General features: G+C 42.0%; 2 protein-coding genes across 3 annotated transcripts; one reads left to right on the top strand and one right to left on the bottom strand.

Annotated features, from left to right (window-relative positions):
- Window positions 1-10,842: 10,842 nt before the first annotated feature.
- Window positions 10,843-33,213, bottom strand: LOC120020216 (E3 ubiquitin-protein ligase znrf1-like). 2 transcript variants are annotated; one of them, XR_005472420.1, is made up of 6 exons: window positions 32,515-33,213; window positions 29,835-29,930; window positions 29,166-29,271; window positions 15,419-15,518; window positions 14,994-15,261; window positions 10,843-11,113 (listed from the first exon to the last, which is right to left on the bottom strand). XR_005472420.1 is itself a non-coding variant. In XM_038963738.1 (5 exons), exons 1-4 carry the CDS (start codon window positions 33,011-33,013, stop codon window positions 15,461-15,463), a joined length of 759 nt encoding a protein of 252 aa, XP_038819666.1. In that variant the 5' UTR covers window positions 33,014-33,213; the 3' UTR covers window positions 13,775-15,261; window positions 15,419-15,460. The 2 variants fall into 2 exon arrangements, 1 of the variants encoding a protein (XP_038819666.1); XM_038963738.1 differs by lacking the exon at window positions 10,843-11,113 and having other exon boundaries at window positions 13,775-15,261.
- Window positions 33,214-64,065: 30,852 nt separating this feature from the next.
- apol1 (apolipoprotein L, 1) lies at window positions 64,066-68,431 on the top strand. Its single transcript, XM_038964341.1, has 7 exons — window positions 64,066-64,105; window positions 64,589-64,608; window positions 66,088-66,108; window positions 66,821-66,895; window positions 67,083-67,125; window positions 67,282-67,333; window positions 67,474-68,431. Exons 1-7 carry the CDS (start codon window positions 64,066-64,068, stop codon window positions 68,429-68,431), a joined length of 1,209 nt encoding a protein of 402 aa, XP_038820269.1.
- Window positions 68,432-69,301: the final 870 nt, after the last annotated feature.

The raw sequence follows: 69,301 nt of genomic DNA, 5'->3' as shown, positions 1-69,301 counted from the left end.
TGATCCTTACCAGAGAGCTGTTTCTAACCCTGAACCCAAGTCCTGGAGAGAATGAGGAGAGGAGGGATCTATTTTTTTATCTGGGAAGAGTGGTGGGATAAAAAAGAGAGAGGTTCATGTAATGCTCTCAATGTTGCCAAGGGGGGATTAGACTGTATGTATGTAGCATGGCAGTATTAGCCCTTTCAAACCAGGACGAAAAGCCACCGACTATTTTCTGCCTTTTCTTAATATCTGAAAGTTATTGCAGGTAACAAAGCCTGTACTTTTATTTTCAACCAACCAAGGTAGTCATGAATGCGGTAATATGTCCCGCCAACGCCTCAGTTTAACGCCTCTTGCACACCAGTTGCGTCAAACTGTATGGTTCGGCAGGAGTCGGAATGGTTCCGACATCATTCTTAGCCGACACTGTCAGCTACCGTTCACCAGCACGATCAAAGACCCTTGCCCAATCCATGACGAATCCATGTGCTGTGCTGAAATGAATTGAATAAAGTGTTGAACTTCTTCCGTCCCCTTTCTCTGTCTTAGCTAGCCACTGACTACTCTTTAGCTAGCTTGTTAGCAGAGCAGTAGATCCCAAAATAATGTTGTATTACTTTGCCTAGATAATTGTTTGTACACTATGTCAACTTTGGTGTTTATTTCAGACCTTATGATATTTTTCAAGCGCATTAAAAGGGGAGAATACCACTATAAGTCTGGCCATGTGGAGAAGTGCAAGCTATAGTGAGGGGCAATTTATCGGTTTGCTCAGGGCAAGCATGAGGGATAAAGTTGATTCCTGTGTTGGTGAGTGTAGCTATTAAGCATCTTAGCAATACAACGTGTTCTATACTGCTGTCAACATTCTACAAGGAAAGAGCCACTTAATCAATTTTATAATCTTTAACCAGATCACCCCGGATACCAGACTTAGATGAGTGACAATTCAGTACGAGAATGTTGTCATTGATGAGAATGAATCTAAAAATCTATTAACAGTCAAAATGGACTTAGTTTAGACATCCAGCCTGCAGTGTAGTTTCATGAACAAAGACAAATCTTCAAAGGCACAGTATTTATTTATTCGGTGTGGTACATGCATTCACACAGTCTTGAGTTATAGGATCCTTCCCACTATAACACTGTAATTTTCACATGAGGAAAACTGCAGTTTTTCCATAAACTTTGAATTGATAACTTAGGATTTTATCACTTGACATATGTTAAGTGCTAAGTTACCAATTCAAAGTTTATGGAAAAACTGCAGTTTTCCTCGTGAAAATGACAGTTGATTTTTATATTCTACAGCTGTAATGTCATCAGTCAAATCAAACTGTATTTATATAGCACGTTTCTTACAATAAATGCCTTTGAAGGTTTTCAAAGTCATTCACTGAAAGGCATGTGGCACTTAGCATCCTTCCTGTTGGCAGATTCTCTCTACCACATGCAAATGCCTCCGTGGAGCTCAGAAGTGTAGCCATGCAGCCTATTTTGGTTGTTCACAAAATCGTCCATACGGATGTGAAATGCGAGTGACCAGGTGCAGTCAGTGGAGGACCTGTCCCGATGAGCCCAGAGAGAAGAATCTTCAGTGTCTAATGATCTGTCTTGGGGCAGGTTCAGTGGGATGGTATGTCTCCTTGAACCTGATCCAGAACAACCGCTACCCTCCCTGTAATCTCTGTCTGTACCAGACATTGTTAAAAAACAAGGGCACCTGGGGCATGCAGGCATCCTGGCTGGCATGCTGCTGTCGGTGGAACAGAAGGAGGCTATATGGCAGGCAACAGTTGGACAGCGAACAAACCCCAACTGGCACACCATGACGAGAGGGAGGTTGACAGCCAGCAATTATGGAGCAGTGGTTAGGGCCAAGCGTGTTACTCCGTTGCTACTAAAAAGGGTGTTGTCCGTAAAGTGGGCCACATATAACGAAGAGGAGGGCATCAAGGCATTCAAAATGGCTACCGGGATGGATGTGCAGGAGTCAGAGGTTTGGGTCACAGGGTCTGGGATCCTGGGAGCCTCACTGGATGGTCTGGTGGGCATCACAGAAGTGGCGATGAGCCATGAGACCCTCAAAAACTTTTACAGATGCACCATTAAGAGTATCCTGTCGGGCTGTATCACGGTCTGGAACAGTAACTGCATCGTCCGCAACGGCAGGGCTCTCCAGAGGGTGGTGTGGTCTGCCCAACTCATCACCGGAAGCACATGCAGTGGGCGTGGTCATCAGCACTGAGCACTCCTTCCCAGGGCCGGCCCGCCAGCCCATTAGGCAGGATTAGCCCGCTTGGAGTTTGCCAAAAGGCACCTTAAGGACTCTCAGACCATGAGAAACAAGATTCTCTGGTCTGATGAAACCAAGATTGAACTCTTTGGCCTGAATGCCAAGCGTCACGTCTGGAGGAAACATGGCACCATTCCTACAGTGAAGCATGGTGGTGGCAGCATCATGCTGTGGGGATGATTTTCAGCAGCAGGGACTGGGAGACTAGTCAGGATCAAGGGAAAGGAGCAAAGTACAGAGAGATCCTTGATAAAAACCTGTTCCAGAGCGCTCTGGACCTCAGACTGGGGCGAAGTTTCACCTTCCAACAGGACAACGACCCTAAGCCCACAGTCAAGACAACGCAGGAGTGGCTTTGGGACAGCCAGAGCCTGGACTTGAACCCGGTCGAACATCTCTGGAGAAACCAGAAAATAGCTGTGCAGTGATGCTCCCCATCCAACCTGACAGAGCTTGAGAGGATCCGCAGAGAAGAATGGGAGGAACTCCCAAAATACAGGTGTGCCAAGCTTGTGGCATCATACCTAAGAAGACTCAACGCTGTAATCGCTGCCAAAGGTGCTTCAACAAAATACTGAGTTAAGGGTCTGAATACTTATGTACATTTTATATTTCCGTTTTTTATTTAAAATCAATTAGCAAAAATGTCTGACAGTTTTTGCTTTGTAATTATAGGGTATTGTTTGTAGATTGATGGGGGGGGACTACAATTTAATCACTTTTAGAATAAGGCTTTAACGTAACAAAATGTGGAAAAAGTCAAGGGGTCTGAATACTTTTCGAATTAACTGGATATACAGAACCAGTCACCTACTCATTCAAGGTTTTTTTCTTTATTTTTATTGAGGTATTGAGGTTTCAAAGGGCCTCTCTATAACTGTGATTGGATGTTATAGACCCCCCTCTGCTCTCGGTGATGCATTTTCTTCTTTGACGCACCTTATGTCTAAACTTCTTTACAGTGAAGTGATCTTGATTGGTGATCTCAACTGGTGTTGGTTAAAGCCGGTGTCTGATGATTTAAAAATGTTTTGTAATTCTATGAATCTTACCCAGTTGATTAACTCACCCACTCGCCCAAATCTTAAATGCCCAGATAAATCTACCCTGATTGATTTGATATTGACAAATGTTCCACATAAATATTCTGCGGTTGGTGTTTTTTGTAATGATTTAAGTGACCATTGTGCTGTTGTTGCTGTTAGAAATACTAAGGTTCCAAAGACAAACCCACGTTTTATTCGTAAGAGAAATGTGAAGAGTTTTAATGAGCAGGCTTTCTTTCATGATTTGTTTTATTTTGACTGGAGCAAGATTGAGCTTATCCCTGATGTGGAAACTGCCTGGATATTCTTTCATGATGTTTTTTCCCAAATAGTAAACAAACATGCCCCATTCCGCAGGTTCAGGGTTAAAGGGCGGGATAATCCATGGTTTTCTTCTGAGCTGTCTTGTATTATTCACGACCGTAATCTAGCCTGGGCTAAAGCAAGGAAATCATGTTCTGATGCTGATTGGCTTATTTTTAGGCAGTTACGAAACAAGTGTTTTTTTCTTCTCAGGAAGGCCAAGTCTGAATATTTTATGTCTGTTACCACTGATAACCTGAATGACCCTAGAAAGTTTTGGAAGGCTATTAGAAGCATAGCACAATTACAGCAGCCATGAAGGTTTTAAATGATATCACTGAAGCCCTTGACAAAAAACAGCACTGTGTCTCACTTTTTATTGATCTCTCTAAGGCTTTTGATACAGTTGATCATGCTATACTAAGGCAGAGATTGTCGAGTGTAGGTCTTTTGGAGCATGCAGTTGCATGGTTTGCTAACTATCTGTCTGATAGAACACAGTGCACTCAATTTGATGGGCTTATGTCTGTTAAATTGTCTGTCTTTAATGGTGTGCCCCAAGGCTCTGTACTTGGTCCTCTCTTATTCACTATTTATATAAATGTTTTAGACAAAAATGTCCAAAATGCACAACGTCATTTTTATGCTGATGATACTGTTATTTACTGTTGTGCCTCGTCTCTTACAAAAGCTTTCCAGAACTTGCAAACTGCTTTTTATACTGTTCAACATACCTTGTGTCAATTGAAGCTTATCCTCAATACTGACAAAACTAAACTAATGGTGTTTTCTAATGCAAGAAATAGACCTCTGAACATTTCACCTATTACTACCTGTCAGGGCAAGAAGATTGAGGTTGTAACCTCATATAAATATCTTCGATTTTTAATTGATGACGGCCTCTCTTTTAAATTGCATATTCAACAACTTACAAAAAAATTTAAGCTGAAATTGGGATTTTATTTTAGGAATAAGGCCTGTTTTTCTTTTGAAGCCAGGAGGCTAGTATCAGCCACATTTATGCCTTTACTAGACTATGGGGATATTTTATATATGAATGCTTCCGCTCAGTGTTTGAGATCAATTGACACTCTTTACCATGACACTTTGAGATTTATTTTAAACTGCAAAACCCTTACGCACCACTGCACTTTGTATACCAGGGTTGGCTGGCCTTCTCTAGTCACTCGTAGGCTCAGTCACTGGTATACTTTTATTTACAAAGCCATTTTGGGTTTACTACCTTTTTATTTGGGCATTTTTATTGTTCAGAAATGTGGTGGGTACTCTCTTCGTTCGCTGGACTTTATCCTGCTAACTGCTCCAAATGTCCGAACTGAATTTGGTAAAAGGGCTTTTATGTACTCTGCGCCATCGTCTTGGAACACCTTACAAAATACTTTTAAACTGGAAGAACTTGTCCCGATTGGTGTTTTTAAATCACTGATGAAGGATTTTGAGGCTGATTCCCTGACCTGTCAATGTTTTTAATTTGCTGTTTTTGATTTTGTTATACTCTTGTGAATTCAATGGTTTTTACTAGATTACTTGTAGTTTTTCATGTTGTCTGTCTGTAATTTTTGTAATGACTTGGTGCTGCCTATCTTGGCCAGGACGCTCTTGCCTTTCCTGGTTAAATAAAATAAATAAAACAATACCCAATAACGACAAAGCAAAAACAGGTGTGTAGAAATGTTTTCAAATTTATTAAAAATAAAAACATAAATACCGTATTTACATAAGTATTCAGTATTGAGACTCGAAATTGAACTCAGGTGCATCCTGTTCCCATTGATCGTCCTTGAGATGTTTCTACAACTTGATCAGGGGGCTAGGGTCAGTCTGTTATATCTGGAATATTTCTCCTGTCTTATCCGGTGTCCTGTGTGAACTTAAGTATGCCCTCTCCAATTCTCTTTTTCTTTCTCTCTCTCTCTCGGAGGACCTGAGCCCTAGGACCATGCCTCAGGACTACCTGGCATGATGACTCCTTGCTGTCCCCAGTCCACCTGGCCGTGCTGCTGCTCCAGTTTCAACTGTTCTGCCTGCGGCTATGGAACCCTGACCTGTTCACCGGACGTGCTACCTGTCCCAGACCTGCTGTTTTCAACTCTCTAGAGACAGCAGGAGCGGTAGAGATACTCTCAATGATCGGCTATAAAAAGCCAACTGACATTTACTCCTGAGGTGCTGACTTGTTGCACCCTTGACAACTACTGTGATTATTATTATTTGACCATGCTGGTCATTTATGAACATTTGAACATCTTGGCCATCTTCTGTTATAATCTCCACCCGGCACAGCCAGAAGAGGACTGGCCACCCCTCATAGCCTGGTTCCTCTCTAGGTTTCTTCCTAGGTTTTGGCCTTTCTAGGGAGTTTGTCCTATCCACCGTGCTTCTACACCTGCATTGCTTGCTGTTTGGGATTTTAGGCTGGGTTTCTGTACAGCGCTTTGATATATCAGCTGATGTAAGAAGGGCTATATAAATACATTTGATTTGATTGGATACAGCTTATTCTGATATCAGCAGTTTTTTATGTTGTCAAATGTCACCCATAATGTGTCTTTCTAATGTAAAGAAATGAAATGAAGGTTGTTTTTACATAAGCTATTGCTATTCGTGTATCAATGACCACATCTTAAACACAAAACTGATTTTATTGATAACAAAAACACAACAAAGTAATTCTGTAAGAGCTCGACAAATATGTAAAAAATAAATTAACTGTTTTCATTGTGAACATGTTCAGGGATTTTGTGTGCGTGTTTGGAGAGCTAAAAGCTGTAGCTAGAAATGAGTGTCATGGTACAGTATGTCAATCATCCATGAGCTGAGTATTTGCCAGAGCCTCCCATTAGGATGAGCAGGTAGAGGAATATGTTTATGATGTACAGGACCAGGGCACCAAATACATACTCCTCTTGATCCAGGGCATACTTCTGCCTGCCCATTACCAGCTGGCAGTCAATAACCAGGAGGGAAAGGGTTTAGGGTGCAATAGATGGAAGTGCTCATTGTGGCTACAAGGCTGCATAAAAAGAAAGGGCCTAATAAAAGGAGATACAACATTGAGTGAGTTCTGTACCAGTGAGAAGAGCAGGGCTCCCAGAGATCCATAGACTATCTGCAGCACATTGGAGTAGAAGAAACAGAAGAAGCTGAACATGAGAAGGTCCACTGCCAGCACCAGCAGGCTGCCATTACAAAGTGTGAAGTCCACTTGAGTCTGCAGACCAAAGAGAGGAGAGTGAGTAACTTTTATTTCTGAATTCCAAAGCGACCCTGGGCAATATGGTATTTGTTGTCCAATAAGCTAGATCACTGGGGGGTCAGCCTGACCACAAACTGATGTGGTATGTTCGATTTGGAATTAAGCATAATATCATGTTTTTAGTGATTTGAAAAGCCAGTCTGACCTGGGCTGAGAAGATGATAATGTTGAAGGAGAGGACCACTGTTGCTCCCATGGCGACGACTACAGCAGTGTTGTCGAATGAGGCCACAGTGCCGACCACTGACTAGAGGCAGTACACACACCATAAAACTTAAAATAACACTCACTCAAAGTGCAACTAAGTTCTAGGAGAATGTATTTGGCATTAACCAATAAGGAACTGTGAATACAGTAAGATACACTTATAACCATTACCGGTAACTTCACTTTTTAAATAATGTTTGTGAACACATCTAAAAAACTATTGTATAGTTTATATCTATACGTGAACAGATAAACCTAGAGCTCAATTCAGTCTAATCCACACTTCAGTATTTACTTAGTGACTTTGCATGGGCCAGTTTGCCAATCGCTGGTCTAGCTAGTTGTGATGGGGTTGTGTTTATGTGTTTGTGCGTGCGTGCGTGTGACCCACCAGGTTCCAGGGATGGCTACTGCTAAATGAGCTGCAGCAGATGAGGCAGATGGCCACTGAAGCAAACAGGATGGAGGAGCTGAGGTAAATCAAATGTTATTTGTCACATGCTTCGTAAACAACTGGTGTGAACTTAACAGTACAATGCTTACTTACGGGTCCTTCCCAACAATGCAGAGAAAGAAAATGGAGAAATAATATAAAAATGGTCCATATGTTGCTCTGCACCGCTGCCCTCACCATACTGGAGAAAGTGTACACACACAATGCTGAAGGTCACCAGCAACTGCAGGGTCACAACACTGAACACCTGCACAGGTAGAATGACAGGGTTACCATTAGCGCCTTGGCAGGTTACCAAGAAACTTAGGGCTCCAAGACCAAATCTCTCAGACATATCAGTATAAACTTTTCTGATATAAGGCTTCCGTATTGTCTCGTCGTCAAAAGATGACACCAATAGGATGGCGTCTGTCACTCTCTGGTGGAGAGGATCCTTTGTGAGTGACAGAACAAGTCTCATACTATTGGCCATGACAACACTGGAATATTGTAGTGACTTTGCAGACTTTTCAGTGGTCATGTAACCCAACAAGTGAATTCAACGGACATACATTATTCCAGCAGAAATGTTCAATTTTGCATTAACATTTTATTGTAGTTGGCAGTAATATGAGGAAAGACATTAATAATCCACCAGCATGATAGTTTCCCCTCTTTCCTTGCTATTGCAGAACAAGATAGATAGTTACCTGGCTCTCCCACATGGTTACACTCTCCAGGTGGGAGGGGTTTGAAGTCCACCCATGCCTGTAGTGGGTACAGGACTGGGGGGTAGAGTAGGGCATACTGAGCCTCTGTGGGCGTGGGGTACTTCTGTGCATCTGTCATTCTGAGCGAGAGCGTAGTGTGAAGAGGAGTGGGTTGGAAGAGACTGATGTTTGGAGGAAAATATAGAGTGCTTAGATGATATCAAAAGGCCTGTGAGAAAAGAGATGTGAGATACTAGCCTGGGGGTTTCCACTGTCCACATGAGGAACCTGGAATTGAGTAAACCTTCATAAAGAAATGTAACAGTTACATGTCAGAATAATGATGCAACAATAACATCCTTGCATTTATGACCAATTCAGCATACTGTGTGTTAATATTACCAAGGAATGTTTTGTATTAGTGTTCTCACTGACACATTGTTTTGTCTATAGATGTGTGTGAATGCAGATATTTCTCAGTAACTACAGTTCTCAATAACAGGAATCAGTAGGTCAAACCACTGGGATAAACTGAATTCAAAAACATAAATATCTTTCCTTCTAAAATAAAATATTATAATTTGTATTTTATTTTTTACAAATGACAACTGGAAAACTAACCCCAAAAAGATGAAATCCCTTATTTTACTATAGCATTCATACACAATTAGATCATATGTTTGTGTTGTCCAATTGATTTCATTATTTTGTCCAAACTGGCACATCATCCGCTACAAACTGGAGATTTTTGACAACCCCAAAATTATGTCAACTTAGTTCAGTCATTGAAGTAGTGGACCAATTGGGAGATGACTAACTGAGCACTTACCTTCTTTATACCTGGGTTTCACTTGTGCTAAACCTCAATTACCGCACTGTACTTCCTGTGTAGTTGAGTGATGATCTAGTGTCTAGCCTACACACAGACTGGCACTTTGCTGTTTGACTCAGACTGAGAAACTGGAACTTCTACCTCCACCTTTAGCAGCTTGTGCCCTTTTGGGTTATTTCCAGAACTGAAATGTCACTGGCAGTGATGGTGAACTAAGGCCTTGTTCACCCTGCAGGCCTTAATGCTCAAATCAATGTAGTTTTTAAAATCCATTTTGGACTACTGACTGTCCAAACAGCAAGTTACAAGTGGCCAAATAGAATTTGTGTGTATTCAGACAGCATTCATTTGCTGCCAAGGCTACGCTTTTTGTCATAATAACAATGAGTGTGTGCAGTGGGGTAGGCTGACTGGTGGTGGTGCTCAGGGTTCCTATCAGAAGTTATGTAGCAAGCTAAGGTGACAATACATGCCATGGACGTTCCCGAGTTGCTTTGAATGCTCAAAATCATAGGGGGGAGAACACATTTAACGCCTCAAAGGATAAGATGATCCAACTTTCAAAACTAGTCCTTTTTGGCTAGTCACAGCAGTCAACAAGCGAACTAGTCACAGCAGTCAACTAGCTAGCTAGCCACAGCAGTCAACTAGCTAGCTAGGTACTATAGCTGTTCAGCTTTCTAGCACATTCACTCATTTGTTTGTGAACAAGTCAGACTCCAGGAAAAATAACAGATTTGAATTGGGTATATCGGTTATGAAAATATATTGGATTTGAATCACTGCCAATGTGAACACGGCTTAAGTGATAGATCATACAGTGCCTTCAGAAAGTATTCATACCCCTTGACCTATTCCACATTTTGTTGTTAGTCTGAATACAAAATGTATTAAATATTAATACCCTTAATGATAAAGTGAAAACATGTTTTAGACATTTTTGCAAATGTATTAAATGAAATACAAAAATCTAATTTACATAAGTATTCCCACCCCTGAGTCTACTTTGTAGAAGCACCATTGGCAGCGATTACAGCTGTGTCTTTCTGGTGACAGAGCATTCCACACCTGGATTGTGGAACATTTGCCTATTATTCTTTTAAAATTCTTCAAGCTCTGTCAAATTGGTTGTTGATCATGGCTAGTTAGGAAGGACACCTGTATCTTTGTAGTGACTGGGTGTTTTGATGCTTTTTAAAAAACTCATCTACCAATAGGTGCCCTTCTTTGCGAGGATTTGGAAAACCTCCCTGGTCTTTGAGGTTGAATCTGTGTTTGAAATACTCGACTGAGGAACAATACAGATAATTGTATGTGTGGGGTATAGAGATGAGGTAATCATTCAAAAATACTTGTAAAGGAGAGCCACAGTCGGTGCAATGTGTGCAAGAAAACATTTTGCTCAAAACATTGTTTTACCCTTTTTGTGTGTGCTTTACTGTTTTATACTTGCGATATCACTTCTCACCAAGAAAAGTGTATTTATTTTTTAATCACCAGAAGATGTTTTTAAAAGGATTGAGTAACCAGTACCATATTTTTTAAATCCAATGAATGCAGGAAGGAATATAACATTTCACATGGTAAAAAAAAAAGAAAAAAAAGATATGCCATGTATACTAGTCATTTACAGTAGATAACTGTGAATCTGTCACAGCAGTCAGCATTGCCTATTTGGCAAAGACCATTAACAAACATGCCATGAAACAGTTATTAACAGTGCTCAAACACCTAAACAAGGACATTGACAAAACAGGGCTCAAAAGTATATTTATTGTAAAAAATACATATAAAACCAACTTTGAGACATACAAAAGATTGGAGCTTAGAAACAGTAAAATGAACAGACAAAGACCAAGCCAGTTTGAATTGCAATACATATTTACACTTTAATAAATACACATAATTGTTCTATTATACCAAAGAGAAGGCAGATTGTCCATATCTTGGGATGCAGATATCGCTGTGGTGACCTTAAACATTCTCATTGAATATATCAGCATAACCGTCACAAAGCTCAGCGTCTAGGAGGAACAGAACCCTGTGATTAAACGCCAAGAATACAATACATAGAAAATATCATCCTTGGAGAATAGCTATGCTGCCAAGTAATAGCATTTGTAAAAATTTAGGTATTGCACCACACAGTTAAAATGGGAGTAGTAAAGTAACATTTGGGGCTTCAGATTGTCCAGATTTTTACTGACAACCCTTTCGCCCCCCCCCCCCCCTCAATGTACACAACAACATAATTATTCATCATATTCACCACACAAAAAAAAAGTACATTTAGGTCTAATGATCAATTCCTCTTTTTCACACACATCCCCTCCCACTGTTTCAGTTACACAGACATACATTCTTTTGGCGAAATAGTTTCTTTTTTGAAGTGGAAAGAGTAACATGCACAGGGCTGCCAGGGCACGACAGGTCGTAGCACCTCAGAGTGCAGGATGTGGTGCAAGAACTCTTGGAGATCATCCAATAGGAATGCTGAACAGGACTGATCCTCATGCTGGTCTACAGCAGTCTCACCACACTTTGATAAACTCACTGTAGCGTCACCACTGATCCCCAGACTAGACTACACCATAGGAGCCTAGACAGACACAAACCTCTCACCAGGCAAAGGCAGCCAACGGTAGCTTGTTTAACACATATGGTAATAATACAATGTCTAAAAATCCTCTTATGGGGAAGGGTGGTGGCTTAATACAACAAATCCCCCCATCAGCTGTTCATTGCCTCCAACGATGGGAAGCATGGGATAGGCGAGGCAGATGCCTCATGGCGTAATCATGCCCTAAAATACATCATCCCTCACATTGACATGAACGCAGCCAGATGGCCAGACAAGTGCACAGGGCCTGGTCCAACATTCCGGACTACACCCCAGACAGAGCGAGAGAGGCAGGGGGACGATGACCCACACATCACCACATGCCTTCAGCACGACAGGACGGGTTGGTCTCACTGAGAGGAGGGCCAAGTCATCGTAGCAGTATGTTTTTAATCACACTGCTTTAGGAACAAAGTAGCGCTATGGTCGTTCCACCTCAAAAAGGTGGAACGACCATAGTGCTGCTGGAACGACCACAGTGCTACTTTGTTCCTAAAGCAGAGGAAAGAGGGTAGACATCAACCATCATAGATTGTTCTGAAATAATTTCTGTTAGAAACATAAGATTAGCATTCGTGCAACATTATATTTTTGAAAGCTAATTGATTGCATCCAAATTGGGCATTTTCATTTATAGGATTCTTATAATATTTATTCAATATAGTACCTAACATCTGAATTGGGCCACACTTTCTTCAAACAATGAGTTAGACATGAGGAATCCAAAGGAATGGTCAAAAGCCAGGCACTGACCCCCCACCAGTCCCAACAAGTATATACAGTGCCTTTGGAAAGTATTCAGACCTTGACTTTTTCCGCATTTTGTTAGGTTACAGCCTTATTCTAAAATCGATGAACATTTTTTCCCCCTCAATCTACACACAATACCCCATAATGACAATGCAAACATTTTTTGTGGTTGACATTTGTTAATTTATTTTTTAAAAACAACTGAAATATTCCACTTACACAAGTATTCAGACCATTTACTCAATACTTTGTTGAAGCACCTTTAGCAGTGATTACAGCCTCGAGTCTTCTTGGGTATGACACTACAAGCTTGGCACACCTGTATTTGGGAAGCTTCTCTCATTCTTCTCTGCAGATCCTCTCAAGCTCTGTCAGGTTAGATGGGAAGCGTTGCTGCACAGCTATTTTCAGATGTCTCCAGAGATGTTCGATCGGGTTCAAGTCCAGGCTCTGGCTGGGCCACTCAAGGATATTCAGAGACTTGTCCGGAAGCAACTCCTGTATTGTCTTGGCTATGTGCTTAGGGTCGTTGTCCTGTTGGAAGGTGAACCTTCTCCCCAGTCAGAGGTCCTGAGCACTCTGAAGCAGGTTTTCAACAAGGATCTCTGATGTACTTAGCTCCATTCATCTTTGCCTTGATCCTGACTAGTCTCCCAGTCCCTGCTGCTGAAAAACATCCCCACAGCATGATCCTGCCACCATCATGCTTCAACGTAGGAATGGTGCCAGGTTTCCTCCAGATGTGACGCTTGGCATTCAGGTCAAAGAGTTCAATATTGTTTTTCATGGTCAGAGTCTTTAGGTGCCTTTTGGCAAACTCCAAGCTGGCTGTCATGTACCTTTTACTAAGGAGATGCATACATCTGTCCACTCTACCATAAAGGCTTGATTGGTGGAGTGCTGCAGAGATGGTTGTCCTTCTGGAAGGTTCTTCCATCTCCACAGAAAAACTCTGCAGCTCTGTCAGAGTGACCATCGGGTTCTTGGTCACCTCCCTGACCAAGGCCCTTCTCCCCGATTGCTCAGTTTGGCCAGGCAGCAAGCTCTAGGAAGAGTCTTGATAATTCCAAACGTCTTCCATTTAAAAATGATGGAGGCCACTGTGTTCTTGGGGACCTTCAATGCTGCAGACATTTTTTGGTACCCTTCCCCAGATCTGTGCCTCGACACAATCCTGTCTTGGAACTCTTCGGACAATTCCTTTGACATCATGGCTTGGTTTTTGCTCTAACATGCACTGTCAACTGTGGAACCTTATATAGACAGGTGTGTGCTTTTCCAAATCATGTCCAATTGATTGGAATCCACCTGTGGTAAATTCAATTAAGTAGTAGAAACATCAATGATGATCAATGGAAACAGGATGCACCTGAGCTCAATTTCAAGTCTTATAGCAAAGGGTCTGAATACGTAAGTTATCTGTTGACAAATTTTCTTTCGCAATTTTTTTTTATTTTTAAGCTTTTTATTAAGGGGTATTGTGTGTAGATTTCTAAGGATGTTTTAAATGTAATCCATTTTAGAATAAGGCTGTAACGAAACAAAATGTGGAAAAAGTCAAGGGGTCTGAATACTTTCCGAGGGCACTGTAGTATCAGTCCTCTGTGACAGACAAGTAGTCTCAGGAAAGTATTCAGGAACTCTTATCTGTTTCTAACTACAGAAACGATTTCAGAACAATCTGAGATGGTGGGTGTCATGGCTTGCTGAAATGACATGTAACAACGCTAGGGTTAAAACAATCTCACCCAGAGGGTATAAGGGCACAAAGAACACACACCTCTCATTTACACAACCAGTGAGAAGTCTGCAGTTCGCCTCTGCTGTCCAGAGTCGGGCGCTGTCATCCAGGACATTGACTGTCCCCATTCGTCCACACCGCTATCACACATATATATACACACACACTACTGGTGTTACTAAATTAGCAACTGTGGTTCAATCAAGCACACCTTATCTGAGAAGAAAGTTCAGCCTTGGGGTAAAAAGTGCTTAGTATGGGCATGACACCAGTACTATGGCCTGGGAAATGCCAACAACCTACTGTAGCTGCGGTAAAAGTCGCGAACACAGTGGGTTCAGCACCAACCAACCACACAAACTGACATCATCCGCTTTTAACTCCACAATCAACTCACACCCACCATCCTTCTCCTGAAATGTATCATGGTGACAATAGAAAACCACCTACAATCACTACTACAGCAAACCCATCCACAAAATAAAGCCCTGCTTTCCAACATCGGGCTATAAAAAACAATGCATTGCAATATTTAAGCATGAACAGTTAACATTTTCAGAGCTGGGATGTTTTTTTTTTATGGGCAGAAACATTTATTCACTGGAACGTGAATCTCTACCCAATATTGTTTTGCTGCATCATAAAAGACAAATGACCTATCCCATATGGAAAAGTCCACATTAGGGGAAGAGGAATGCATGGGACAACAGAAACACCAATTTTTCCTCTCCTCCTCGAGTTAAAAAGGACTTTCACGGGACTGTCAACCTGGTATGATAATATATCGATTTACCGTTTTTCTGGAGTGCAGCAGTTTATAGTTTGGGCTATGTTCACAGAGGAGAGGTGGCTGTCTATTCCAGCGGTAGTTAAAGTGGTCTGAGTTGAGCTCAAACAGACTGAACCAGCTCAAATGGACTGAACCAGGTCGAAGAGAAAAAAGTGGTCTGCGGTCACATCCTTTTGGGGCTGTGTCTGGATCAGTAAAATTAGGAGGCTTGCCTCTGGTATTTTTCTTTGCTGTAATATATTTGCTGCAATTATAGAAACATTGCAGTCTCCTGTGGGGAAAAAAAGTACATTAAATATTTATACTTTCTTCACACTTGGAACGTAACTTCCTATTTCACATAATATTTTGTCCACACTAACTTCTACCCTGTTGGCTAGTGTGACATCTTGGGGTTGGAATAAATGGGGTCATGAACACGTACGTACCTGAGTCAGGTGTGTCCCTGAGCAGGACATGTGACCCATGAGTCAATCAATAGGGTGTTCGGGACAGCATGGCTTCACCTTGGACCAGGAGTCAATACAGCTGGACAGAGAAAGAGACACACAAAGACATGTAATGAGACATACAGAAATGGAATGGCTGTTTTCCCTTTGGATTATCACTTGTTCTGGACCATGCAGAACATATGTATTACAGCAGTTTAAGTTACATAACTCAATCCCATCTGTGGTCCCAGGGTGGGACTTAACTCAGACCATGGAACTGGCAGCTGACTGACTCACTGTGAGACAGCCGGATTAGAAACACTTGTTGTGGTTACTGTATTTCTTTCAAAAGGAGGTTCACACCTTAAAATACCTCTTAGTCAAACAGAGGTGAATGACTTGCGATAAGGTTAGGTCATTCTGGTAAAGAAAATAAGGTTATAGCCGCTCACTGCTTGATGCTCCCACAAGTGTTCTTCAAAATCAAATATCAAATAAAAATACAAATGTGAAACGCTTACTTATGGGCCCTTTCCAACAATGCAGAGAAGAAAAATAGAAAAATAAATAAATAAATAACTTGGCTATACACGGAGTATACCAAACATTAATACACTGCTCAAAAAAATAAAGGGAACACTTAAACAACACAATGTAACTCCAAGTCAATCACACTTCTGTGAAATCAAACTGTCCACTTAGGAAGCAACACTGATTGACAATAAATTTCACATGCTGTTGTGCAAATGGAATAGACAAAAGGTGGAAATTATAGGCAATTAGCAGGACACCCCCAATAAAGGAGTGGTTCTGCAGGTGGTGACCACAGACCACTTCTCAGTTCCTATGCTTCCTGGCTGATGTTTTGGTCACTTTTGAATGCTGGCGGTGCTTTCACTCTAGTGGTAGCATGAGACGGAGTCTACAACCCACACAAGTGGCTCAGGTAGTGCAGCTCATCCAGGATGGCACATCAATGCGAGCTGTGGCAAGAAGGTTTGCTGTGTCTGTCAGCGTAGTGTCCAGAGGATGGAGGCGCTACCAGGAGACAGGCCAGTACATCAGGAGACGTGGAGGAGGCCGTAGGAGGGCAACAACCCAGCAGCAGGACCGCTACCTCCGCCTTTGTGCAAGGAGGAGCACTGCCAGAGCCCTGCAAAATGACCTCCAGCAGGCCACAAATGTGCATGTGTCTGCTCAAACGGTCAGAAACAGACTCCATGAGGGTGGTATGAGGGCCCGACGTCCACAGGTGGGGGTTGTGCTTACAGCCCAACACCGTGCAGGACGTTTGGCATTTGCCAGAGAACACCAAGATTGGCAAATTCGCCACTGGCGCCCTGTGCTCTTCACAGATGAAAGCAGGTTCACACTGAGCACATGTGACAGACGTGACAGAGTCTGGAGACGCCGTGGAGAACGTTCTGCTGCCTGCAACATCCTCCAGCATGACCGGTTTGGCGGTGGGTCAGTCATGGTGTGGGGTGGCATTTCTTTGTGGGGCCGCACAGCCCTCCATGTGCTCGCCAGAGGTAGCCTGACTGCCATTAGGTACCGAGATGAGATCCTCAGACCCCTTGTGAGACCATATGCTGACACATGCACATTTGTGGCCTGCTGGAGGTAATTTTGCAGGGCTCGGGCAGTGCTCCTCCTTGCACAAAGGCGGAGGTAGCGGTCCTGCTGCTGGGTTGTTGCCCTCCTACGGCCTCCTCCACGTCTCCTGATGTACTGGCCTGTCTCCTGGTAGCGCCTCCATGCTCTGGACACTACGCTGACAGACACAGCAAACCTTCTTGCCACAGCTCGCATTGATGTGCCATCCTGGATGAGCTGCACTACCTGAGCCACTTGTGTGGGTTGTAGACTCCGTCTCATGCTACCACTAGAGTGAAAGCACCGCCAGCATTCAAAAGTGACCAAAACATCAGCCAGGAAGCATAGGAACTGAGAAGTGGTCTGTGGTCACCACCTGCAGAACCACTCCTTTATTGGGGGTGTCTTGCTAATTGCCTATAATTTCCACCTTTTGTCTATTCCATTTGCACAACAGCATGTGAAATGTATTGTCAATCAGTGTTGCTTCCTAAGTGGACAGTTTGATTTCACAGAAGTGTGATTGACTTGGAGTTACATTGTGTTGTTTAAGTGTTCCCTTTATTTTTTTGAGCAGTGTACTAAACATAAGGACCGCCTTCCTAATATTGAGTTGCACCCCCCTCCCCCCTTTTGCCCTCAGAACAGCCTCAATTCGTCTGGCATGGACTCTACAACGTGACTAAAGTGTTCCACAGAGATGCTGGCCCATGTACACACGGGAAACTGTTGAGCGTGAAAAACCCAGCAGCGTTGAAGTTCTTGACACTTAAAATATTTTGCCTTGCCCATTCACCCTCTGAATGGCACACACAGACACAACCCACGTCTCAATTGTACCAAGGCTTAAAAATCCTTCTTTAAGCTGTCTCCTTCCCTTCATCTACACTGATTGAAGTGGATTTAACAAGTGACGTCAATAAGGGATCATAGTTTTCACCTGGATTCACCTGGTCAGTCTGTCATGTTCTTAATGTTTTGTATACTCAGTATATGCATGGGGTACTGTATACTGAATAAAAAACAAACGCAACATGTAAAGTGTTGGTGCCATGTTTCATGAGCTGAAATAAAAGATCCCAGAAATTTTCCATACGCACAAAAATATTATTTCCCTCATATTTTCTGCAATAATTAGTGAGCATTTCTCCTTTGCCAAGATAATCCATCCACCTGACAGGTGTGGCATATCAAGAAGCTGATTAAACAGCATGATCTTTACACAGGTGCACTGTGTGCTGGGGACAATAAAAGGCCACTCATATGTGCAGATTTGTCACACAACACAATGCCACAGGTGTCTCAAGTTGAAGGAGTGCGCAATTGGCATGCTGACTACAGGAACATCAACCAGAGCTGTTGTTAGAGAATTGAATGTTCCTTTCTCTACCATAAGCCGCCTCCAATGTAATTTTAGAGAATTTGGCACTATGTCCAACCAGCCTCACAACCGCAGACCACGTGTAAGCACACCAGCCCAGGACCTCCACATCCGGCTTCTTCACCTGCGGGATCGTCTGAGACCAGCCACCAGGACAGCTGGTGATGTCCTAGCTCCCCAGCGGGTGGGCCTGGCTCCCAAGTGGGTGGGCCCTATGCCCTCCCTGGCCCATCCATGGATGCGTCCCTGTGCAGCCATGTGAAATCCATAGATTAGGTTCTAATGAATTTATTTCAATTGACTGATTTCCTTATATGAACTGTAACTCAGTAAAATCGTTGAAATTGTTGCATGTTGCGTTTATATTTTAGTTCAGTATACATATGGGAAGGGGCAAAGTGACAGGAAACAGGATAGATAATAAGTAGTAGCAGCAGCATATGTGAAGATTTAAGAGTTAGAGCAAAGGGGGTCAATGCAGATAACCAAATAGCTACTCGGACTAACTATTTAGCAGACTTATGGCTTGGGGGTAGAAGCTGTTCAGGGTCCTGTTGGTTACAGACTTGGTGCATCGGTACCACTTTCCGTGCCGTGGCAGAGAAAACTGTCTATGACTTGGGTGGCTGGAGTCTTTGATAAATTTTAGGATCTTCCTCTGACACCACCTGGTATAGACTGGATTGTAGGGAGCTCAGCCCCAGTGATGTACTGTGCCGTACGCACTACCCTCTAGCGCTTTGTGGTCGGATGCCAAGCAGTTGCCACCAAGCAGAGATGCAGTCAGTCAAGATGCTCTTAACTGTGCAGCTGTATAACCTTTTGATGATCTGAGGGCCCTTGACAAATCTTCTCAGCCTCTTCATGACTGTGAAGGTGTGGGTGGACCATGTTAATTCCTTATGCTGGGCATACACTACACAACTTCTAAAATCTTAACTTGGCCATGCTCACAGTTCCCGATTTCCATGTCTCAAATCTTTAATTCTGTCCATTCTCAACCCCAGGTCGTGGGTGCTCACATTACACGATAATTCCCTACTTGATCCTGCCAACACGCAAACAGCGAGTTGCTTTATAAGTGTGCACATTATTATGTGCAGAAACATTTTTTTTATATATATATATTTTTTAAAGAGACGGAAGTGAAGAATATGGACCCGCAAATGGTTGGGCCGACGTGGACAATCTGGACTTATATTCTTGAGGGAATTGGAGGTGAAAACATTTAATATTGAAAAAGGCAGCTGCATTCTCTCCACAGCTCCACCAATCTGTCATAATTAAGGCTAAACCCCACCTATTTCTACAATTTCTCTTCTTTAAAATCTGATTTTAAACTTAACCTTAACTACACTGATAATTTAAGGTTAAACAAAAGGTTTAGGTTATGAATTTTTTACAATATAGACAATTTTGACTGTGGCAACTAGTGACAACCTGCTCGTTGTTGTTGCTTTCTTCTTCGCCATCATTGTTTTGGTCTCACATGTTGAGTGCTCCTTGGCTATTAGCTGCAGTCCTTGTCCAATCGCGTTGAGGCACCGCTCATACTACAAGATGAACCACCAACATGACACGTCAGAACATTTTCTGGACAACGAAAGGTTGTTGTCCTGGCACCACACTGCCAGATCATGACCTCTTCCCTATAGGCCGTCTCATCATCGTTGGTGATCAGGCCTACCACAGTCTTGTCGTCAACAAACTTAATGAGGGTGTTGGAGTCGTGTGTGGCCACGCAGTCATGGGTGAACAGGGAGTACAGGAGGGGACTAAGCATGCACCCCTAAGGGGCCCCCGTGTTGAGAGTCAGCGTGGCGGATGTGTTGTTGCCTACCCCCTAGCCATCACCTGGGGGCAGCGCGCCAGGAAGTCCAGGATCCAGTTGCAGAGGGAAGTGTTCAGTCCCAGGGTCTTGAGCTTAGTGATGAGCTTGGAGGGTACTATGGTGTTGAACACTGAGCAGTAGTCAATGAACAACTCTCTCAATTCTTAAATTATTCAATGGAGCTTTTAGTGATATCAAAGATGACTTGTGGGAGAAAAACATTACTGGATTTTTTTACGCAGTAAGCAGTGACAAAATAACCATGTAATTTCACATAGACCGGAAGGCATATTACTAAATGAGAGTTCCAAAGAATGCAACTCATGATTGCATCACAACTTTTTGCACAGATCTGTGCCTTGTTCACCCTTTGTCTCCTGGGCCACATGTACAGTGCTTTCAGAAAGTATTCACCACTCCTTGACTTTTTCCACATTATGAGATTTTGTGTCACTGGCCTATACACAATAACCCATAATGTCAAAGTGGAATTATGTTTTTAGAAATGTGTACATATTATTTAAAAATGAAAAGCTGAAATGTCTTCAGTCAATAAGTATTCAACCCCTTTGTTATGGCGAGCCTAAATAAGTTCAGGAGTAAACATTTGCTTAACAAGTCACATAATAAGTTGCATGGACTCACTCTGTGCAATAATAGTGTTTAACATGATTTTTGAATGACTACCTCATTTCTGTACCCCAAACATACAGATAATTGTAAGGTCCCTCACTCAAGCAGTAAATTTTAAACATGTTCAACCACAAAGACCAGGGACACCTATTGGTAAATGGCAAAAAAACAAAAAACAGATATTGAATACCCCTTTGAGCATGGTGAAATTAGTATTTACACTTTGGATGGTGTATCAATACACCCAGTGACTACAAAGATACAGGCGTCCTTCCTAACTCAGTTGCCGGAGAAGAAGGAAACCCCTCAGGGATTTCACCATGAGGCCAATGGTGACTATAAAACAATTACAGAGTTTAATGGCTGTGATAAGAGAAAACTGATAATTGATCAACAATATTGTATTTACTCAACAATACTAATCTAAATGACAAAAGAAGGAAATCTGTACAGTTTCAAACAATTTCAAAACATGCATCTTGTTTCCAATAAGGCACTTAAGTAATACTGCAAAAAAGGTGGCAAAGAAATGTACCTTTTGTCCTGAATACAACGCGTTATGTTTGGGACAAATCCAACACGTCACTGAGTACCACTTCATATTTTCAAGCATAGTGGTGACTGCATCATGTTATGAGTATGCTCGTCATCAGCAAGGACTAGGGAGCTTTTTTTAGGATAAAAAGAAACGGAATAGAGCTAAGCACAGGCAAAATCCTAGAGGAAAACCTGGTTCAGACTGCTTTCCAACAGACAAATTCACATTTCAGCAGGACAAAAATCACAAGGCCAAATATACACTGGAGTAAGCTTATCAAGATGACACTGAATGTTCATGAGTGGCCTAGTGGCCTACAGTTTTCACTTAAATAGGCTTGAAAATCTATGGCAAGACATGAAAATGGCTGTCTAGCACTGATCAACAACCAACTTGACAGAGCTTGAAGATTTATTAAAATAATACATGTGCAAATGTTGCACAATCCAGGTGTGCAAAGCTCTTAAGAGACTTACCCAGAAAGACTCACAGCTGTAATCGCTGCCAAACGTTATTCTAACATGTATTGACTCAGGGGTGTGGATACCTATAACTGAGATTATTTTATTTTTTATATACATTTGCAAAAATGACTAAAAACATGTTTTCACTTTGTCATTATGGGGTATTGTGGTCAATTGATTCAAAAATAAAATATGTAATCCATTTTGAATTCACACTAACACAAGAAAATGTGAAATAAGTCAAGGGGTATGAATAGTTTCTGAAGGCACTAAATCCTCAGTAGGCACGTTCACACTGCACCTCAGCCCAGGGCTAAAGAGTTTATCGTAGTCCAAAACATGTACTCGTACGCACAGCAGTGTTCTAGAATATTGTACCATTGGCTTACATACTTTTTGAATGTCAGCGCAGCTCAAGCAATTTCTCAAATTTCTGTCAACACATTCAAATGAATAGAGGACGCGTACTGGAGACGACTATCGCTTCTCAGGACTAGCCTCCTTAGCTCTGCCCTTATGAAAAAAGATTGCAGTCAGAGAGGACGCGTACTGGAGACGACTATCGCTTCTCAGGACTAGCCTCCTTAGCTCTGCCCTTATGAAAAAAGATTGCAGTCAGAGTGCAGTATAACTGCACTACGCTGCAAATACCACGTCCAAGAGAAGGGGAAAAAATGTAATTTTGCAGTGTGACTGCAGTTACAGGGCAGTTCAACTGCGCAATACTGCGTCCAAAATACCACAATCAGCTGCAGTTACTGCACTTTTACTGCAGTTTCAAAACGGCAATCTTTTTTTGTAAAGACGGGCTAAGGGAGATTTTAGCCGGGGGCTAGCACCAACACCTTAGCCCAGAGCTAGCTGGCCCTGCTCTGGTTTTACGGGGAAACATGGTGCCAAAATAGCCAGCATGAAACAGGGTCAAGAACAATACATAGAATCTTCACTGTCCAATCACAAAAGCTGCACTTTCACTTACTTTGCATATGCTTGTGATTCGTTCTGTACGCAATTTTGACAAGTACATTTATACTATTTCACCCTTCCACCCGAGGACAAAAACCTGACAAAAATAAACAAACAAAAAATAAAAAATAAACTTCAATCAAAGCAAAAGCATTGGTTGCTATGGCTAACATAAATGGTTGCTTGCACTGGCTAATGTCTTCTCACTTAGCTAGCCAATTGATGCCACAAACTCTACAGCTGGAAGGGCAGAAAACACTCCCTTTACGTCTGTTTTCATAGCTTTTCTATTGACATTTATTTGGATATAGCTATTAGGTCTGACCCCATTTAGTCGACTGTTTGGTTGATAAACAATCGACCGAGGTTTGGTCGACCGAGGTTTCTTTAGTCGAGCAGTTGCACTTCCATTTAAAAAAAAATATTATGGTGCACAAGACTGTCTGATTCGCACCTGTCTCAGTGGACTAATCCATTGCGGAGGCCACGGGGATGACACAGTCCATCACTAAGACATGTGATACTGAAATTGTATATGGTTATATTATGGAAAAATAACGGTGCAACACTAAAATCTAATATTTTATAACAATGTGCTTTCTCCCGCAATGGATAAGTTCGCTGTTCGTGGTTCTGAAACAATATTCAGTGCGCAGTAGAATTGGCGCCTTCCCCTATGTTGCTATGTGCAAAATAGCAAAGTTAACCAGCATATTGGGATTGAGAACAATGCGGTGGAGGCAGCAGCAGAAACGAGGAAAAAGCCCTTGCCTTAGCTTAATTGAAAATCGAGGAGACAGGAAACCCCAACTTAATTAGGTTAATAATCAATAGCCTAACTGCTAAATGTGCTGGACTTTATAAATCATCCATATATATCTGCAGAAATAAGACAGATTTTGCTTCTGTTGCCTGTTTGTTTAATACCCTACTGATTCCGTGAGCACCAAGCCTCATGCTTGGTAGGCAGTCGATGCAAATAAGAATGGGTTCTTAATTGACTTGCCTAGTTAAATAAAGGTTCAAAAAAATAAATGCAAAGGCAAAATTTTGGATAAAGCAATTTCACAGATTCGGTTGCTTTACCATTTTATTTTAGTTAGAACAGACTGGTATTACTTATAAATGTATTGTTTACATTGTTCCAAACAGGCAGAACAAAAATATTGTAATCTAACAGCATCTGTTTGTTACACATATGCACGCAGCACTCGCTCCTATACCCTCCTTTTTCTTGATCTCCTTATTGTTATTATTACAATTATTATGATCATCATTATAGTAATACGTAGTCGTTATCATTGGTAGGCTTTGTATAATAGCCTTGTATAACCACCATCGAGCTGTAGGCCTGAGAGCGCGTACTGTTTGATCATAAAACCATAACTTACTTAAGCCTACATTTCAATATACAGGCTACTGTATCAATCAATCATTCATTCGTCCATGCCATCACACCGCATATGAGACATTCATGCTTTGAAATGCAAATCAAGCATTTTAGTTTTAAAATTAAACAAAGGGCGCTATGAATAATTAGCCTAAATGATACCTAAACTACAATTCACGAACGCATGCAATTGTTTTTAGGTCTGCTGTAATAAAGGCTTTATAGATCTTTTTTCCCCGTTAGAAAAGACTCTCCGGTACACTTGTTTATTTTGTGTTGTTTATGGTCCGAAAAAATACACACAATACTCACGCAACCCTTGCTCTTATACCATCCTTTTTCAAATGCCAAATGTCTTCCACAGACCTGACTTCCTCTTTCCCTCCTGAGCAACCAGTAAACATTTGCCTGTTTCCGAGTTTCTTTTTCACTTCCTCCACATACATTTAGCTGTCATGTGTTACTGTGTTCAGAGTTTGTTATAACCAATTTATTGTTGTAATTATGATAGGCTATAGGTCAGGCCCTATTGGTCACATGCATGCGATGCTTACATGTTTCATGTAAAGAGAGCAAGGGTTGGGGGAATGTTTTTCCAAATTAGGGATTTTGGTAACAGAGCTTTTCAGTCAGAAACAAGTAAAAAAACAAAATGGCTGAAATGTTGCAGCTTCAGCACGGACAGCGCAATAAACACTTACTCTGCTGTGGTTCCTTTTCGCTGCAGTAGAGAGGAGAGCAAGACAACGTGCGCCAGTCACACAGGCAATCACTGTCATTTTTTTTTAACACAGTGTGACCATCGGGCTCTTTGAGTCATTTGTGTGTTTTAATTATTTAATCAAACAGTCTCCTTATTAAAGCATCTGACAAGCTCAGTGCATATGTAGTTGATTTTATTCAAACACTGTCTATATATGTAAAAATAAGTTTAAACACTTCGACCAATCGATTGGTCGAAAGAAAAATGAACGCTCTCCATCCCTTCCTCACACACTGTCTACAGTACCTCACACTCAAACACACACCACTCTCTCTCCCACAAACACACACGGCTCCCAACTTTTAAAATGTTTAAGAATTTAAGGAGCACCAGAAATAAATAGATTTTTGATGTAGTTTAGGCTTGCATTAGGCCTACATGAATCCTACCTTTTGAAGCACATCTCATGAGTAGCATTCCCTTCTCCTTTCTTCCTGTGCCAATCTAATTAGCCTAAACCTACTGTCAAGTTACCAGGAGGCTGCATGACAGTGAATTTGCAAAGTCTACTCAGACTGGTCTGTGCTCTTGGTTATAACAGGCGATGAAATAATGTATCAGCATTGCTCTCTGCGCCAATGTAAAACAATGTACAACTATAACAGAACACTCATCAGGGTCTGGTTCTGCATCCCGCTCGCCATCACGGCAAACTTATATTTGAGAAAACTGACGGAGGAATAGACACGAGCGAAGAGCGGATGGTGGGAAGCAGGTGAGTGAGCGCTGGTAGGGTCTGTGAGATGCGGCTGGCATGAAAGTATAGTGGATATTATTGGACCTGCACATAAAAGAGACGAGTGGCGGATGCATAAATGTATAAACAAAATTTACTTCATTAATATTGCATAACAGGCGCTAGCAGAATCTTTAGATTGGTAGGGGTGAAAAAGTCAGTAGTATCATATGAAAACGGTACTACGGTATTCTAAAAATGTTGGTATCATAAGTATCATGAGGTTTTGGTACGATGATATTACCATAGTACAGGTATACCGTGCAACACTAATGTCCGGCCTATTGGGCCAAAATCAATGATAGACTATTGTATAGATAATAGAAACGAAAATTAACTAAACTTTTAAGAGATCAGATTTTTGGTTTGTTTATTTTGCTAAAAGGACATACTTTGCTAGCTACCCACCTCGTTCCTTTCTGCTAGCATGTGCACGTAGTACACCATCATGAATAACACCATCATGAATCATGGCTCTCCCCGGGAATCATGGCTATCTCCAGATACACTGTTCCCATCCATACAGCCAGCTGGGTTCTCAGTACATGGCACAGACAGGAATAAAGAACTCTCCTGGAAGAAGAAAGGCGGAGGTGCATGTTTCCCAATTATCTACTCATGGGGAGATTGTGGTAACGTACAGAAACTGATGTTCTTTTGTTCACCCAACCTAGAATACCTCAATCAAATGTCAACCGCATTACCTCCCGAGAGAATTCTCTTTGGTCATCGTCCCAGCCGTATATATTCCCCCTCAAGCCGATACCGTGAAGGCTCTCAGGGAACTACACTGCATATCCTGAGGCAGCATTTATTGTACCTGGGTACTTTAATAAAGCAAATCTGAGGAAAACTCTACCGAAGTTAACACATTGCCTACAGTAGTCAAGCTTCAAAAACTCTCAACCATTGTTACACTCCCTTTCGGAATGGCTACAAGGCCCTCCCCCACCCTCCCTTTGGCAAATCAGATCATAACTCCATTCTGCACCTTCTTCCTATAGGCAGAAACGCAAACAGGAAATACCGTGCTAAGGTCTATTCAACGCTGGTCTGACCAATCAGAATCCATGCTTCAAGATTGTTTTGATCACGCGGACTGGGAAATGTTCCGGGTTGCCTCTGAGAATAACATTGACACATACACCGACACGGTGACTCAGTTCATCAGGAAGTGTATAGGGGATGCTGTTCGCACTGTGATGATTAAAACCTACCCAAACCCAAAAACGTGGATAAAACTAAAAGCACGAACCACTGCATTTAACCACAGCAAGGTGACTGGGAATATGGTTGAATAGAAACAGTCCAATTATGCTCTCCGTAAGGCAATCAAAAAGGCAAAACGTCAGTACAGAGAAAGTGGAGTCACAATTCAGCGGCTCAGACACGAGATGTATGTGACAGGGACTCCAGACAATCATGGATTATAAAGGGAAAACCAGCCACGTCGCTGACACCGACGACTTGCTCCTGGACAGCTAAACATGTTCTTCGCTTCGAGGATAACGCCGTGCCGCCGACACGGGCCGCTTCCCAAGGACTGAGCTCTCATTCTCCCTGGCCAACATGAGTAAGATATTTAAGCATGTTAACCATCGCAAGGCTGCTGGCCCAGAATGCATTCCTATCCACGTCCTCAGAGCATGTGCATACCAGCTGGCTGGAGTGTTTACGGACATATTCAATCTCTTCCTATCCCAGTCTGCTGTCCCCACTTGCTTCAAAATGTCCAGCTTTGTTCCTGCACCCAAGAAAGCGAAGGTAACTGAACAAAATGACTATCGCCCCGTAGCACTCACTTCTGTCATCATGAAGTGCTCTGAGGGGCTAGTTAATTAGTTTCTTTCCTCGGCTGAATGATCTGAATCTAGGATTACAGGGACTCTCCGCAACTATATTCAATGTGCGGAACAAAATTGAGGCTATGATTAAGAAGTTGGAACTCTTCTCTGTCTGCATTAACAAGGACAACATTCAGGTCTTTCCATCATTGTGTTTTTTTGTGTGCAAATGAACTCAAGCTTACGGACAATGGGATCGAATCCCGACCTGACAAGGTAAAAATCTGTCGTTCTGCCCCTGAACAAGGCAGTTAGTTAACCCACTGTTCCCCGGTAGGCTGTCATTGTAAATAATAATTTGTTCTTAACTGACTTGCCTAGTTAAATAAAGCTTTAAAAAATGTCAATGTGATATAACGAAGCACCCGAGTGAGTTGTGTGCGCAATTACTTTCCTGAAACGGGTGACACAAACAACTGGATTAGTTATCCCTTTCATTCCCTGCCTCCAGTCCATTTACCGATATCTGAACAAGAGAGCCTCATCGAAATTGCAACAAGCGGTTCTGTGAAAATGTAATTTAAATCAGAAGCCACTGCCAGATTTCTGGATTGGGCTGCGCTCAGAGTATCCTGCCTTGGCAAATCACGCTGTTAAGACACTGATGCCCTTTGCAACCACGTACCTATGTGAGAGTGGATTTTCGGCCCTCACTAGCATGAAAACTAAATACAGGCACAAACTGTGTGTGAAAAATGATTTAAGACAGACTCTCTCCAATATTATGTGAATCCTTTCAAGCACACCCTTCTCATTAACCCATGGTGAGTTACTCACAATTTGCGGTGAACAAATAAGGTTTTATATGTAAAATGGTTAAACAAAGAGCCCAATTATTGATTATTATTATATTATTATTTGTGCATTGGTCCTATAAGAGCTTCCCAAGAGCCTGGTTGTGACAAAAAATGTATTGTATGTGGCAGGCTTACAATGATGGCAAAAAACAACATTTCAGAGTGCGCTGACCCTGGTACGCATTGGTCACGCGGCTGAGATGGGCACAAGCACTGTCCATGACAGACTGTTCACACCCTTCTTGTTGGCAGAGAGAACATTTTGCAGGTTTAACGCTTATTTCCTGCTATTCTATACATTTTGCCATGGGGTGGAGATCAAATTTTGCAGTTTTAAAGCTAATTTCCTGCAATTCTACAAGCTTTGCCATGTCTTGCGTGTTCATGTGATATCTGAGTGACTCAAACAACAACAAAATCAATGGGCTAAAAAACCTAGCTAAATAACGTCAGCTGAAATGGGCTAGTTGATCTAGACATTTCTGACAAGTTATGAATAGCTCTTTCTTTGGTCTGCAATTACAAGAGGAAAACTGCTGAATCGAAAATTGCACCTTGTGCATTGTAATATTACAACTTTCAAGAGTAAGCCTAACTGAGCTCCTTAAAAAATATATATTTAAGTTTGGGAACCACTGGCCCAAGGCTTTGAGAAGTGTGAATCCTTAGCCCTGAGCTAGAGCTTAGCCCATGTTAACAAATGCTTGGTGAACACAGGATAAGCTAGCCCAGGGTCAGTCATAGCTTGGGGCTAAGATAGCCCGAGGTTAAAAACAATGCGTGTGAAAAGGCCTAGTGCTATTACCTCTTGTGGTAGACACATAGGCAGGCCAGCCGGGCAATGGTCTCTCCCTGCTGCAGTTCCTCCAGACAGATGGAACACTCACCGCTGTCCTTACTGAGCACGTCCGCTGAGAACACAACACACACACACACACACATCACAGACATGACAGATAGACGTTAAAGTGTCATCACAAACCCACGGGGCAGGGAAGGGACTTTTAACATACATACTTTCAAACACACATTATGCCTGAACTTTCATATATGCTACTGTTTGTGTAATAGACTGTAAATATTATTATTTGGTGGGTGCTTACATTTGTCCTATTTCAAACATGTACAAGTGTGCATTAATGTGTGTGATTTGGAAATGTGTTTTTTCCATATCCCTCTGAGAATGGGGTCACGGCCAGGGTCTGCCATTCAAAGGTAAACCTGGAGCAAATAGGATTAAGTGCCTTGCTCAAGGGCACAGACAGATGTTTCACCTTGTCGGCTCGGGGATTTGAACTAGCAACATTACGGTTACTGGCCCAACGCTCTAACCGCAAGGCTACCTGCCACCACTATAACACCACTGTTTACCATACAATGTCAACCCTTTCTCTGGGTGAATGTAAAGAGCCTCTTTTGTTTGTAACAAATGAAACAGGCCTCTGCTCTGAGTTTTTGGTGCACTCATACTCACTGTTGTAAGGGAGAGGTGGAGATGTGAGGCAGCTCAACAGGTGATTCTCAATCTTTCCCCCCGAGAAAGACTTGGAGCAGAACGGACAGCGGATATCTGGGGATGAGATGACAAAAACATGCGCATGATTAACAACGAAACATTAGACAAACAAAAGCGGGAAGAAGATCAAATCAACTTCTCCATCATGCATGCCATGTGTCTTTAGTAGATGTTGACATTTGTGTGATTTGAGTATCATCCTGACAATGTCAGGTCAACTAACTCATGATTAGTTTTCCAGTCATCATCATTCCACCAGAGAACATGCATAACAAGAGGAGTCCAGCCTCAGGGGTGGGACGACATGGGGGAAGTGTGTGCCCAGTTGGCCTACATATCCCCTCCCTCTCTGGCCCTGCTGTCAGCTGTGCCCACGTGAGGACTTTGACCCATTTCCTAGACTTGCTTGGGGGCTGGATTAATGGCGCGTGGGAAAATAAATCCAAAGCTTGGTTTGGGTAGGGGTCTCACTGACATACAACCACTTCTGTCCATCTGTCAGATTAATAATGTAGGCCTACACTGTGAGATTCTTCCTTGTCAGTCAGGACCTGGCCATATGTGAAAGCTTCTTTAAAAAAAAATTGCTGTGGATTGTTTCGTAGGCCTATAACTATAAGGGAAGCTTATTTTTTTATAAATTCCCCATTACATGCCACCAGTAGTACATGTACAGTTAAACCCCGTAATTTGGTTACATCAATTTCTGTTCCTGCATGTATTAATTACAGTCATTTACCGATCTCATTCTCGGAGTGGAAATGTTGTTTGCAGAGTTCACAACATGCTACACAACCTGAAACAAGTTTTGGTTTATTTCATAACCATAATTGACGAGTTGTCAATTTTTTTAAAATTGTCTTTAGTTTGGAGTGGTCCATGTAAGCAATGAGCATGTGTCTAGTTTCTCTGTCCTGTTAATGTTGAGGGAGCGTGGGCGCCTGAGCACACATAGAAGTACCTGGCCTGCTGCGCAGCAATGTAGGAAAGTCAAAGTTTTTTTTTTTTTTTTTTTTTTTTTTACATCATTCTTAAATAGAATAAGTTTAGAACCAACAAGACTCTTCCTAGAGCTTGCTGCCCAGCCAAACTGAGCAATCGGGGGAGAAGGGCCTTGATCAGGGAGGTGACCATGAACCTGATGGTCACTCTGACAGAGCTCCAGAGTTCCTCTGTGGCGATGGGAGAACCTTCCAGAAGGACAACCATTTCTGCAGCACTCCACCAATTTATGGTAGAGTGGCCAGACGGAAGCCATTCCTCAGCAAAAGGCACATGACAGCCCGCTTGGAGTTTGCCAAAAGGTCCCTAAAGGACTCTCAGACCATGAGAAACAAGATTCTCTGGTCTGATGAAACCAGATTGAACTCTTTGGCCTGAATGCCAAGCGTCACGTCTGGAGGAAACCTGGCACCTTCCCTACGGTGAAGCATGGTGGTGGCAGCATCATGCTGTGGGGATGTTTTTCAGAGGCAGGGAGACTAGTCAGGATCGAGGGAAAGATGAACGGAGAAAAGTACAGAGAGATCCTTGATGAAAACTGTCTCCAGTGCGTTCAGGACCTCAGACTGGGGTGAATGTTCACCTTCCAACAGGACAACGACCCTAAGCAAACAGCCAAGACAACGCAGGAGTGGCTTCAGAACTAGTCTCTGAATGCCCTTGAGTGGCCCAGCCAGAACCCGGACTTGAACCCGATCGAACATCGCTGGAAAGACCTGAAAATAGCTGTGCAGCGACGCTCCCCATCCAACCTGACAGAGCTTGAGAGGAACTGCAGAGAGGAATGCAAGAAACTCCCCAAATACAGGTGTGCCAAGCTTATAGCGTTATACCCAAGAAGACTTGAGGCTGTAATCATTGCCAAAGGTGCTTAGACAAAGTACTGAGTAAAGGGTCTGAATACTTATGTAAATGTACTTCTTTCTTCTTCTTTTTTTACATTTGCAAAATTTGCAAAAAACCTATTTTTGCTTTGTCAGATATTGAGTCTCCATCAGTCGATTCTTGTAAAAATGGCAATTCTGAAAATGTTTGTCCTGTACAACTGTGGTCCTTCTGCAGGGTGCTGAAATTCATACTTCTAATAAAAACTATTAGCAAACTTTTACTGGGACGTCACTACCATAAACTATAACATTAACCCCTACCCAAACCTTAAGCATAACCCTTACCATAACCATTTAAAATGTAAACTTCCATTGCGTAGGGACATCCCAAGCATCCCATCCTCTGTCTCTAACTACAGAAAACATTTCAGCACAATCTGAGATGGTGGGTGTCAATTCTCTTTCTTGTGCTTTTTGAGGTGGAAGGACACAGCAGCCTGATAGTCACAACTTAATACAATGGGTTCAGCTGTAAGTCAAGTAGCTTGTATGCACGAGAGAAAATCACCCCTCCAAGATTGCCGTTTCAGTAGTAAGTCTGGCCAATTTGTGTCACGTCTCACATATTAGCTATAACAGATGTTTGCGCCCAAGCCAATTAACGTTGCTACCTAGGGTACATTTGTGTTTTTGTTCACACTGACTGACTGTCTAAATTATGCCGTGTACAGGATTTTAATCTGCCAAAAGTGAATAGGAACTGCAACTTAATAAAACAATACATCAAAAAACACAAAAAGGGTTGTCACCATGTCGGTTGTTGACACGGTAGAGGCCAATCCAAGCCTCCGACACCGGGCGTTGATTGACGCTTCTCATTCTGACGTTGCGCCCGTTAGAGTGTCGATTACCGGGTAAACGTTCAGAGAAAGTGCGGTGAGACACGCGGCCTGTCTCCTCTCCAGGCAGATGTTCCCCGTTGACAGCACCCTCGGGACTGCTATTACCGTCTTCCTCGCGCTTGCATTCGCTGTTGTCTTCCGCTGGTGATGACTGGCTGATGGATGGGTGGCTGTTGTGGTCGGCGGGGCTTCCAACGGCGCTCGCCTGTTGCCCTATGTCCGAATCGCTGCCCTCTTCCGATCGGCTACGGTTGGTCTCCGAATCGTCAAAACTCCCCGAAAAGTCTATCTTAAGACTGGCGGGCCTATTGCAGCGGGGTCGTCGATAGGAATCGCGCTTTATGCCATCTTTGACGAAAGCCGAAGACACTGGGTCCTCTTGTAAACGACTAGCTCTTGTCCCCATCGCTTTCGTTTTTACCCACAAAACAGGAGATTTGGCTAAAAATGTGTTATTTTAGAAATGTCTATTTAAATTCTTCCCACGAACTCTTAAATTATCTTTGTTCTATAAATAGAGTATTGTCAAACGGTTCCTTTCCTGTTTCTGAATCGTCTCTTCTCTCCACATTCAATTTTCTTTGACATCCCTCACATCTGACTGCTTTTGGTTGCCAGCGGAAGTGAATTCAGTTTCATCTTCTTCTTCTTTGCGAACTAACTAAATTGCGAACTACGCGCAAAAAGGTGTATCGTCGCCACCAACTGGATGGTTGTGAAGAAATTTACAAAAGAAAAGTACGTTCCATTATAGGAAAGAGAACATTTTAATTAATCCACACAAACTACAAAATAATTTACAAAAATAAATAATATATATTCCCACTCCTTCAGACATTCAAAACTTCAAATCCCCTGCTCAGGCTCTGGGGCCTGAGAGTATGGCACTGCATGAGCCAGTACTCCATGTAGCTCCTCAGATGTCTTTTAATCCCAACGGGGAACATCAATGATGTCAATCTTTTTTTAAACAAATTTTCAACTTGCACAGTGCCATTCATCACCATTGCTATAAAAGCCAATAACCATATGATTCATCATACGAACATCGACCACTCCAAAAAATATTCTTTAGTATATCAATGTCAACTTCTTCCGACACTCCAGAAATTACTCCTTTGACAGGTGCCCTGCTCCGTAGCTCAATGCACAACCCAGGATAATCATCAACTTGAGTGAGGCCCAACACACATTCCTTCTGATCAGCACAAACACAATAAATCAAAACATGCGCACTTCTCGTGATCTTCATCGATGGTACTTTACCCAAAGCTTTCATACCAAGGTAAAGACAGTTTCAAGTTGGATATTCAACTGATATTCACGCTTTCAAACCACTTGAGCCACAGACTCCAAATAAGTGTCATGATGTTGGAAAAACAACCTGCCTAAATGACTAAAGACCCGTAGCACTCACGTCCGTACCCATGAAGTGCTTTGAAAGGCTGGTAATGGCTCACATCAACACCATTATCCCAGAAACCCTAGACCACTCCAACTTGCATACTGCCCAAACAGATCCACAGATGATGCAATCTCTATTGCACTCCACACTGCCCTTTGCAGTGAAGGGTAGTCAGTGAACATTCTGAACCTTGTTTGAGTCACATGACCAAGGACGTATCGAAATTAGAAAGTATACAAAATTCATCTAAAAATGTGTGAGATGAAAATGGACAAACTAAAGAGTGTGCAATATAGAAGGGTAGTCAGTGGACATTCTGAACCTTGGTTGGGGACAGTAGGTCACATGACCAAGGAGCTATTGAAATTCTAAAGTTTACAAAATTAATCTAAAACGTGTGAGATGAAAATGGACAAACTAAAGGGTGTGCAATGTCTAGGCCCAATGATTGTACATTCTGAACCTTGTTTGAGGTCAGCAGGTCACATGATCAAGGAGCTATTGAAATTCAAATGTTTGAAAAATTTATGTAAAAATATGTGAGATGAAAATGGACAAACTAAAGGGTGTGCAATCTGCAGACCCAATGAGTGGACATTCTGAACCTTGTTTGAGGTCAGCAGGTCACATGACCAAGGAGCTATTGAAATTCAAAAGTTTTCCAAATTAATGTAAAATCACCTGATATGCAAAGGGACAAACAAAAGGGTGTGCAATATAGAAGGGTAGTCAGTGGACATTCTGAACCTTGGTTGAGGTCAGTAGGTCACATGACCAAGGAGCTATTTAAATGTAACATTTAGAAAAATGTGTGTAAAATCAAGTGAGAGGACAAGGGACAAACTAAAGGGTGTGCAATGAGTAGGCCCACTGAGTGTACATTCTGAACCTTGTTTGAGTCAAGTAGGTCACACGACCAAGGAGCTATTGAAATGTTAAATAGTGAACATTTATGTAAAATCTATTGAAATTAGATTTGAAATTTGAATCTTGAAAAAATTATTTTAAAATCTCATGAGATGCAAATGGACAGACAAAAGGGTGTGCAATGTGTAGGTCCACTGAGTGGACATTATGAACCTTGTTGGAGGTGTGTGGGTCTAAAAAAGTGTGTGCAATGTGTGTCTATGTCATCGGGTTAGCTAGAACCAGTTTTGAAAGTTTTAGGAGTATTGGTTAAAGAGCTATTGAAATTTGAATAATTTGACTTGTCACTATGTTTACGGTCCCTAACTGTTGTTGGTGGACGTAAGGAAAACTACAGGCGAAAGTCCGTCGAATATCCAACCTGAATCTGTCTTTACCTCAGTAGCTTTCATCACCATATTTTCAAGTCGGGCACCAATATTCCCAGAAAACATAGGCTACTAGATACTGTACAATGGGATATTATCAACACTAGACGTTTTCTCACCCACATCTATTTCATTTATTTTTCTATTATTTTGGACAAAAGTCTATTCATCCTTATTTCCATCAGATTTAAGCTCCATATCCACTTCTGCCATTGTCTCATCTCCCGCCGCTGAATGTAAAATGCTAATGCTCGGCGGGCCAGAGTTCAGTTTCCGTTTGCGTTTTTAGAATGGCATTTACTGTAGGACAGGCCCCGTTATAATACTTTCAAGCACACTCTTCCTTCTCCCCTACCTTAAAATATCACTGGTCTGATGACTGGACAGTAAATTTGATTTAAATTTTACACCCTCTCCATATCGTGCAAGCTAAGAATCGTGCAAGCTAACAGTGGGCCACAAACAGAAAAATAACAGTGCAGTACAACAGTGGTGTGCAGAACGGCATCTCAAAACGCACAACTCTTTGATCCTTGTCACGGATGGGCTATTGCAGCAGACGACCACACCGGGTTCCACTCCTATCAGCTAAAAACAAGAAGAAGCTGTTCCAGTGGGCACACGATCACCAACACTGGGCAATTGAGAAGTGGAAAAACATCACCTGGAACATGACAGTGAGATCAGTTTACTTGAGTGGCCTGGTCAGTCCCCAGACCTCAAGCCAATAGAGCATCTATTGAGAGATGGAACAGGCTGTTCACAGCATGAATGTACCACCGTCCAATCTGCAGCAACTGCGTGATGCCATGACGTCAGCATGGACCAACATTGCTGTGCAACGTTTCCGACATCAAAACATTGACGTAGCAATAAAGGAATCTATATTTAACATGTGCGTTAAAAATCAGTCAGTGGTGGCCGCCTGTGCAGCTGGGGCCCGTTTCAATTGGAACCCCTGAAACATATCAAAGCCAGCCCAGGGAAACATATGGCAGGCCTAGTTCTATCACATTCTTTTGTCATTTTCTTACTCTCTTTCTTAAGAGAGACAACTCTCTTATTGTGACTTATTTATTATACGTTAAAGCTTTGACGCCCTCTATTGACAAGATACAGGTCTTTACGTAGCCAGGGTTGGATCTCAATATAGCTTCCTCTCCACTTCCGCTTTAATAATCTACACTGATTTGAATAACTGAACAGGTGAAACCAAAATCCCAGTATCCACCATATTGCTTTCACCTGTCCAGGGTTTTCAGATCTGTGCAGGTGAAGGGAAGGAGCCAAGGAGATGAGCCAAGAGTATTGAGATTACCCCAGTGTAAGTGTATGAAAAGGACAACAAAAAAAGTAGGCTTAGTATGCTGCCTGCCAATTATTCTTGTCAGCAGTTCATAGATAAATACCAACTTTAGTTTGCAGATGACAGCTGCACCCTATTTCAGCCAACCGTTCTTGATGAGGTAAGAGGAACCCACCTTACTCGTTTGGACGCTTTCTTATGTTCTTCAAGAGAAAGAGTCAACAAATCGAGGAAAGGGAAGTAGGTTACGTTTTACATCCCCGCTCAAATAATCAATGGTTAGTGCAATCCGGGATCCCTGGGACGTCCCTACACTAAACTCTAACCACTACCCTAACCTTAACCTTAACCATAACCCTTACCTAAACCTAACCTTAACCGTTTTAAATGTCAACTTCAATGGGGTGACGTCAGAGTCTGGACATGTCAAGGATTCCGTTTCAAAGAATCAAATCCAGACAAAAAAACTATTCGGCACAACCACAGCAACCACTATTTCAGCAACCACAGCAACTTATTTTACAATAGGTAAAGGCTAGGCGGGTAAATCATATATTGCCACAAGTTCACAGACAAACAACCACCGCAGGCAATCCTAATATGGTAAGAGGTGGAGCGCTGATCTCGCTCGAAGCATCACCGTGGGAAGTAGTTTGGGGGTGGGGGTGCTGCGATTTTTTTGAGGAGGGGTGAGAAATAAAAAGCCCATGCTAAAGATGTCAATATTGGTCGCTAATACAGGACTAGTAAAAGCTCAGTGCACTACTTTTGTGAACAAATGTAAACTAAATGTATTTAAATGTTTACCAGCATTTGTAACTTGAGTCTAAACATTATCTGTACAAAAAAGTGAATCTGATAAACAGGCTCTGTCCAGTTTGTTTAAATACTTTGCAAATGCACTTTATTTCTATGTGAAAACTGAAATGGCCTATTCATTATTTCTTAGTAGACGCTCTTATCCAGAGCAACTTACAGTAGTGAGTGCATAGATTATCATACTTTTTCAAACAGGTCCCCCATGGGACTTGAACCCACAACCCTAGCATTACAAACACCATGCTCTACCAACTGCACCACATCATCACATCACATCAACACAAACTAACTTTGCACCTTTTGATGTAGCCTAAATGTTAGAGGACAGTGTTTTGTTCTTTCTGGATTCCATTAGAATCAATCAAATGTATTTATGAAGCCCTTTTTTACATTAGCCGATGTCGCAAAGTGCTTATACAGAAACCCAGCCTAAAACCCCAAACAGCAAGCAATGTAGATGTAGAAGCACGGTGGCTAGGAATAACTCCCTAGAAAGGCAGGAACCTAGGAAGAAACCTAGAGAGGAACCAGGCTTTGAGGGGTATCCAGTCCTCTTCTGGCTGTGGCGGGTGGAGATTATAACAGTACATGGCCAAGATGTTCAAACGTTCATAGATGACAAGCAGGGTCAAATAATAATAATCACAGTGGGTGTAGAGGGTGCAATAGGTCAGCACCTCAGGAGTAAATGTCAGTTGGCTTTTCATAGTCGAGCATTCAGAGTTAGAGACAGCAGGTGCGGTAGAAAGAGAGAGTCGAAAATAGCCGGTCTGGTACAAGGTAGCACGTCTGGTGAACTGGTCAGGGTTCCATAGCCGCAGGCAGAACAGTTGAAACTGGAGCAGCAACACTACCAGGTGGACTGGGGACAGCAAGGAGTCATCAGGCCAGATAGTCCTGAGGCATGTTCCCAGGGCTCAGGTCCTCCGGGAGGAGAGGGAGAGAGAATTAGAGGGTGCATACTTAAATTCACACATGACACAGGATAAGACAGGATAAATACTCCAGATATAACAGACTGAATCTAGCCCCCTGACACATAAACTATTGCAGCATAAATACTGGAGGCTGAGACAGGACGGGTCGGGAGACACTGTGGCCCCGTCCAACGATACCCCCGGGCAGGACCAACCAGACAGGATATAACCCCACAGCAGGGGTTCAAACTGTAGAACCCAGTTCCTACATTTGAATACAAAAATGTATTTTATCAAAGATAACTATGATAAAATTTGATTTTTGATTTTATTGATTTTATTTCTGGGACCCTCAAGATGACAAATCAGAGCAAAATGACTGAATGTAAGCACATTATATACCTTCAGAGGTGAATATATCAAACCAGTTGCCGTGATAAAAGTTTTTTGTTGTTGTGCACTCCCCTTAAACAATAGCATGGTATTGCTCCTGTAAATTGTACAGTGCAGTTAGATTAACAATAATTGAAGCTTTCTGCCCATATAAGACATGTCTAATGTATGTCCTGGGAAATTTTCTTGTTACTTACAACGTCATGCTAATCACGTTAGCTCCAAAAACAGCTCCAAACCATTATTCCGCCTCCACCAAACTTTACAGTTGCATTGGGACAGGTAGCGTTCTCCTGGCATCCGCCAAACACAGATTTGACCGTCGGACTGACAGATGTTGAAGCTTGTTTCATCACTCCAGAGAACGCGTTTCCACTCCAGCCGACGCTTGGCATTGCATATTGTGATCTTAGGCTTGTGTGCGGATGCTCGGCCATGGAAACCCATTTCAAGAAGCTCTCAACGAACAGTTGTTGTTCTGACTTTGTTTCCAGAGACAATTTGGAACTCAGTAGTGAGTGTTGCAACCGAGGACAGGTGATTGTTACGCACTACGCGCTTCAGGACTCGGATGTCCCGTTCTGTGAGCTTTTGTGGCCTACCACTTCGCGGCTGAGCCGTTGTTGCTCCTAGACGTTTACACTTCACAATAACAGCATTTACATTTGATCGGGGCAGCTCTAGCAGGGCAGACATTTGACAAACTGACTTGTTGGAAAGGTGGCATCCTATGACGGTGCCACATTGAAAGTCACTGAGCTCTTCAGTAAGGCCATTTTACTGCCAATGTCTGTCAATGGAGATTGCATGGCTGTGTGCTTGATTTTATACACCTGTCAGCAACAGGTGTGACTGAAATAGGGTTTCCACATACTTTTGTACATATAGTGTATTTTTCTGACCACCATACAACCATCTGGTCATAATTCTCACCACTATATTATGTGCTATATTTTGTAGTCTACTGGCCATAGGGAGAACGTCAGAGCTTGGACGTCCCAAGGATCCCGTTTAGACTTTTCAAACAATCAAGTCCAGACAAAGAAACTATTCGGCACACCCTGCCTTTCAGCAACCACCAGCTAAGCGAGCAAATCGTATATTGCCATTAGTTCACAGACAAACAACCACTGCAGGCAGTCCTAATGGTAAGCGGCGGAGCGCTGCTCTCACTTGAAGCGACTCATGTAATTTTGAATATTGGAACTATTATGGTTATATATTAAAGTGACGTTTATACATTTAAGTGATGTTAAGTGATACCATCAGTGGTGTCAGCCGAGATGTATTATTTGTTGGGGGAAATACAATGTTTTAAATTGTAAACTGATGGTAAATTCCTCTTGAGTTATTATGGGAGATAGGCTAACATTGGTTAACATTTGTGTTGACAGGATCTGAAAGGGCGATATGATGCTATGGTGGATTTGGAGTGTGAGGGAGAAATTATGGTGAGACTTGCACTGTTGAATAGCATCATTCTATTCTAATCTGAGTAGACTACATATGTTTTCTTTAATCCAAGAGCAAGGACCAATCCTTCTGTGTAATTGTATAAATCCTCTGTGAATGAACGCATATAGGCTACCTAGCGCAAGAATGTACTGTTAAGGAGTGTAGCCTACCCTTCCCAGTTGGTAAAACCTGACTGAATTATGACATATTATTCTTGTCGCAAACTGGTTGAAAATATATATATACTGTATATATATTTTTTTACAGTTGGTCATAATTGTGACCTCTATCTGACCAGCTGGTCATAATTCTGACCACTACATTATGTGTAATATTATGTAGGCTACTGGTCATAGTTAAGACCTGATCATAACCTGGTAATGACCACCTGACTACAGTTTATTACCTACTGTAAAAAGTATTGCAGAGGATAGAGTTGGATATTGAAAACATAATTCATTACATTTCTATTTGTTTCCATAGTCACCAATTAAAGTTTAAATCTGCAACATATTCTTACATTTAAAATAGATCAAGCAATGGCCAAAACAAATCTACATCACAATTTATGGCACATCTGCACACAGTAATTGTTTCATAATTCACCCACAGAAATTACATGCATAGAAATACTGAGAGTATATAAAGGCCCATTGTTGTATTTCATTAATGATTAATAAAAGTGGTGTGATGGCATAGATCCTCATCAAGGACCTCTGAGCACAGAAGGCGATCTGGAGCGTAGTGGCCCTCTTGAAGAGTTGTGCATTACAACTTTATCATTCCTGAAGACATTTTTTTGGACTCCGCTAAATTAAAGTATTTCCATGGTACTAGTTGAAGAAGTTGAAGAAGCTTGTGGCAGTTATAACTTAGCGATATCTTCAAAAAATAGCAACTTTTTTATGCATACTTTGCATGTTCCTCCACAACGGCGGTCAGGGGCATATTATAGGACTTTCCAGTGGGCTCGCAACTCATTAACCTCCTACATTTTCTGGCTTTTCATGACACTTCAGCATAAAAAGAGAAGAAAATAAATGAACGAATGGCATATTGTGGGCATGCAGGACACAACAGAACAGTAACGCACAGTATAATATCTTTAAAAGTCAGAATCTACAAAAAATGTCTCATTGTCTATGTCAAATGTCTCAGCTGCTCACATTTACTTACTACAATGGAGTACACACGAGTGGTAGCAAAGGCATGTTTGCTCCTCTGTCCCTTCATATTGAAGTGGGACATTAATTCATTGGTCATCAATCTGAAACATTTTAAGAAAGAGGATATCAATATTAGACAGTAGTTGGATAATTATTATTTTGAACTAATCTCTAAATTGTAAAGTTTTGCTTACTCTTAATACGTGTTGTAATATTCAAACAACTTTTTATAAAACACACCGCTTGGTATTCTTGAGGACATTGTCCCGGACAGAGGTTCCCCAAATTGAGGACAGCTTGGCAGTCTTAAAGGGATACTTCGAGATTTTGGCAATGAGGCCCGTTATCTACTTCCCCAGAGTTAAATTAACTATTGGATACCACTTTTATGTCTCTGTGTCCAGTATGAAGGATGTTAAGAACTAGTTTCCTGAGCCAATGCATATTAGCGTTACCGCAATGCAAGCAGATATCCATAGACTTCCAGTCATTGAGCTATCGCTAGTCTGACTCTGGAGAAGTAGATAAAGCGCCCGAAGTATCATTTTAAAAAAAGGTAAAGAGGCAATAAAGAGACAATAAAATACTATATTTTTCAAATGTTGTGTGACTGTCAAATCATTCCTGCAACAAACATTGTCAGGGAGAATGAGCAAGAGAGAAATGGGAGAAACTTTACATGAAAAAAACAAAATTTTGCACAAAAAACGTACTGTCAATGACTATGGATTTAAGGAGTAGTGGTGCTGCTCTCTCCTTTCCCTAGGATGTGGCAGAATAGGTCACTGGTAACTGGTCACTGGTCACTGGTAACGGAGTGGGCCATGCATTAGGTCATTGACTTGTTTCAGGAACTGTAAAGACCAAGAGGAATCATGATTAACCATTACCTAAGGCCTTCACTAAGTTAGACTTAGCCTAACAAGTTCATTGACTATGTTGCCCCTCAGCAGTCTGGCAGACATAGAGACATAGATAGAGACATAGAGACATAGAGAGAGAGCAAAACATAGGCTATTTACATTTCTTAGTCAGCCGGCTGGATAACTTCTGTACTCCTTCCCTTTGTTCCCTCCTCCATCCTGGCATCCAAGCTAGAAGATTCCTGCAAAAAAAGTAACGTTGGAATGAGTGTTGAGGGGGAGCAGGGATAGGAAAACTGTATCTTATTGTGTATTCATCAGGAACTGATTGTCTTATTTACAATGACGGCCTACCCCGGCCAAACCTGGACGACGCTGGGCCAATTGTGCACCGCCCTATGGGACTCCCAATCACGGCCGGATGTGATATAGCCTGATATGCATACCTCCTTATTTAGCTACTAAAATTAAAATTAAATTACTGCACGTATTATGTTAATTGCTTAAAAGCTTTAAGGGAAAATATAATAGTCATATTTTCAGGGTCATATTCAGGTGCAATAATTTTTGACTGATTATTTATGGAAATAAATGTGATTAAAAATAGGGTTGTGTAAATCCTGGTGGATTGTAGTAGGATATTGAAAGACAAAAGACAGGCCTACGTGTTATTTGTTAAATTCTGAAAAAAATGTAGTTAGTCGTAATAGAACATCAAAACAGTATTCAGTGAAACATGCAGCACAATAAACAGTACAATTAGCTAACACAAAATATGACCATTAGAAGCCAACACACAGCTACCAGATAACATTAATTAAACAACCATTTTTTAATTGTACTGCAGTTTTACTGTATTTTTGTACATGTTTATCTTACATGCTGGTACCTAGAACAAATGTTATGGAAATGAATGTGCACTTTCAATTGGATGGACTGCAAACTCCAAAAAACACATTGCCTGTAGTAGAAGCAAAAGTATCAGAGATTCTTTAAATTAGGGACCATCTCTGATAGCTATAGGACCATGTCACAAATGTTTGCTTTAAATGACCTATCAAATTCGATGAATTGGAGGTGAAATATCACATTTCTTTGATTTAATTTTTTAAATATTTCATCACCTGGTGAGTAAAAACCTCAAATGGCCCTACTCCTGAAGAAATTCATCTGTCCGAATAAGCTGAAGTGGACTCGGCCTGAATGCCATTATCAAATACAATTTTATTTGTCACATGCGCCGAATACAACAGGTCTAGCTAGACCTTATTTATTTCACCTTTATTTAACCAGGTAGGCTAGTTGAGAACAAGTTCTCATTTGCAACTGTGACCTGGCCAAGATAAAGCAAAGCAGTGTGACACAGACAACAACACAGAGTTACACATGGAGTAAACAATAAACAAGCCAATAACACAATAAACAAGTCAATGACACAGTAGAAACAAGAAAGTCTATATACAGTGTGTGCAAAAGGCATGAGGAGGTAGGCAATAATTACAATTTAGCAGATTAACACTGGAGTGATAAATGAGCAGATGATGATGTGCAAGTAGAGATACTGGTGTGCAAAAGAGCAGAAAAGTAAATAAAATAAAAACAGTATGGGGATGAGGTAGGTAGATTGGGTGGGCTATTTACAGATGGACTATGTACAGCTGCAGCGATCGGTTAGCTGCTCAGATAGTTGATGTTTAAAGTTGGTGAGGGAAATAAAAGTCTCCAACTTCAGCGATTTTTGCAATTCATTCCAGTCACTGGCAGCAGAGAACTGGAAGGAAAGGCAGCCAAATAAGGTGTTGGCTTTGGGGATGACCAGTGAAATATACCTGCTGGAGCGCGTGCTACGGGTGGGTGTTGTTATCGTGATCAGTGAACTGAGATAAGGCGGAGCTTTACCTAGCATAGACTTATAGATGACCTGGAGCCAGTGGGTCTGGCGATGAATATGTAGTGAGGGCCAGCCGACTAGAGCCTACAGGTCGCAGTGGTGGGTGGTATAAGGTGATTTGGTAACAAAACGGATGGCACTGTGATAAACTGCATCCAGTTTGCTGAGTAGAGTGTTGGAAGCTATTTTGTAGATGACATCGCCGAAGTCGAGGATCGGTAGGATAGTCAGTTTTACTAGGGTTTGGCAGCGTGAGTGAAGGAGGCTTTGTTGCGAAATAGAAAGCCGATTCTAGATTAGATTTTGGATTGGAGATGTTTAATATGAGTCTGGAAGGAGAGTTTACAGTCTAGCCAGACACCTAGGTATTTATAGTTAGCATGAAATGCTTACTTACAAGCCATTAACCTACAATGCAGTTTTAAGAAAAATAAGACTTAAGAAAATATTTACTGAATAAACTAAAGTATAGCACAAATAAGTCACACAATAAAATAAGAATAACGGGGCTATATACAGGGGGTACTGGTACCGAGTCAATATGCGGGGGTACAGGTTAGTCGAGTACCGTTACCGAGTCAATGTGCGGTGGCACCGGTTAGACGAGGTAATTGATGTAATATGTACATGTAGGTAGGGGTAAAGTGACTATGCATAGATTATAAACAGCGAGTAGCAGCAGCGTAAAAAAAAGGGGGTGTCAATCCAAATAGTCCAGGCAGCCATTTGATGAACTGTTTAGCAATGTTATGGCTTGGGGTAGAAGCTGTTAAGGAGCCTTTTTGACCTAGACTTGGCGCTCCGGTACTGCTTGCCATGTGGTAGCAGAGAGAACAGTCTATGATTAGGGTGGCTGGAGTCTTTGACCATTTTTAGGGCCCTCCTCTGACACCTCCTGGTATAGAGGTCCTGGATGGCAGGAAGCTTAGCCCCAGTGATGTACTTGGCCATACGCACTACCCTCTGTAGAGCATTGCGATCGGATGCCAAGCAGTTTCCATACCAGGCAGTGATGCAACCAGTCAGGATGCTCTCGATGGTGCAGCTGTAGAACCTTTTGTGGATCTGAGGACCCATGCCAAATCCTTTCAGCCTCCAAGGGAGAATAGGCATTGTTGTGCTCTCTTCACGACTGTCTTGGTGTTTTTGTACCATGATAGTTTGTTGGTGATGTGGACACCAAGGAACTTGAAGCTCTCAACCTGCTCCACTACAGCCCCATCGATGTGAATGGGGGCGTGCTTGTCCCTCCTTCTCCTGTAGTCCACGATCATCTCCTTTGTCTTGATCACGTTGAGGGAGAAGTTGTTGTCCTGGCACCACACTGCCAGGCCTCTGACCTCCTCCCTATAGGCTGTCTCATCGTTGTCGGTGATCAGGCCTACCATCGTTGTGTCATCGGCAAACTTAAGAATGGTGTTGGAGTCGTGCTTGGCCTCGCAGTTGTGGGTGAACTGGGAGTATAGGAGGGGACTAAGCACGCACCCTTTTACCGAACCTCAACCCCGTATCCGGGATCACCCCCCACCCCCCCCACACTGATTAGCATCGCTAGCATAGCGTCACAATTAAATAGTAGCATCTAAATATCATTAAATCACAAGTCCAAGACACCAAATGAAAGATACAGATCTTGTGAATAAAGCCACCATTTCAGATTTTTAAAATGTTTTACAGGGAAGACAAAATATGTAAATCTATTAGCTAACCACGTTAGCAAAAGACACCACTTTCCTAACTCCATCAGTTTCTTACTCCATCAGGTGCTATCACCAATTCGGCCAAATAAAGATATTGATAGCCACTAACCAAGAAAAAACCTCATCAGATGACAGTCTGATAACATATTTATTGTATAGGATAGGTTTTGTTAGAAAAATGTGCATATTTCAGGTATAAATCATAGTTTACAATTGCACCCACCATCACAACTCGACTAGAATAAATACACAGAGCAACGTGTATTACCTAATTACTAATCATAAAACATTTCTTAAAAATACACAACTCACAGCAATGGAAAGACACAGATCTTGTGAATTCAGACAATATTTCAGATGTTCTAAGTGTTTTACAGCGAAAACACAATAAATCGTTATATTAGCATACCACATATGCAAACGTTACCCGACCATTGATTCAAGCCAAAGAGAGCGATATCGTTATCATCGCCAAAATATATTAATTTTTTCACTAACCTTCTCAGAATTCTTCCGATGACACTCCTGTAACATCATATTACAACATACATATAGAGTTTGTTCGAAAATGTGCATATTTAGCCACAAACAACCGTGGTTATACAATGACAATACTAGCAAAACTAGCCTGAAAATGTCGGACGCCATCTTTCACAGTGATCTTGTCTCATGGATAACTATTCATAAACTTGACTAAAAAAATATAAGTTGGACAGCTATCGAAAGACAAATTAGTTCTTAATGCAATCGCTGAATTACATTTCTAAAATTATCCTTACTGTGCAATACAGGGTTCGCCAAGCGAAGCTATACCAAACAAAATGGCGGAATATGCGTTTAAAATTTTTCGACAGAACAACGATTTATCATCTTAAATATTTCTTACTATGAGGTGATCTTCCATCAGAATCTTGGGCAATGTATCCTTTCTTGGGTCTAATCTTCTTTTGGTCGAAAGATGTCCTCTGTCCGTCGAAATGCCCACTAACGTTCGACCGGGACCCCGAAACGTGCCCGGCGCTTCAAAGAGCATCACATAGAAATGCCTCAAAATCGCACTAAACGGATATAAATTGCTATAAAACGGTTTAAATTAACTACCTTATGATGTTTTTAACACCTATAACGAGTAAAAACATGACCGGCGCTATATTACTGGCTAAACCAAGGCTTGGAAAAAGGCCAGTCCGACGTCCTTCTTGCGTTGAGCGCAGGGTCCAAAAGAACGCTACTTCCGGTATTTGGTGATTTATAGAGGCCCTGATTGCGCAATCGACTCCATTCAAATTGTCACCACTTACTGACATCTAGAGGAAGGCGTGGGCAGTGTTTGTATCCTCATAGGATTTACAGGGACTTTAAAACTGATCTGGAACCAGAGGCCAAGATTTCTGAAATCTCACACTGGGAGGAAAAGTGCTGTAGAATGAGTTCTGTTTCACTCAGAGACATAATTCAAACGGCTATAGAAACTAGAGAGTGTTTTCTATCCAATAATAACAATAATATGCATATTGTACGAGCAAGAATTGAGTACTAGGCAGTTTAATCTGTAGAGCAAATTATGCTAATGCGAAACAGCACCCCCTATAGTGGCAAGAAGTTTTAAAGGGCCCGTCAGGAAGTCCAGGATCCAGCTGCAGAGAGAGAGGTTTAGTCCCAAGGTCCTTAGTTTAGTGATGAGCTTTGAGGGCACTATGGTGTTGAACGCTGAGCTGTAGTCAATGAACAACATTCTCACGTAGGTGCTCCTTTTGTCCAGGTGAGAAAGGGTAATGTGGAGTGCAATAGAGATTGCATAATCTGTGGATCTGTTGGGGTGGTATGCAAATTGGGGTGGGTCTAGGGTTTCTGGAATGATGGTGTTGATGTGAGACATGACCAGCCTTTCAAAACACTTCGTGGCTACAGACATGAGTACTACTGGTCGGTAGTCATATAGGCAGGTTAACCTTGGCGTTCTTTGGCACAGAGACTATGGTGGTCTGCTTGAAACATGTAGGTATTACAGACTTGGTCAGGGACAGGTTGAAAATGTCAGTGAAGACACTTGTCAGTTGGTCAGCGCATGTTCTGAGTACACGTCCTGGTAATCCGTCTGGCCCTGCGGCCTTGTGAGTGTTGACCTTTTTTAAAGCTCTTACTCACATCGGCTACATAAAGCGTGATCACACTGTCGCCCGAGATAGCTGGTGCTCTCATGAATGCTTCAGTGTTGCTTGCCTCGAAGTGTGCAAAGAAGTCATTTAGCTCGTCTGGTAGGCTCATGTCACTGGGCAGCTCGCGGCTGGGCTTCCGGAGTCCAGAGTAATTTGATTCTGCTGGACTCGGAAAGCGCTTGGCCCGCATGAAGCCATCTGAGTCCGAGTCCATGCCAAGTCCCAGAGTCTCAAACAGAATAGGCCCGAGCCCAGAGTGTTGACTGGGTAAAGTATTCCACGAGACCCTAACTCTCTTTGGTGCGCTCTGCTAAGTCTGCTAAGCTGAATCATGCAAACCCTGTTGAAAAAGGTTGGTTCCAGTGTATTATATGCAATGGGTGCATGGCCCACAAATAGATTGGTGTCTATTAAGTGAGTAGCATTTAGATCAGGGATGGGTAAATTTGATGGGGGTATGGGCCACAAAAAATATGAAGTCATTATGAGGGGCCGCAGTTTCTCACAGGTCTGCGTACCCACATCCATACCCCCCCCCCCCCCCCCCCCCCCCCCCTCATATTGCGAGCAACATATCTTAGTGGCCCCCCTCTTGACAGCAGAGATTCATTCTTTTTACATTTTAGAGTTAATTTCATGCAATTCTACACATTTTGCCATGGGTTGTAGAGCTAATGTTGCAGTATTAAAGCAAGTTTGTTGCAATTATACACATTTTGCCATGGGGCGGAGAGAAGATTTTGAATGACAAATGACATGCAGTTCTACTCATTTTGGCATGAGGCAGAGAGGAGAAGTAGCTGTCTTACTGCTAATGTCCTGAAATTCTACACATTTTGCCATAGGTTGGAGAGAAATGTTTGCAGTTTGTAATATGATATCTGAGTGACACTAACAAAATCAATGGGGTCCCCCTGTAATTTGACCACGATAACGAGTTTAGATAGCTGGCCACTAAACTAATTTAGCAATCCCAACAACAACAACAAAATCGCTGACATGGGCGAATTGACTGACTATCAGTAACTGACATAACAAGAGTAAAACTATACTATTCTAACTTGCAACAGTAAGTTGAGACCCCGACTAAGTTCCTAAAAATTTCTCAGAGGGCCTTCATTGCGGGCCACCAGTTGCCCATCCCTGATTTAGATAACTGGTCAGTAGTTCAATCAGATTTAAACCAAAAAACAGATATCAACCAAAAAGACGTCATGAAAAAGACGTCTTAATCTTGTTGTGATCTGGTTATAAGACGTCCAGACCAGATTTCAACCAGTAAACGACATCTTTATCATGTCCAAGGACCTTATAGACTATGTTCAAAGGCAAACTGGCTCTGGTAGCCAAAACAGCCAAATACTTAATCTAAACATGAATCAATTCTCAATTGCAGTACGATTCTAGAAACATAAAGCCCTCTACATTCATATCACATTAAAATAGTTTCACAAATGCAAAATATGCAGTTGCAGTCAACAGTATTTTTCATTTACAACCAGGGGTGAAAGTATAAACGGTACGGAACCTGTGCACCAAAAAAATGGATGGGCCTTATCATAGAACTACATATAGAATCCCTATAAATTCAATATTTTTATTTAACTTTTAAAATGTATTACCTTTTATTGTGGCATAACATGACTAGTTGTGTTTTTCATCTGATTGTCGAACAATCACTTCAAAGGGCTCCTTTACTAGGCTACACGCACACGATCATCCACTCGCAACATATTTCCAGTCTCCAAACCGTGGTGAACGGAAAGAGACATCTGTTACACAAAACACCACAAAGTGTCATGATATTTGGCCCAAAACCTCTGTTTAAGGAAGTGATGTCACTGAGTACTGCCCCTATATATAGGACCTTCCACCCCCACCTGGGATATGGATGCCTGATGAAGATCTAAGGGTCGAAACGTTGTTATAAATAAATATCACCTGGGAGGATGAGCAGCAGCGTGCGGCATTTTCCGTTCTGTTTTCCATGAGTTTGTCTACAACTCCAGCACCTGCTGACAGTACCTGGATGTGTGTATGTTCTTCAGTGTTTGGCTTTGAGACTCCCACCGAGGACCTCTATACCATGCAGTGTCAGAGGAAGGCCCTAAAAATCCAGCCAAGTCATAGACTGTTCTCTCTGCTACCGCATGGCAAGTGGTGCCGGGGAGAGCCAAGTCTGGGACCAAAAGGCTCCTGAACAGCTTCTACCCCCAAGCCATAAGACTGCTGAACAGTTAATCACATGGCTACCCAGAGTATTTTCATTGACCCTTTTTTGCACTAGCTCTCTGCACACTCACTGGACTCTACCCCATACACTCACACATGCTACACTGAAACTCCAACACACACATACACATGCATATTGACGCCACACACACACACTTTCGCACGCTGTGCTTCTCTGTTTATTATTTCTCCTGATTGCCTAAGTCACTACTTACATGTACATATTATCTCAATCACCTCAACTACCTCGTACCCCCAGCACATTGACTCGGTACCGGTACTCCTTGTATATCGTTTCTTTATTTTATTGTGTTACTATTTCCTTTCTTTTTTTGTGCAAATTTTCATACCTTTTAACTCTGCATTGTTGGAAATGGCTCGTAAGTAAGCATTTCACGGTAAAGTCTACACCTGTTGTATTTGGTGCATGTGAAAAATAAAATATTTTATTTCAAGTGCCAGTGCAGTACGATAAACTAAATGTGACTTTGCCGTGGATAATTGTTAAAGGAGACAGACCTGCACTGATAGGCCATAACTTACTAGAGAAAATACAGTTGAACTGGCAGAACATATTTTCAGTGGAAAAGGCTGTGACCGACTCAGCTATAGTACAGCACCATCAGGTGGTGTTTTCAGAAGGGCCAAATCTCATCAAAGTAGGGCTGGACGATATAGCCTAAAAATCATCTCGATTTTCTTCAAATTTATGGGCGAGTCACGATATCCATCTCAATATTTAAAAAAAGTTTCTCTAAATAATCTTTGTTACACAATTAAAATGTCAATACACTGCATTTCAAACAGTCAGGAATAACGTAATGAATTCAGGGATTGTAAAATTATACCTAGACTAAATATACCTAACCTTTAACCAGAAGACCCATAGATAATTACATTATTTTATTAAAATAGTTTAACCTGCTTTATTGCAATGATCACTGAAAATGCCTTTTTGTTACATGCACAATGCACATCCACTAATGATGACAGTTCTGGTAGCAGGCATTATAGAAAAATTATCACAGGTCTCATAAATAATCTCTCAAGCACAAGCTCACAGCTAGTGAGTAGCCAGCTAATCTTTATATTTAAAGTCTAGCCAACTTGGATTTAAAGTCTAGCCAACAGTTGAACTGTTATGAATACACCCTGCTGTCCATCTCCAACTGTTTGAACAACAGCCTGTTTAGATGTTGAAATCAAGTGCCCTGCCTGGATAAGAATATGCTTATTGATCAGATTGAGAATGAGTTGCCAATTCCTTTTACAAATGCATATTTTTATTGCACATTTATAAAACACATACTAGACAGCTAGCACATAAGTCTGTGGCTAAAATACTGCTAGCGGTACATGGAACCGCAATGCCGCACACGACAGCAACTGAACATTAATTTTCCACAATCATGTTCATTGATAATCCCGTCTGCTCTGTTAAAAATGTTGGGAGTTGCGGGCCTCCCGGGTGGCACAGTGGTCTAGGGCACTGCATCGCAGTGCTAGCTGTGCCACCAGAGACTCTGGGTTCGCCACCAGAGACTCTGGGTTCGCGCCCAGGCTCTGTCGCAGCTGGCCGCGACCGGGGGGTCCGTGGGGCGATGCACAATTGGCCTAGCGTCGTCTGGGTTAGGGAGGGTTTGGCCGGTAGGGATATCCTTGTCTCATCGCGCACCAGCGACTCCTGTGGCGGGCCGGGCTTTTCCATTATCTGGTTGGAAGAGCTTGTCTGATGAACCCCTGAATGGTAGGTTTCTTTCAGCCAGAGACTGGGTGATACTTATTAAACATGTAAGGACATCCAGCCATTCCTTTCAGCCTCCAAATTTGTCATTTGTATCTGGTCAAGAGTCTGTCCCCGACTTAGGCGCAGATCAAGTTCTCTCCACTTAATCATATTGTTTGTGTGTTCAGGACTACCCTCATGGTGTTTCAGAATGGTGTTATTCATGCCTTCCTTTATTATTTTATAGTCTTTTGTAGGAAAGAGCTTACAGCAAAAACAATACACAGCGTTGTTTTTGATTGCGAATGAAAGCCAGCTCCTGGTAATCTTTTCCCCATTTGACAGCTGTCTCTGTAATACGCCTGAATGGAAACCTTTTCTAGACTTGTCTTTAGGGTAAGAAAAATCCAGTCCTGGTTTGAATGGACCTCTGCGCACTAACTCGGTCCTCATAAAGTCTGTTAAGACTGGGGGCCAATCTGCTGGGTCATTTGGTGGAGCAGCAACTGTTCTATTAGGGTCTGAGCTGCTTGTATCTGATGCTGGCTGTACACTTCTGGTTGTGCTAGTACTGGCTGAGGCTGCCTGTACTTCACCTGGGTCTGTGTTAGTACTTGAAGATGGCTGTATTGGGTCTGTGTTAGTATTTGCGTAAGCCAGCTGTACTGGGTCTGTGTTGCTGAAGCTGCCTGTACTGGGTCTGTGCTAGTATTTGCTGAAGCCGGCTATACTGGGTCTGTGTTAGTACTGGCTGAGGCTGGCTGTACTGGGTCTGTGTTAGTACTGGCTGAGGCTGGCTGTACTGGGTCTGTGTTAGTATTTGCTGAAGCCGGCTGTACTGGGTCTGTGTTAGTTCTGGCTGAAACCGGCTGTACTGGGTCTGTGTTAGTTCTGGCTGAAGCCGGCTGTACTGGGTCTGTGTTAGTACTGGCTGAGGCTGGCTGTACTGGGTCTGTGTTAGTATTTGCTGAAGCCGGCTGTACTGGGTCTGTGTTAGTTCTGGCTGAAACCGGCTGTACTGGGTCTGTGTTAGTACTGGCTGAAGCTGGATGTGGATCAACTGAGTCTGTGCTTGTACTGGCTGATGATCCAGCATCTCCTCTACTGACAACTTAAGCATAGCACCTGTAAATTATAGCTGCATCAGGCCCATTCAAACTGTCTCCCCAAGATTTCCTTTTTATACATTTTCAAATATAAAATACTATATATATTCTATGGCTTGGCTGAATACTTGATGGTTATTATTTACTGAGGGATGTGCATCCATATTGCCCAGTACGCCCAGCGAATCAACATTTTAAATTCAATATATAAATCAATAGTCAATGTCTATCCATTGCTTTCCATCTTGCATTAGTCCAGAGTTGTAACTAAACCTTGATTGAGAGACTAGATAATCATTGCCTTGTGTTAAAATGATGTGCGCCTATGAGGAGTGCTATCACACCCATATATTGTCTGGACTGGTCCCCACAGAGGTTGCTGCTGGAAAGCGCACGACACAGTTATCTTTTCCGAGCTGCAGTTTATAAACACCATTACCCGTTGGCGTTTATCAAAAGTAATAAATAGTTGTATTTCACTCTCACTTTTGTCAGGCATAAAGTCACAGAACACAGCCCTTGAAGTGGCTGGCAAGTGAGACACAGACAGACCAAGAGATGCACTGCCCAGCTAGGTTAGCAAGACAAACAGACTAGAGGGAGATGCACTACAAGCTAGCACATCAACTTAACGTTACTGTTATTTGCTGACATCAAACTTGGAGAGGAGAGAACACAAGTTTACCTGATTGCTGTTCCCACAATTCACTCTGTGTTTTTTTTCTCTTTTCGTGACCAGAAGGATAGTTCTGCTTCATCCTCTCATCGAAGTAGTAAACATTGACACCCACTTTGACACGAGGGGGAGGCGGGGCCCTTGCGTAATTTGCAGGGCCCTACGCAACTTGCGTATAGGGCCGCCCGGCTCTGCCCAACAGACAGCTCCAGTCCTGACCACTCACCAATGTTCCCAGACAGCAACCTCAGCCTAAGTCAAGTTGCTCAACCAGCACTGGAAACTGGAAACTTACCAGCTCCAGTGAACTCAAAGATTGCCACGAAAGCCTAAGGTGAGAGGGGTGGCAATATCTGAGCTGTGTCCTTAAAAACTTGTGCCAAAGTTCCAATTTCAGTATTCATTGGTGGGGATATTTAAAACCAACCTAAAGCTGGTCTTAGCAGTTATGTGGTTGGTTATGGCATGGATTTTGACAACGGAAGCGCAACCTTTCCAACCGTGATGCACAGTGCCCATATGCACATGGAACAAGAGAGATGTGCTTTTTTGTGCCTGTAAAAATTGAAAACAAATGTTTTTTTCCCCCATTTTGTTTCATTTCATTAAAAACCAAGCGTAGCTTCCCCTCCTCTCAATGAAGGCAGTTTTTTTTGGTCAAGCCCAATCCATTTGCCAAGTAGTCAAAACTATAGACCATAAAGTGTTTAGCTCATGATACCGCTTTGAAGTAAATCTTAATTACCAAAGCTTTATTAAAAGATCAAGTTCGACAGCAGCCAAACATCCCCTTTTTATCTATGTAGGCTATTACGTTATTGTAGCCAGCTTCTGTTTTTATTTTGGATGTGCGTAAAAACTTCCATGTAGGCCACAAGTGTCAAACTCATTCCACCAAGGTCCCAAGTGTCTGCGGGTTTTCGCTCCTCCCTTGTACTTGATTGATGAATTAAGGTCACTAAATATTAAGGAACTCCCCTCACCTCATTGTGTAGGGCTTAATTGAAAGGAAAAGCCAAAAACCCACAGACACTAGGCCCTCCATGGAATTAGTTTGACACTCCTGATGTAGACTATATGCCCATCATGGAACAAGATATGAGATAATCTGGTGACACTGGTATTTGGAAACATTGAAGTTATTTTCCTGTAACAATTGCTTGTTTTCCGTTTAACTTGAAAAAACAATTACAACACTGTTGACTATCAACACTTCAAACACTGCATGTTTTTTTTTGCTTTTGCTATCACTCTTTACTGTAGCCTAAGCAATTTAATAGAGCGTAGTATCAATCCACAATGGACTAGGATGAGAATATTCCGTGCCCCCAGCCAAATTGGAGTTGATGGCAATGCAAAGACTGTCAATAACCTACAGAACTTGAGACAAAAACATGCATTATTAAGCCATGGAAAGCCTTGATTGGCCAGTGAGTGGCCAAGTCCTCCTCACACCTACAACTTGTTTATTCATCAAAACCCAGCGCTTTTGCACCACCACCAGCTATTGCGCTCATAATAATGGATGTGAAATTAGCAAAAATATTTCTGACACACCTGGACCTATAGCGCTACCACCAGTGCTTAGATTTACCATTGCGTTTGGTTTGTTAAAATAGAGCCCTATAAGTCATTAACCAATCACAGCCCTCAATTAGGATTGCACATTCAGCCAATCACCAGCAGAAGGAGTTCCCTTTGAATCCATTTTCCCATTCACTGTGTTGGTGGTGCTCATAAAATGTATCATACCTTCAAAATTAGCCTAGAGCCAACTCTGGACATTTGATGTACTTGTAGAGTATATTGTTCCAAACAATGTCTTGAAATTAACACAAAAAAAGTTATACATTTCAAATATTAATATTTTGAATGTTGAATAAATGAATGTGAAAAAAAAATCTGAATCAGGACATACTCCATATGTTAGAGCCCACTATAAGGAGTATAATGACACCAAGATGTTGACTGTATCATGTACGGTTCACAGATCATAGGGTCTTACAGGAAGCATGTATAGGTCTAAAAATGGCCCAAAATGTCCACTTTCATCATGATTTCCTAAAAAATGGTGACACAATATATATTTATACCAGGGGAGAACTACTGACCCTGTCTTTGAAGTTACGGTTGTTGAAGGCTGAGCGGTACTGCAGGTATCGTTAGTGGAAAACAGGATCCCCCATTATAGTGAATGGAAAAATTGCAATCTTCGTGGTCAATCTTCGTGTAAAAAAATGTATATATATATATATTGTAATGAAACAGCAGGGAGCAGGTCTCGAACCATCGACCTTCTAGCCCGAAGTCCGGCGCGCTATCGACTGTGCTGCAAAAGCATGCTCGCGTGGCATAATCGATTTCCACGCTTATAAACCCAGGGTTGTTACAATATAGTCAAAGACAATCATGGTTCCAATAGTTTCTTGTAATACACCAGATGTATGTTCTTGAACAGATTCTTTAAAAATTGCACACAGATGAAGTTATAAGGATAATTTAGTTGCTAATGGCAACCTGCAGTACCTCAGTCGGCCTTCAACTTGAGTTATTCAATGAGACGGGGCAACACTGAACTAGCCTGCAACGTCACTTCCTTGTGTAGCTCAAACGAAGCATGTTATGTCTTCATGAAACGCAATCTTAACCAATTTAATTAGTCTTCAATGCGCTATTGGCTGCAGTCCAAACGCAAAGTAGACAGCCCTCGGCCCTTGAATGACGTTTTTCATCGTTACATCCGAGTGTACTTCAAATGTCCCTTGCTCAAGCGAGGGAGAGTGATGATCGGAGAGGCAACCTAAAGCTATTAACGTAGCTAGCTATCACTCCTGTCATCTAGGTAGCTACAGTTACCCATAGCTGGCTAGCTAGTTTTATAGTTTTGGTAATTTGTTCCAATACATTTCAGAATTACACAAAATATGTTTATGAAGCTAGCTACGTTGTATAGGCTCCTTCTTATGAGACTAAGCCTATTTGAGTGTCATTCTCATTTTCCAACTCTAAAATCAATGTCATCTATATATTTTCTTTAGCAAGCTAGTGTCATAATTATGTCTCACATGCTGAAAATGCAGCCGTGTTGATTAAATCTGACATTTCGTGGCCACCAGAGTTTGACACGTGACTACAGTTTGCATTAAACTGTGGGTCATATCAACCCCACAAGTTATCAAAGTTCTTCACTCGCTAACTCGAGGGCCGAGGGGGCGACGTTTGTGAATTGGACCTCCACTTAATTAAGTTGGCAATCAAACTGCATCCAGTTTCGACAGGGATCCCCCGAGGGAAAGTGGCTAGGGCGACGGCTGAGGGGGTAAAATTAACTTGTTTGGACTGCAGCCATTGAGTCTTCAAATAGGAATGAATGGTGTCACGTGATCGATGGCTTTGTCCATTCATTATATACAGTCATTGATTTCTACTCTTACCCCACTCTTTCCCAGGAAAAAGGAGGAAAATTCAGTGGGATGTTCAAAAGATCCTCTAAACCAGCAGAACACTCAGTGCCTGTGCAGGTGATAATGATGTCAATATATTAAACTATTACAATGTATCTACATCTTGATTTGATGAAGTCTGACTGTATTGACTTAACATACATCCTATTGATAGGATAATTTGTCTGTAAACACTGAGCTCTCAGCCAGCAATGTCAGCCTTGACAACAACACTAAGGTATGTATGAGGCTGGGGGAGACTTTCATCACTGCTCATTGATCAATGGGCAAAATTATCAACTTGCCTCCTACTTCTTTTTCAGGAGAAAGGAGGGATGTTCAAAGGAATTTTAAAGAAGTCTCCCAAGCCCTCCCAAGATGTAACACATGCTCAGGTGTGTGTCCATGTCTCAAGGCTTAAAAATCCTTCTTTAACCTGTCTCCTCCCCTTCATCTACACTGATTTGAAGTGGATTTAACAAGTGACATCAATAAGGGATCATAGCTTTCACCTGGATTCACCTGGTCAGTCTGTGTCATGGAAAGGTGTCCTTAATGTTTTGTATACTCAGTGTATATTTTCTTAACTGATGTTTCAGTAATTGGAGGATATTTTATGAAAAATGTTTTTATACCACAAGTATATGTATTTTTAGAACACATGTACTGTTTACTGTGTCTCAGGATCATTTGTCAACAGACAGTGAGCTTTCATCCAGGCGAGGCAGCAATGACAGTCTCGTTGTCAACATCAACACTAAGGTTAGTCTTCAGTTAACAGATTCCTCATTTGACTATTTCCAATGGCATACAGTAGGATCACCACTGACCTGCCCTTATTTTGCAGGAGAAGGGAGGAGTGTTCAGTGGAATGTTTAGAAAATCCCCCAAGCCCCTGGGGGATAGGACACATTCTCAGGTGAGTGTGATGTCTCTTCAGAGGTATAGTTTACCTAACAGAAACAGTAAACAACCTTGTAACGGAATAGTCGTTTTTCACATGGCAACATTGATAGTCACAGATAAATCTAAAATGCATATTGTCATCTTTGTGTCTTTTAGGGTAATCTGGATGACCTATCTATTCACAGTGATCTCTCAGCCAGCACTGACAGTCTCTCGGAAAAGACCTCGAAGGCGAGTCTTACCCATAAACTTAGCATAGTCCTCATTTTACTTTTATGATTTCTGCTTAACGTTGATTTATACTATTTGCTTGTACCTGTACTAATTCTCTGTATAATTATTTGACTCAGTTAGTCCATTACTATATGTAGGGTGTCCACCCACTCTATCCAGAGTCGGTGAAAACGAGCTTTGATGAAATTTTACTTCCTTATGTTATAAAATACATTTTACCAAGACAAATATGCTCAGTGCTCCGTTGACATTTCACTGAGATACACTTGTTTTTGTGAGAAGCTTTTCATATTAATTTTGCATTACTATGAAAAGCGTATACTAAAATATGAAAATACCACATGTCATCTCTCAAAATTGATATCTATTTTATCTCTATATTGTTTTATGCCCTGCGGATTCAAGAAGACAGATTACGAGTTTAACTGGAAAGTAATGTGATCGGATTATAATAAACCAATGACTGTTCATCTGGGTAAGGGGGTGGCTCTAGACCATCCTATCAGGGCTGTGTATGTAAATATCTTCAAATTTGTTTCCTGACGCCCACACGATCAAAACTGAGCATTTCTAGGGCCAAAGGAGGCTCAGGGAAATAAAATATTGCAAATATATTTTGGAATTATTTTCATTAAATAAACACATAGTTATTTATTAGACATAGTGCATTCTGAAAGTATTCAGACCCCTTCAATTTTTCCAAATTTTGTTTCATTACAGCCTTGATAATATATTATTTTCATCAATCTTCAGACAATACCCCATAATGACGAAGCAAAAACAGTTTTTTATCAATTTTAGCAAATTTATGAAAAATAATTTAACTGAACTATCACATATTTCTGTTTAAAAATTTTAATAAATGTTACAAATATTTCTAAAAACCTGTTTTTGCTTTGTCGTTATGGGAAAAAGTGAAGGGGTCTGAATACTTTCCGAATACTTTTTATTTAAAAAGAAAATTACAAAAACTGCTTTGGGGTTTTAACTTTAGCTGACATAAAGCTGTGAAATGTTCCTTATTTTTGACCTGTTTTTTTCTGTCCTCCATTGAGTTAGTCACCCTAATTTTGGCCATCCTACAAGGGTAAAAACTCCAATAACTTTTGAATGAATTATGATAACGACATGAGGTTTGGACCATTGGTTTTCTTAGAGGATTATCTACACATTGGTCAAAATATACATTTTTGATTGGACACCCTACTATATGAAAAGGACAACTAAACAATATCATCCAGTAGGCTTTAACTCCTCCAGATGCTTTTGATGTTGATGAGTGATGACATTTTATACTTTATTGCAGGATAAGGAAAGGGATGAAGACCTATCAGACTCTAGGGAGAAACTCACCTTTTCTGACAAACACTTTGAAGCCAAGCAGGTGAGGATTTTGGTGGGGTTTATTTTTGTACTATTTTTGGTACCCTTTATTCTTCAATTGGGAACTTCAGTCCTCAAAACGTACTTAGTATTTCTTTTTCATATAACAACCTTGGTGTTCAGGTCAAGTCTAAGGTACTTGTTCTCTCTCTGCGTGTGTCAGGACGAACTTTCTACAAACAATGATCCCTCAACAATGCAGTTTAAAAAAATACGGATAAGAAGAAGAAATAAAAGTAACAAGTAATTAAAGAGCAGCAGTAAATAACAATAGCGAGACTATATACAGGGGGATACTGGTACAGAGTCAATGTGCGGGGGCACCGGTTAGTTGAGGTAATATGTACATGTCGGTAGAGTTATTAAAGTGACTATGCATAGATGATAACAACAGAGAGTAGCAGCGGTGTAAAAGAGGGGGAGAGGGGGTCAATGCAAATAGTCTGGGTAGCCATTTGATTAGATGTTCAGGAGTCTTATGGCTTGGGGGTAGAAGCTGTTTAGAAGACTCTTGGACCTAGACTTGGCGCTCCGGTACCGCTTGCAGTGCGGAAGCAGAGAGAACAGTCTATGACTAGGGTGGCTGGAGTCTTGACAATTTTTAGGGCCTTCCTCTGACACCACCTGTTATAGAGGTCCTGGAAGGCAGGAAGCTTGGCCCCAGTGATGTACTGGGCCGTACACACTACCCTCTGTAGTGCCTTACGGTCAGAGGCCGAGCAATTTCCGTACTAGGCAGTGATGCAACCAGTCAGGATGCCCTCGATGGTGCAGCTGTAGAACCTTTTGAGGATCTGAGGACCCATGCCAAATCTTTTCAGTCTCCTGAGGGGGAATAGGTTTTGTCGTGCCCTCTTCACGACTGTCTTGGTGTGCTTGGAACATGTTAGTTTGTTGGTGATGTGGACACCAAGGAACTTGAAGCTCTCAACCTGCTCCACGACAGCCCTGTCGATGAGAATGGGGGCATGCTCGGTCCACTGGCACCATACGCCCACGTCTCTGACCTCCTCCCTATAGGCTGTTGCGTCGTTGTCGGTGATCTGGCCTGCCACTGTTGCATCATCGGCAAACTTAATGGTGTTGGAGTCGTGCCTGGGCATTCAGTCATGAGTGAACAGGGAGTACAGGAGGGGACTGAGCACGCACCCCTGAGGGGCCCCTGTGTTGAGGATCAGCGTGGCGGATGTGTTGTTACCGACCCTTACCACCTGGGGGCTGTCTTTCAGGATGTCCAGGATCCAGTTGCAGAGGGAGGTGTTTAGTCCCAGGGTCCTTAGCTTATTGATGAGCTTTGGGGGCACTATGGTGTTGAACACTGAGCTGTAGTCAATGAATATCATTCTCACATAGGTGTTCCTTTTGTCCAGGTGGGAAAGGGCAGCTGTGCTTCCCTTTGTAGTCTGTAATGGTTTGCAAGCCCTGCCACATCCGACGAGCGTCGGAGCCGGTGTAGTACGATTCGATCTTTGCCTGTTTTATGGCTATTCAATCTTCTTTTGTTTTAGGGTGGCATAATGGGGAAGTTGTTCAGGAATCCATTTAACTCCTCAACTCAGGTAATCCATTACTGTATCAAAATTACTAGACTGTATGACCAAGTAGGCTTTCAATCTTCTTTATGCTTCAAGTAATGGTATTGATGATGATTGATAACATTCCTTCTTCAATCGCAGGATAAGGAGAGGACTGAAGACACATCAAGATCGAGGGACAAACTAACATCATCTGATAAACATTCCAATGCCAAAGATGTAAGCATTTTAGTAGAATGTCTTTCAGTACTCTTCAATTCTACAAAATGGAATCTCAATGCTGAATATATACTATTACTTACCTTTGATAGAGTATATTTTTAATATGGCAACATAAACATAAAAAAACATTTAAAAAAACGGAGTTTGTTACATAATTTATACGACACACACATTCCCACCAGTCTTTGCTTCTCTCCAACTCCCACAAAAAGACAGGACCAGAACAGTGAGTGACTGTGTGTGTCTTTGTCAGGTCAAAAGCAATCTTATCCAGAGAGATAGGAAGGAAGGAACTGAAATGCCAGCAGTTGCTCCTAGACCCACTGAAGAGGTAGACAGACAGATCAAACTGCTCCTCCTCACCTTATGTCTAATTTTATAATATCTCTGCTAAGGTTGTCTGTCACTTCTCCTCAACAGGAGCTGAAGGGTACAGCCTTACATGACCGACTGAAGAAGAGAGAGATGGGCGACAATCAGGTGCAGTTTACACCAGTCATGTTAATTTGTTGATGTATGTGTAATAACATCTATATGTAGCGTACCCGTATCTCTGTAAATTAATGCACAGGTTAGAGTGACTATATTTGTCCTTCTAGCTAATTCAGGCTAACAGGAATATGATCCCGAGAGAGAGGACAGGGAAAACTGCTGGAACTCCAGAGGTTCCTCCCAGACTCACAGAAGAGGTAGGCTTGGAGAATTCTGACTGATCAAGATTGATATTCATATCTAAATTATCTGTATCTATCAGTTGTCCTGTGTAATGGTGGCTCATAGGCTGCGTTTAGACAGGCAGCCCAATTCTGATATTTTTTTCACTAATTGCCATTGGTCTTTTGACCATTCAGATCTGAGGGTAGGTCTGATGTGAAAAGATCTGATGTGATTGGTCAAAAGTAGATCAGAATTGGGTTGCCTGTCTAAATGCAGCAGTACAGGAGAATTTTGTCTTCTGATTCCAGGAGATTAACATACCAGACAGACTTGGTCAGCAAAAAATTCAAAAAGACAATCAGGCACACACACACCCTTGTGGGAACCTACAATTTATTTCCATTCAAAATCCTATTTTCCTTAACCCCTAAACCTAAACCTAAACTTAACCGCTAACCCTAACTCCTCATCCTAACCCTAACTCCTAAATCTAACTTTGATGAGGCTGCCTTTCACTGGCCTCATCACCATTTTAAAATGGTGATGAAGTTTATATTATCTCAAATGCTTAAGTATATACATGTGTGGTTTGGATAAAGTGCACTAGTCCATTGCCATGCATACCGTACTTATCCACCAGTTTAGGTGTGCCTGACCTTAATTGTTTTTTAACGAGTTGATTGCTCCAGTTGAGTGCTTAGTTCACCCCAGTTGAGTGCTTAGTTCACCCATGCTTTCAGTCTCCCTGAATATAGTAGTTTTAATCATATTCTATTTAATGTAGCTCTGTCTTTGAAACTAAAATGTTTAACTTAAATCATGTTTTCCATAGTATTTCCTGGTCTAATTAACCAAGTAACATTCAACTAATTAAATGTACAGTACATTCGGGTTGGTTAATCATTAAGGGCAACGTTTGTGCTAATGTGTAAATGCTGTCCTTTTCTTATCAACTTGGAGTTGAACACCATTTTACAATATGCTCCATAGCAGTTTGTTTGTTGCGTCCTGTATGTACAGTCAGTTGAGTTGAGCTGTTCTGGTAGACTCTCTTTAGTCCCAGTAAGGGGGAGAGTAAGGCTCTGCTTAGAGCTAGAAAAGGGGTCAAGCCCTAGTTATGCTGCTTAGCATTTAGGCCTCGTTTTTGCTGCAGTAGGAACCCTATTGAGGGGCTGAGCTTTAAACTCGGCGTCATCTGTCATTTTTGTGAGTTTTCGTATCCTGAATGTTGCTGCTATGGACAACTGTTTGTCAAGTCAAACCATGTTTCCTAAAATCCTTCATCTGCATTAAATAAAGTACTATTTTTCTACCACCATGGCTCCTCCTCATTCCCACCTATCACCTCCCTTGGCTACTCTGTGTCCACTATTCTACACTAACCCTCACCCTAATTGTAAACCTGAACCTAACCCCTAAGCCTAAAATAGACTTTGTCCTCGTGGAAACCTGGGAAATGTCCCCACAAGGGAGAAATTCTTGTTTTACTATCTTTGTGGGGATTTCCGGTACCCACGAAGATAGTAATACAAGCCCACAAGTGAAGCACACACGTCACACACACGTCACACACACGTCACACACACACACACACTCTTACTCTGTCATATTTTCTATAATATGATTTTGCCTGACAATCTATCGGAATGACATTTGTTTGTTGGTTATTTCAGGACCAATCTGATGGTCCTAAAGAGGGTGAATCTCTCCTCACTGGGGAAAAAGAGGGAGAAGACAAGGACGGAGAGGTGGTGGTTAACCCTACGGATAGCACAGCTTCCACTAGACCAGTGTTCCTTACTGTGGCCATGCAATCATGCAAATATCAGGGTTTCGCTTGAATTTAGTTCGTTATTATTCCATTACAAAATGCTGGTATTTTCTAGATTTTCTCATAATGTTTCTCACTTCCCTTTACTTTCCCTTTGAATTAATGTATCATTTTTTATTCTATTGTTCTTAGGCCAAGATGATAAAACCTAGGCGACACAATCCGTTCATGCCACGCGGTGCAGGAGGCAAGGTAACATGTAAATGATGTTTACATATTGTGTACACTACGTTTCACTTCCTCCAGGTGTTAACCATAGTTTGTGTCTGGGTTTACAATATGTACAGTGCCTTCAGAAAGTATTCAAACCCCTTTACTTTTTTTTAACGTTACAGCCTTATTCTAAAATGGATTAAATAAATAAAAATCCTCAGCAATCTACACACAATACCACATAATGACAAAGTGAAAACAGGTTTTTAGAAATGTTTGCAAATGTATTAGAAATGAAAAACATAAAAACCTTATTTACATAAGTATTCAGACCCTTTCCTTTGAGACTCGAAATTGAGCTCAGGTGCATCCTGTTTACATTGATCATCCTTGAGATGTTTCTACCACTTGATTGGAGTCCACCTGTGGTAAATTATATTGATTGGACATGATTTGGAAAGAAACACACCTGTCTATATAAGGTCCCACAGGTGACAGTGCATGTCAGTGCAAAAACCAAGCCATGAGGTCGAAGCAATTGTCCGTAGAGCTGCGAGACAGGATTGTGTCGAGGCACAGATCTGGAGAAGGGTAGCAAAACATTTCTGCAGCATTGAATGTCCCCAAGAACACAGTGGCCTCCATCATTCTTAAATGGAAGAAGTTTTGAACCACCAGGACTCTTCCTAGAGCTGGCAGCCCGGCCAAACTGAGCAATCGGGGGAGAAGGGCCTTGGTCAGGGAGGTGACCATGGACCTGATGTTCACTCTGACAGAGCTCTAGAGTTCCTCTGTGGAGATTAGAGAACCTTCCAGAAGGACAACCATCTCTGCAGCACTCCACCAATCAGGTCTTTATGGTGGAGTGGCCAGACGGAAGCCACTCCTCGGTAAAAGGCACATGACAGCCCGCTTGGAGCTTACCAAAAGGCACCTAAAGACTCTCAGACCACGAGAAACAAGATTCTCTGGTCTGATGAAACAAGATTTAACTTTTTGGCCTGAATGCCAAGCGTCACGTCTGGAGGAAATCTGGCAGCATCCCTACGGTGAAGCATGGTGGTGGCAAAATCATGCTGTGGGGATGTTTTTCAGTGGCAGGGACTGGAAGACTAGTCAGTATCAAGGCAAAGATGAATGGAGCAAAGTACAGAGAGATCCTTGATAGAAACCTGCTCCAGAGCTCTCAGGACCTCAGACTGGGGCGAAGGTTCACCTTCCAACAGGACAACGACCTTAAGCACACAGCCAAGACAATGCAGGAGGGGCTATGGGACAAGTCTCTGAATGTCATTGATTGGCCCAGCCAGAGCCTGGACTTAAACCTGATCGAACATCGCTGGAGAGACCTGAAAATAGCTGTGCAGCGACGCTCCCCATCCAACCTGACAGAGCTTGAGAGGATCTGCAGAGAGAAATGGGAGAAACTCCCCAAATACAGGTGTGCCAAGTTTGTTGTGTCATACCCAAAAGGACTCGAGGCTGTAATCGCTGCCTAAGGTGCTTCATCAAAGTACTGAGTTAAGGGTCTGAATACTTATGTAATTTTTTTTATAAATTAGCAAAAATGTCTAAAAATCTGTTTTTGCTTTGTCATTATAGGGTATTGTGTGTGGATTGATGAGGGGGGAAAATAATTAAATCCATTTTAGAATAAGGCTGTAACGTAACAAAATGTGAGAAAAGTGAAGGGGTATGTTTGGTTGCATTGTGGGAAAACTGTATAATACTGTAGAGTAAAAGTTTTTATATTTGATTACATTTGAAACAGCGCCACTTGCCCCCCTAAGTGCATTTCTTATAGTTTTTGTTTTGAGGAAATGAGCATCCAGCATCATTGTAAAACATCTACTACATTCTCTGCTGTTCTATCGCGCGTGCAATGATGTCCAAGGAAAAAATTAAAGTTTGTTGTTTGAGGTAACGTCTTTGTTGTTGTAATATAGCAAACGTACGTGGCAGTTTCACTGCTATGGATTCCACCTTTTAACAGAGTGTCTGTTTCAGGGTAAAGCCATGCCGAAGAAGGTTGAAACCCAGCCGGAAGCTACAGGCAGTGACTCAAAAGAGGTAACTCTACTCTATGATCCTCCTTCTAACACTGTTCTTCCACATACCGGTACCGTTATAATGGATACCTAGGTTTTGTTTTTGTATCTGAAGGCTTGACTGTCACGGCTGGCAGACTGAAAAGTGGTCCAGGATTGCAAAATGGCCGTCACATTGGCTGATCCATTAGATGACTAGGTTCTTTTTCTAGTCCTTTGACTCCTATCTAAGAACATTATGTTCAAGTGTTTTTTTTCTTTCCTGTTCTTTTTCTTTCTTTCTCTACCTACCAAACTGCCACCCACACCACCACTCCCAGATTGTTGTGCCCATTCCTTTCCACTGCGGATTAGATTAGATTGCTATGTGCCCAAACTTGTTCCCTTGCTTCCTTGTTCTTTGAACCCAGGAAGATTTGAATGTCCCACTTCTGCAAAACAGCAGAGCTAATATGTGCCATTTCTCTCTTTCTGTCTGTAATCTGAAATTGTCCAAACATTTTCTATTTTCATTTTTGGCCTGTGATTATGATCTCTGTATCATACTCCTGTATCCCTCGTTACAATGTTGCTACTCTGGCATGACAAACATTGTTTTGCCAAGACATATTCTGTTTCTCTACTGTGTTAAATGTATAGACAGACCTACAGTACATAACAGCATGTATTCATCACCCCCCTTCCTATCTCAGAATGACGGTGGAAATAAATCTTTATTCGACCAATTGGAGGAATTCCGTGTTAATCCAGCAGAGCCAGAGGAGCAGGTTGGTTGCTGTAAACAATGCTAAATAATGTCAATCTGTACTCTTAAGATTACTTTTCAAACTTGGTTTCCTCTCACTGACTGCTAACTGCCATCGAGTTTTGCATTTGATTCAAATAGATTTTTGATTGAAAAGTAGGAGTTTCTAAAGTGGTGATTCAAAGCTGACTTAGAGAAATGTCTCTCAGCAGGATATGGATGGCCTGATGGACTGGTGGGGCACAGTGGAGCGTGAGTCCCACACACGCACACACGCACACACACACACACACACACACACACACACACACACACACACACACACACACACACACACACACACACACACACACACACACACACACACACACACTTCATCCAAATGATGCCATTTTTATTTTGCTACAGAGTGGGAAGACATGCCTCAAGATGATGACTTGACTGAAAAAGAGGAGGCCAAGTAAGTGATGCTATAGTTGGGTCTCACTTTGTGTACAGGCACACACACGTACAGAAGAGCCTTGTTATAAAGCCCCTGGGTAAACAGGTAATTCACACTATAGTAAGCATTGATGATGGTTATATGAACTCGTTTTCCAGGGCGTTTGCAGTGACAGCTGAGAAGGTGCAGAAAGGTATCCGTGTGTTCAACAAGCTGTTCTCAGAGCGTGCAGAGAGCCTGTGGCAGCACGTCATTGACCTGAACAGCATCGCAGATGCCCTCGACTGCTTCAACAAGAAGACCAAGATCGCCCAAATCACTGGCGGCTCCACCAGCGCTGTAGGAGGCGTGTGTACCATTGTAGGCCTCGCCCTGGCCCCTGTCACCATGGGAACCTCCCTGATCGTCACAGCGGTGGGACTGAGCGTGGCCACAGCGGGTGGCCTAACCTCAGCCGGAGCTGGACTCTCCAACACGGTCAACAACTCCATGGACCGTAAGAAGGTGGAGGCCATCGTGACGGACTACCAGAAGAAGATGACCGACATCAACAAGTGCATGCTGTTCATCAAGCAAGGGATTGAGAGCCTGCGCAGGTTCGATCTGCTGAAGATGAAGAAGCACGCGTACAACCGTGACTTCCCGGGCCTCAACAACATCTATGAGGACGGTGCCATGGCTGGGAAGGCCATCCTCATCAACGCCAACGAGATCATGCGTGTGGTGCAGATAGCCAACGTGGCTGGCAGCACTGCGGCCAGAGCTGTCCAGATTGCCAGCATGGCCACCGGAGTGCTCACCGGCCTCTTTGTGGGCATGGACATCTACTTTGTGGCCAAGGACTCCAAGGAGCTGAAGAAGGGAGCCAAGTCTGAGTTTGCTGCCAAGATCAGGGAGGTGGCGACCCAGCTGCATGATGGACTGGTGGAGCTTAATGGCATACGGGTTGAGCTGCAGTCCACAGATCCAGACAACACCAATGGCACCAACACCCCAGACAGTACCAATAATCGGAAAAAGCTGGACAGTGATGACAATTATAAAACTTCTGACAGCAAAAGCATTGTTAATAACAGCAATACTGCAGATAACAGTCATAAGACCAGCAAAGCCTAAACTATACTTCATTCCAACCCATCTACAACTACACAAACTATCCTGTCAGCATTAAAATGACTAGAAGCCGGAACTCTGAGGATATGATTCATATGTCTCTCTTTGATGGCACAAGCACCAATGCCTGAAACTTTTGTTTTACATAGACGGTGCATAGGCGGGTGAAAAGATGACATCACCAGTCACCACTGGCTAGGGTGAAGAATTATTATTAAAACTGTAATATCTGGGGAAATGATATGTTGTACGACAAGCCCATGTCCACATTTTGTAATTGTAGATGTGTGCATTGAGCCTGTCTTGACAACATTATCTACAGTACTTTATGAAAAGTAAGGGTTGTGAGCTAAAGCAATTTGTTCGTGGAGGCAGGAAACTGTTCAGACTGTTCATACATTCTCATGCACATTATTGAAGGAATCATGCTAACATCTTTTCCTCAGAGCCAAATGTAAAAGCCAAACATAATATTTTCAAATTCAGTCAAATACGTATTTTGATGGTTTAGATTATTCATAGGCTATGTATTTACAGTATGAAGGGTAGGGGTTTAGTCACTATTTGATTCCTATGAGTATTGCTTGTTACATTGCTTTGTTTTATTTTTAGGTTGGTAGGGGAATATTAGTTCATATTGAAACATTCAGGTTTTTATTAAGTCTAATTTGTATTTTAGATTAGGAATGTATGTTCTATTACTGTTGAGTGCCTTCCTCATTTATATGATGCCTTTCAAGCACTTTAGGATTATTCTATTTCCCTGTCTCGGGTTAAAACTATAATTTTGATATCATGGATGGTCAGTCCTTGCATCTTTAGCTCCGTCTATGGATTTGAGAGTGGTTACATATGTACAGGCTCCTCTCTCAG

The sequence above is a fragment of the Salvelinus namaycush genome, chromosome 25 (assembly GCF_016432855.1).
Source record: "Salvelinus namaycush isolate Seneca chromosome 25, SaNama_1.0, whole genome shotgun sequence".
NCBI classification, from domain to species: Eukaryota; Metazoa; Chordata; class Actinopteri; order Salmoniformes; family Salmonidae; genus Salvelinus; species Salvelinus namaycush.
This window is presented reverse-complemented; position numbering and strand designations above follow the sequence as displayed.

Coding starts and splice junctions, on each gene's coding strand:
- LOC120020216 (XM_038963738.1), bottom strand. CDS start 33,013: ATGGGGACAAGAGCTAGTCGTTTACAAGAGGACCCAGTGTCTTCGGCT. Junction 29,931..32,514: donor CCGTGTCAACAACCGACATG/GTGACAACCCTT, acceptor TCTCATCCCCAG/ATATCCGCTGTCCGTTCTGC. Junction 29,272..29,834: donor TCCACCTCTCCCTTACAACA/GTGAGTATGAGT, acceptor TTGTGTTCTCAG/CGGACGTGCTCAGTAAGGAC.
- apol1 (XM_038964341.1), top strand. CDS start 64,066: ATGATAAAACCTAGGCGACACAATCCGTTCATGCCACGCG. Junction 66,896..67,082: donor CAGCAGAGCCAGAGGAGCAG/GTTGGTTGCTGT, acceptor AATGTCTCTCAG/CAGGATATGGATGGCCTGAT. Junction 67,126..67,281: donor CTGGTGGGGCACAGTGGAGC/GTGAGTCCCACA, acceptor ATTTTGCTACAG/AGTGGGAAGACATGCCTCAA.